General features: G+C 45.5%; 4 protein-coding genes across 5 annotated transcripts; 1 reads left to right on the forward strand and 3 right to left on the reverse strand.

Moving 5' to 3' along the window:
- Positions 1 to 317: 317 nt before the first annotated feature.
- On the reverse strand, positions 318 to 5,110 carry LOC136517331 (serine/threonine-protein kinase STN7, chloroplastic-like). Its single transcript, XM_066510882.1, has 10 exons — positions 4,683 to 5,110; positions 4,510 to 4,599; positions 4,014 to 4,133; positions 3,743 to 3,844; positions 2,926 to 3,094; positions 2,753 to 2,846; positions 2,513 to 2,606; positions 2,359 to 2,415; positions 1,036 to 1,449; positions 318 to 681 (listed from the first exon to the last, which is right to left on the reverse strand). Exons 1-10 carry the CDS (start codon positions 5,067 to 5,069, stop codon positions 523 to 525), a joined length of 1,686 nt encoding a protein of 561 aa, XP_066366979.1. The 5' UTR covers positions 5,070 to 5,110; the 3' UTR covers positions 318 to 522.
- Positions 5,111 to 16,711: 11,601 nt separating this feature from the next.
- Positions 16,712 to 18,742, reverse strand: LOC136516047 (uncharacterized). Its single transcript, XM_066509459.1, has one exon. It carries the CDS (start codon positions 18,740 to 18,742, stop codon positions 16,712 to 16,714), a length of 2,031 nt encoding a protein of 676 aa, XP_066365556.1.
- A 24,503-nt stretch (positions 18,743 to 43,245) lies between these two features.
- On the reverse strand, positions 43,246 to 48,103 carry LOC136517515 (U3 small nucleolar RNA-associated protein 5-like). 2 transcript variants are annotated; one of them, XM_066511098.1, is made up of 7 exons: positions 47,887 to 48,103; positions 47,481 to 47,627; positions 47,006 to 47,238; positions 46,125 to 46,207; positions 45,328 to 45,439; positions 43,761 to 43,835; positions 43,246 to 43,692 (listed from the first exon to the last, which is right to left on the reverse strand). In XM_066511098.1, the coding sequence occupies exons 2-7, from the start codon at positions 47,596 to 47,598 to the stop codon at positions 43,513 to 43,515; spliced, it is 801 nt and encodes a 266-aa protein (XP_066367195.1). In that variant the 5' UTR covers positions 47,599 to 47,627; positions 47,887 to 48,103; the 3' UTR covers positions 43,246 to 43,512. The 2 variants fall into 2 exon arrangements, with proteins under 2 accessions (XP_066367195.1, XP_066367194.1); XM_066511097.1 differs by having other exon boundaries at positions 47,006 to 47,244.
- A 7,709-nt stretch (positions 48,104 to 55,812) lies between these two features.
- LOC136516048 (predicted GPI-anchored protein 58) lies at positions 55,813 to 56,346 on the forward strand. The gene has a single exon (XM_066509460.1). It carries the CDS (start codon positions 55,813 to 55,815, stop codon positions 56,344 to 56,346), a length of 534 nt encoding a protein of 177 aa, XP_066365557.1.
- The last annotated feature ends 15,385 nt before the right edge of the window (positions 56,347 to 71,731 follow it).

Here is a 71,731-nt window from a genome sequence, read left to right on the forward strand (position 1 = left end):
GCTGCAGCGTTTTGCTACAGTTCAAAAGATCGCTGTCCCAACTCCCAGGCCTGTTCACGGGAACTTATCAGCCGGTTTATCAGCTAGAATCTACAGTATTTTTCTCTCACAACGAATCAGCTTCAGCCGACTTTAATACCAGCTGAAGAGGCCCGCCGCGGCACAAATGATGACCTGTCATGGAATCTTGTACACCACATATGACACGAGGGAGGCTCTTCCAGTGCAGAAAGCTTCGGCAACCTCCAATCACAGGATAGGGAGGCCCTTACCACCTACTTTTTGATGAAAGTGCCTACGAACTTAGGACAGCGATCTCAAAAATCATGATGCTTCAATAGCAAAATATTTACAGCTATACATCGTGTTACTCCGATCTTTTCAGACAAATTTTACTCACCAGTCATCATCATGTACTGTACGAAGTAAGTAGGATAGTGTAGTATACCATCACCAGTGCTAATGGGCGACGTTTTATACAGCAGAAGTGGACAATGTACAGGTGCGCCGGCGGCCGGCGGCCTACTCCTCCCTGGGTATCCACCGGCTCCACCAGATGCTTTTGCGCTGGCTGGCGAGCTTGTCCATGCTCTCGTTGATCGTTTTCACGATCTTCTTCTGCAGGCGCAGCACGGAGGCAAGCACGTTCCGCTGGGCGCTGCCTTTCTTTGGTTTTATTTCCTGCACGACACAGAGAAAAAGCACACACACAAGTGGTGAGTCTTCGGTCTTCTCCTGACAGATCATACGTTTATGATTTATCCCAGGTGTCAGAGCATGCAGAAAACGAAACGAAACGCTGTCTGTCTTCTAAGTTCTAACTGCTTCAACAGCTATTGGCATTTCAAATCTTTTGTGTGTTCTATGTAATGTAAGATTAGTGATTTGAAAGGAAAAGCTTCAGCTTGTTTGTCTAAGAACTGCTGGAACAAAGCAATAACTCCAGTACGTATTTTCAAGCCTTTGTGTGTTCTAAACTACTAGTTAGTATGCAATCATATGCCTCAAAAGGATAGGTAAGGCTGCTATACATACCCTAAGCTCTTGAAGCTGTGCTTCTGTAAAGCCTCCCACATCTTCAGTTCCTGACCTTGCCATGAGGCCAATAACCCACCGAGCGGCTTCACTGTAGTCCTTCTGGGTTGCCCGGAACAGTTGCAGTTGAGCGTTTTGCATGACCGAGAGGCCAAGGAGCCCTTCACGGTTAAAGTATGGGTGTGCCAATGCGCCCTCAGCACTGGTCCTTTGCCGTGCTTTGTACCGGACCATTGACGTGAGAAGTTCCCATCCGATACCATTGTCTAGATCCATGATGTCAAAGCCCCTCCGAAGCTCAGCAGTCGCTCGTGGCTCCACCAGATTCCTCCAGGCTTGCAAGTCATAATCGCATCTCTTCAGTTGGCGATTAAATTGTATGAGGCTGCTGTCAGTTCGTAGTGAAGGGAATGCCTACAAAAGAAAACAATGTCCTGTTAATAAAGATATTACAACAACTTAAAGATATACAATGAAATTCCACAGAAAGATGCTGCCACTGTATGTCTGGAATTGGGAAGAGACAAAAAAAAAAAAACAATAAGATCCTCCGAGCAGATTTTACTGCAAATCTGCATCTTACAACACCATGGTAAAAAAAATGGATTGAAATGACAGTGTAAACTGCTCAAGTCTGATTTCACTCCACGGTATATACAGATGATGGTTGCTGAACCAGAGTGTGGAGATGTAGCAAGCTGCAGAGCATACTCCACGTATATTAAGAAGGCGAGGACAAAGTGTAGGTTGCTAGAGCTAGAAAAGGAGGTTGGATGAAGAGAATAAAACACACTTGAAGTATAGCATGGTGTCGCAGCCTTATGTACTGTTGCAACAAAAAATAGTTCTCATTTCAATAAAATATAATGATGATCGCATACGCTAATAAATATGTGTGCTCATAAATCATAATGATCAGATGAGCAAATGCAACCACCTAATACAACAGTGACTGCAAGCACATGCTAGCCAAAAACTGGACAGTGTTTTGAAGAGACGAACAGAGTAGAAGAGCCTATCCAAGCAGCAGTGTAGTGTAGAGGGAAGATCAGCACTATGATGGGATTCGAACCATGAACAAGAAAAATCATTGCAGAATGCGGAGATCAGAAAATACCAGTTTTAGACCTTTTCAGATTTCCTAGTCGTGTGCTCTAAGATATACCAGTGCCGCTGCTGCGCCTAGCATTCAATGTATGCTCATACTGATCTTTGATACATAACTGTGCCTCTACTAATTTTTAATACATAACTGTGCCTCCACATCTGTTTTGCAGATACCTACAAATATATGCTAATATGCTATTCCCTGTGATCACTCACCATCTGTAAGAATATGAGCCCCAAGCTATATATGTCAAATCTATCAGGAAGATTCAGCTGTCAACGAAAAATATCACTGTATAAGCTTAAGAAATTATCCTTATTGGAACAATTATCTCAAAAACATGAAAAGAAAAATCAGTTCGAAGGAAACCTGCCACAGGACTGGAGACAAAGTTGTTGCAACAGGAACAGAAGGAGCAGATGGGGTTTGCGTGCTCATAATATACTGCTCTGGTGCAGCATACCTGCCAGGTAATTTTAGAGCTTCAACAACCTTTTCTAGTGAAACCATTAGCACAAACAGCTTTGCAAGGTAAAATGTTTTCCTAGTGGAGAATTTTCCTTGATGTTGCCATGTTATGCACTTATTGACAATGAAGGTAGCCAGTACCTTGGATCCAAAAGGAACTCTTTAGGAATATAGTTAATTCCTACTCGTAAGTCAGCTGCTGCTCCAAGATCAATAATTTTGAAGATTCTTGATCCTACCAGAGAGAAACATTTGCAAATTAATGCAAAATATTTTATCATGAAATTGCAAACAAACTGAGATCCTTTTATTACCCTCTGAAAATATCACATTTTGAGGTTTTATATCTCTGTGAACAATGCCTGTCGAATGAAGTCCATCAAGAGCAAACAAGAGTTGTCTCATCACCGTTTGAATGATCTTATTCTCTCTCGCTATTCCTTTTGGCAAGTCCTGGACATTGCCAAGAATTTTTGTCTCCACCTAATTGGTGAAAAAAAATCGAGTCACAGCTGTTATTCTGTTAAGTATATAACAGCTACTCCATGCCACTGTAAATTTGTGACTTCTCAGTTGACTCAAAAGTTAGAATGCATCACATGGAAGGTTTAACTTGTCTCTCAGCAATAGATAAGTATGAAAGATTGCAATTTGCCATACAACGACAATGCTAACTTAACAAAAGGAAGACAATAAGACAAGCCTGACTATTCTTAACAAAAAAAGAAAAAGAAAAAAAAAAGAAAGAAAAACATGCCTGACTACTCTCACTGACTGTGGATCACAAACTGAGGCTAATGTCTAATAAGCTAAAGGATCATACTTATCTCGCTAAACAAGCATAGTTCCAAACAAACACAACTGATCACACATAAAGTTCAATGGAACTGATTAATCAACTTTTCCATTCTAGTACAGCTAAGCAAGTCAACACAGTGCAAGGTAGACATAAAGTACACCTGAGAAGATTTCAGCATCAAGGTGGCAATCATCAGTTAAATCAACAGCAGTTCATTCAAACAAGTAACTAACGCAACAAACATGAGAAAAAAAGCTGGTTCAGATGAAGTTTAAGCAACCAGAGTAACTTGACTGACTCAAGACTTTTTCAAGGTGGATGGCAGAACTTACATTGTAAGGGAATTCCTTGCTTTGCATGAGATCATAAAGTGTATCCTCGCCTTCAAAACGCCAAATAATCCAGTATTCTTCAGCTCTGCCCTTTGCTTTGGTCTAAAAGGCAACATGCAATGCCTCAGGAATCAACCAAATTCTAGTAAATATAAATCTAAGACCATTTTGAACTTATTATCCTTTGTTGAGAAAAAGGGACTGGGAGAAAAAGAAGAAGAAGAAAAAACAACAACTCTCCAACACAAACGAACTGTGACTGTGAGTATACCTCGCGAAAGCCATAAAGAAAATCCGCACAACTACTGGCACATGCCCTCCTGACACGTTCATTCATCCAAATCTCCACTGCTCCATACTCTGTTGCCTTCTTCACGACCACATTCCCTTGCTTCAAAGATGAACAAAAGGTTTTAGATATCCATTCATATGACCGTTTGTTCACAAAAATTGCCAGGGTTTTAGAAAACCTGAAGTCTTCAAATCCAACATTGTCAATAAACTATGAAACTGATTACCATATATTAACAACAACCACATAGTGCACAGTTAGCTACTTAGCTCGTGAAGTCACAATATTGAACGTACATCCATCCCCCCCCCCCCCCCCCCCCCCCCCCCCCCCCCCCCCCCCCACCCCCTAATTTCTCTCAGGAGTCAGGACTACCTACTTTGTTGTCTAAGCCAAGCAGTAAGTGTGGAGTAGATTAGCAATCGAACTTCTACAGGATTGAATATTTGCATGCGGATGCAACATTAGCCTTTACCTTCTTAGCCGCTTCGGGGTTTGCCAGTGACGCCTTATACACGACCCCGAATGCGCCCTCCCCAAGCTTCTTCCCGAGCACGAAGTCATCCTGCCCAAGCACCATATCAGCACAAACGGTGGCGATACCGCGATAGAGGACTTATGATTCGGAATTTCAAGCGCGAAACACACCTTGCGGAAGGTAGGGCGGAAGAGGCGCTCGGCGAAGGCGAGGACGAACATGTCGAAGAACCCCGGCGCGACGCCGGGCGTGGCCCAGAGGTAGGACACGGCGGCGAGCGCGAGCGCGACGCCGGGGGCCGTGATGGTGAGCCCGTCGTTCTGGGGGAGCGTGCTGCGGTAGATGACGTCGCCGCACTGCATGACGGTGCAGGGGAGCCCCACGCCCACCGCCTCCACCAGCTGCCGGCCCAGCCCCGTCGCGACGCCGCCGAGCTCCGCCGTCACCAGCCGGAACGACGCGGCGGCGGGGCTCGCCGGCCGCCGGCGCCGGCGCCGGAGGAACGTGTCATGGCCGGGGAGGAACGAGGTGGAGAGGCCGAGGCCACTAGCGGCCATTTCGGATTTTCCCGATCTTTTCCTGGTTGGAAAATGCGGCTCGCGCTATCTATTCCTCCGTGGCCGTGAGTTTGAATTATCGTGCGCGAGATAATTCCATTCAAGCGTGTGGAATGGATGAGTTTGACACGTGGCCTGGGGTCCACATTTCAGTGGATCAAAATGCATGAAGCCCCACATTTGGGCCGAAATGAAATCAAGAGTTTAAATTTTGAATTGCGCCATGACTTTTTGTTTCTGAAATCATACAGTATAGCTAAACTTGCACAAAAAATGAGGAAAAATTATGCAAAAGTGCTTGTATGTTTGACGTGTGAGTTGTAACTTTCACAATGAGTGGAGTACTTCCTAAACAGTGCATGTTGGAACAGATTACGGATATAATACAACAATTACTCCATAAGAATATATTTTCTCTAGGTTTACTTGGTATTATGTGCCAAAAAATACAAAAACGAGGAGGCCATAATTTGTGGCTATGGCGAGATAGACGTGGAGTGGAAGCATCGGATGCTTCCGTGAGCTAGTGGCTAGGATCTGCTCTCAGCCTCACTCAGTTTCAGGCTCCTTAACAAGACATGGTCTACTTCTTCTTCTCCTCCTCCTCCTCCTCCTCCTCCAACTGCAACTCCTCCTTCGAATTAGAAGTATCACAACCCAGAAAACAAAGAGGTTTAAAAAAATTAAGGGTAAAGTGTATTTTCAACCTTCAACTTACACGAGAGTTTGATTTGTAACCCTGAACTATAAAATCGAGTACGGGACACCCTTCAACTGTCGAAACCTGCTAAATTTGGTCCTTTAGCTGATTTCAAAGATGGTTTTCTATTTCCTAAAATAATAAAACCCTATTTTAATCTCTAAAAATACATAACTTATTTATTTTAAATCAAAAAATGTGAAACTAATACCTGTTTCGCCTAAAGGAAACAAACTCCCGACTAGGGAGGCGTCCTAAATGCATGGATGAATAAATAAATGCGCGAGCGTGCCAGTATACACAAGTATACAAAAGTGAACAACAAACATACGAACAAATAGGGAACTCTTCATTATATTAATCCTTTCATGGAATTACAGAGTACAAGTTCCCTTGGGATTTTACATCATATTGCGCCTGATCGATACATCTAACCAAATCAGTGATTGTGTTGTTATTGATTCCCGGGGTCTCGTAAGACAAACCGGTTAATTACATCCATAGATAAACTTCTATGGAAGACCTCCGATTAAGCTACGATGATGGTCGTGCTTCCTGGGTCTTGATTGTTGTAGTCTCCAAGTATACATGAAGAATGACACAATATTAAATGACAATAAATTGCCACATCCTCGTCAGTCTGTGGCGTATGCTATCCGGCCTCATCGGTCACGGACTTTGGAGTAAAGTCTGTAAAAGAAATGCTCGGCCTCGTCGGTCGCGAAGTAAACTGGTAACTCATTTTTCCTAGCCTCGTTGGTCTAGAAATTTAATCATGACTTCACCAGAAACGCCACATGTCTGCCGAGCTTTGATTTGGCCGTGCATAGAGATGGAGACGACGGCAGCTCAGTCACTATGCTATACTTCTTAATCACACTGACAAGTTCAGTCAGGAACCACTAGTATGAATGTGCATAAACACCAATTTGCTGCACCATATTCTGAAAGTTGATCGACTAATTGATTTATATATATATAGGCCACAACAGGGAGCACGTCACAAACACAGCCCATGACGTTTACAAAATTAGTGCATTGTCAGAACTACTCTTAAATCACAGGGCCAAATTCACAACAGGCCGCTAATAATCTGTCATGTCTGAATATAACATGCTGAATTACGCAATATATGCTACCTCTTTCTGTTAAACTCATGATGACTTTACATTTCAAAGCACATGCTAACTACCTCACTACTGCGTATACTACATCTTGCTTGCTTATTACACAGTACGCAAACTTCTGAAATTTGAGGCACACATCTACTGAAAGTCTTCACTGCAGCAGGGCCATCCTTATTCTTCAGAGAATGATCTCTGAATAAACTTCTCGGTTCTACAAATCTTCTACTGCAACATCACTACACTGCTACCGAACAGCTGAAAGCATACTTTGCAATGTTCAGAGCTCTGTTTTTGTTTCTTCAGAGCCGTGCACCAACATGCATCAGATGAACAGCTTGCACTAATTTATGTGCCTTCATTGATCTTGAACTTCTTTATGCGGCACTACTAAACTGAATGTGCAGTGCCTGCAAGCTAATTGCATTAGTCTTATGGAGTCTTCTCATACTTGTCTTGCATCAAAACTTTGCTAATCAACCTTGGCATCTCTTCTGAATCTTATCACTGTAGTACTTTCTAGAGCATAACTCGGGCCCTCTTTACTTCAACAGCACCTCACTTCTTGCCAATACGGTATTACTGATGCTAAAACTAATCTACTGTTGTATTCTATCACATCTCCCGACCTATCACTCCATTGCCTTGCTGTATCTACTGCAGTCTATCACCCCTTCTTTCTAATTGCAGCACAACACCTCTCTCATGAATTTCAGGCTCTGTTTGCTTCTCCCAACACGCAAATTTATCAACAAATCAGACCCATACTACTCCATCACTACCTTGATGGTCTGCTGCATTCTTGAGGCTCTCTCTTATACTAATTTCTATTATTCTTCAGGCTTTCTCCTCTACTGAATCTCTATATCTCTCTTCTTTTTAACTGCAGCACAGCACTCTACTTGCCATCAAAACTCGAACTCCCTTTCTCCTTTACTGAATCTGATTTCACTTACAAATGAAATCTCCACTACTCCTGACACTTCTTTGAGATTGCAACCTCTCCACCCCTCAAGAAATTTCTCTCTAAACTGTGGCAGCAAACTACATCTACTACTCTCTCTGTAACAGGGCTTCTTCAATCAAACCCTCTGAGCATCAACATCACTTGCAATCTATATACTGCCTCGCCTTGATTGGCTACTTCCTAAACTGCTGCTTCTTCCTAATTCAACATGAATCATCAACAGCCACCTCTGAACTCACACTAATACCTCTACAAGATGGTTGATCTCCGGCAAGAACTACGCCATGGCAAGACCTCTAATTGCCTCTGGCCCTCACTCTCTCTGCTCATCTCCACCTCGGATGCCCAACAAACACGCCTAGCAAAAGAAAAGAACCCACAGATGGGAAATCTCACCCTTCGATGCAGACATCATGGTTGATCTCCGGCAGCGCGCGATGTCGACCTACCTCAGTGCGGAGCTGTGTCTGGCGACGGCGGCGGCGTGGTGATGTAGTGAGCACGGTTTGTGAATAGCGATGTAGCGGCGAGATGCGAGTGCGCGTATGTGAGCGGCAGCCTGGCGGCGGCGGTGTTCTGATCGATCCCCCCCTTTCGCTAGGAGAGAACTGCCCTGCTTATATAGACGAGCAGATGGGGGTCTCCTCGGAACGACGATCCGAGGAATCCAAGGCCAGCACCACTGCTCCACCTCAGGTCGTGGGGAGAGCTTCTCGCGTCGTGGCTCCGAAGATTAGGGATGACCGAGCAAGCTGATCCGTTTTCATATCTTCCAGGCTTATCTTCTTGAGATTCTTCTATACGTGCAACGGATCCGAGATGGCATTCACGTATGCTTGTGTACAGTAATGTACGTGCCCATGGAGGCAGCCAAGCCGCTATAGGTGAATATACTTGCCCAACAAATAAACAGAATTATGTTTATACTGCCGCTGGCCGCGTATTCCGTATACATAATAAAGGGCTGAATTGTATATGGGCTGAGTTGTAAATGGGCCATGACCATCTTAGCTCGTATATGTATATTAATCAGCCACGTATAATAATATTATCTTATCTAATTGTATCCGAATATTTGGCCCTTTTTATATGCAAGCCTGCTCAACTAAGGATCAATTTTCCTTTGTTCTCATGTACGTGCTCACAAGCTCGAAATATACATGACATTTATACGGAACCCAATGCTACATTGACATTTGGCTATAATTATCAAAACACTCATATCCTCGTCCCACTTAGCCTAGCTGTGAACATATCAATCACTTAATATGCAAATATATCAGTCAAGGCAAATCTTATAAACGGGCATAAATATTGATGCCACGTAAAATGTTACAAAATCTCGTATTACAAATGCCCCCTCACCAAGTTAAGTGCGCGTGCGGAGCAGTGCGAACTTTGCTTGGTGACTCGTGTATAACAGTGTTGATGTGATAACGTTACTGCTGTTTCTTTAAAAAAAATAAACCGTCAGTTGAATACTTGGATGACCGTGACTTACGTACCCAACTTCAACAGAAAGTCCCGAAAGCTAGCTATGCCAATCTTTTTACCGTTTGTTTCAATCATAGCTGACTCCCTCCTCTCCTTGCTTCAAATATAAAAAGCAATCGGCATCCCGGCTCCTGTTTCATCACTTCGGCCAGGTCGGGGCCTACTGCGAGTTCGTGACGGCGAAGCTGTGCCCACAGGTACGAACCTCTCTTGGTGCTGTGTCTGCTTAGCGCGATCCTTCAAGTAGCGTTTTCAGTGTAGATGTTGTTTCAATCTGGTGCTGTAGATCTAATCTGTTACTACGGTTGAAAATATGAAGTCCACCACTAATCCACTGATTTTAGCCATTGGAGAGGGCTGCCAGAGCATGCCCCGTGCCTGTTTGTGTTACTGCCCATTTGCACAAACAATCTGATGATTTATACTGTTTTTTTTATTCATTACCAATCCAATTGTTCTGCGAATGTGACTGCACTTCCATTCCTTTTCTCTGTTCAGAAGTATGTGGGATGATGAAATTCAATTATTTAGTATATGCATACTTTCGGTATGTATGGCATTGTCTCTGTTGAATCACTATTTTCCTAAAATTTTAGGTAATTGTTCATGGGCCGCTTTAATAGGGATTTCAATCGTAGGCATCCGGCCGCACCTCCACGTCAAAGGGGTTTTCAGTGGGACGAACCCCAAGCCTTGGCGGGACTGGAATGCGCAAGAGCAATACTGGAGGAATTTTCTGCCTAACGGAGAACAACCATACTGGAGAGTACCACCTCTTAGCCAACATTATTTCTCTTTTGAGGCTTCTTTAAAATATTTACTTGGTCATTTCCCTTTATCTGTCACCAAGCATGCGTCTCTTCATATGAGGAAAAATGCTCTCAATACCTTGTGGAGGGGTAGAGAAAAGCAAGCAGATGGAGCTGGATGGCCCCCTGCTGTTCTTATGTATGTTTTCCATCAAATAAATGCACAAAATAGTGACTATTTGTATCAATCCCAGCGAATGTCCATGCCAAGAAAGAAAATATGTTATGTTGTAGCGAATGACCATGCCACAACTCAAAAAACATACTGTAGCGAAAATCCATGCTACTGGGAAAACTATAAGTCACTGTGGCGAACGACCATACCACAATCCTGTAAAATTACATTGTAGCGAAAGTCCGTGCTACAGGAAAGCTACAAATCATTGTGGCGAAAATCTGCGCCACACCTGTCATTACTTTCAACAGCGAGGCGAACAACCATGCCATGAACTATTGCATCACTAGTCTTCATCGCGACCGCCTTGCTAACCGCGGAGCCAGCCAATGAAGTCAATAGCGATCTTCTTTGATTAGCAGCGAATATCCATACCACTCTTCAAAGGAATTTTATCAATTCTATTGCGACCGTATAGCTGCTACGGTGCCAGCCAATAGGATTGAAGGGTTTCACAGATTCGTACGAACCGCACTGGAGTACTTCACTGCTCCCAAAAGGAAGTAACAACACAGAAGCTAGAACAACACTGTGGTGCTATAAAACAAGACATGCAACAAAGTCTGTTTGTGTGTTTTTTTTTAGTGTGGGCTCTTTCTTTGTCACCAAGCTATGAATGACCTCCGGTATAGTTGCAGAGGATCCAACCTTCAGAACTCAATGAATGGCTGTGGTAATTGTATTTGGTTACCTTGTTTTTTTTTGTGCCTGTGTGCAGGAGTCACGTGTCCCCATGAGTGTTGCCAAGACGACGAAACCACCCAAACTATCTTTCTCAGCTAAAGCACACTAGAAACCCCATACTCTTCAAGCGGCAATATTTGAAAGTGAAGTCATAATTCGGATGGGTAATCGGCTACATAAGGTATTGCCTCAAAATTATTATTTTTTTGCGAGGGTGGTGGAAGGTAGTCACTCTCTAATGCGAAGAGCCTTCACCAACTGAGTCATAATTTATTCATAGCCTTTGGGCCTGTAATTGACTTGTCCTTTGCTTGGACACTTTGACTTGGAATTTTGAGGACTTTATTGACTTATCCTTTTATTTTCCTGCACACTTGCCTTGGAATTTTGAGGATACACTGAAAGCCTCTTCTTCAAACCTTCGAGATCCCACCTTCCACACTATGTGAATCTAAACCTCGCGGGCAACATGTTTTTTTTTGAAAGGACCCTTGTTTATACCATGCCGGGATGGCAAGAAGCTTCACACTAAACTGCAACTTGTGTTGAGAAGGTAGCCCTCTCTTGCTCTTTTTCCTATAGTTTTCCCCGGTGGCATGAGGTTTCTGCTTCAAAGAGATATGGGATGTGCAGTGGCTTTTCGCTTCAAATTTAGATTGGGTCAGTTCCACCACTCAGTCACACACGAGTGCCATATGCTCCTGTGCAATGTGTGTATTATTGATTCTCATGTTACATTATGCACAGCCATCCACTTCTTTCTGTTGGCGAATTCCCAGGCCACCATACACTAAGTCATGAGCTAGGTGCAGTGGAGAAAAGCCCCTTTGTTGTTGTTGGGTGGGATAGCACCCTTAAAAATAAAATAACATAAAATAAAATAAAACATTTGAAAAGAGAATAAAGAAAGCAAAGAAGAAAGAAGAAAAAAAAAAATCTCCCCTTTCAAAATTCATCCAAGAAAAACAGGGTTAACAAGACCCTTCACACGAAATATTTCTTTAGGAACCGACCATTGATTGGGGGCATTGGACGAATGCCTTCCTGGTTAATAAGTTGATAGGCGCCACCATCATACACTTGTTCTACTACGTAGGGGCCCTCCCATTTGGGTTCAAACTTTCCTTTGCTTTTACCAGTAAGAATTATAGGACGCCTCAAGGCAAGCACTAGATCGCCCTTTCTAAACACGCGAGGTTTCACAAGTTTATCATAAGCTGTGACCATGTTACGTCTATAGTATTGCAGATTCTGTAGGGCCCCCAGGCGTTCTTCTTCGAGCGCATCTAATTCTTGAAGTCGGAGTCGGACTTGCTCATCTCGTGTGAGCTCTTCATGAACAGCAACTCGAAGCGCAGGAAGCTCTACTTCCAAAGGTAGAACAACTTCGGTGCCAAAGACAAGGGAATAAGGAGTTGATTGTGTTGGTGTGCGTACAGTAACACGATATGCCCATAATGCTTCATAGAGACGGTCATGCCAGTCCCTTTTGTGTTTTGCGACTGTCTTCTTTAGAATATTTGCAAGTGTTTTGTTGAATGCTTCGGCCAAACCATTAGCTTGGGCATAGTATCCTGTTGAATAGTTCCACTGGATCTTATATTTTTTAGCAAACCTGACAATTTTGTGTGATCTAAAAGCAGGTCCATTATCTGAGGTTATGCGATGGGGCACCCCAAAGCGATATATGATATTACGCTCAAGGAAATTAATAACATTTTCAGCCTTGACCTCTCTTAATGGAATAGCTTCAGCCCATCTAGAAAAATAATCTGTGGCTGCCAAGATGAATTTTTGCCCTTTAGAAGAAGGTGGCTCGATGGAGCCAATGACGTCAATGCCCCAAGCATCAAATGGCCATGAAGGTACAGTGGGATGGAGGGGTGCTGGTGGTTGATGTTTGAAATCTCCATGTATTTGACAATCGTAGCATGCTCGTGCTATCTTAATGCAATCAGCCATCATACCTGGCCAATAGGCTCCGGATAGTTTAATGCTATGATACATCCTTGGGCCGCTCTGATGGCCGCCACAAACTCCCGAATGCACTTCCTCTAAAGCCTTATTTGCCTCACTTCTAGATAGACATCGAAGGGGCAGTTCATGTCCATAAGACCGTCGATACAACACACCAGCCTTAAATATGTATGAAGGGAGTCGACGCTGTAACTGACGCCTCTCAACAGAATCATTGGGCAAACTCCCATGCTTAAAATAATCTAAAAATGGTTTACGCCAATCCTCATCACCGGTTTCTGTGCTCAGCACAATATTTACTTCATGACTCTCTGGAATAAGTTCGAGCACTGCAGGTAAGAGCCATCTTTCCTCGACCCTAATCTCTGCCTCTCCATCAGGTAAGGAGAGAGATGAAGCTAATTTTGCAAGCGCATCTGCTGATGCATTCTTGCTTCTGGGTACATGGTTGACTTGTATATGTTCGAATTTCTCCATAAGCTTGTGAGCGGCTTCCCAGTATGCTACCAACTCAGGCTTGCGCACTTCATATATCCTATTGACTTGTCTCACAATGAGCTGAGAGTCACCATAAGCGTGCAGGTGCTGAATATTCATAGAAAGCGCAAGAAGAAGCCCAAAAATTAAGGACTCATATTCAGCCTCATTATTAGAACATTCTTCCTTGAGCAGCAAAAAAGAATGATAGATAGCTTCTCCATGAGGGCTCTTGAATACTATACCTGCACCTGCTCTTCTACGAGGAGCCCCATCAGCATCAAGCTCTGAGCGAGAGGCACCGTCAAAATATAACTCCCATGGGTCCTGTGTATCTACTGCGAATACTTCTTCGTCAGGCAAATCTATAACGAGGGGAGAATCATCGGGTACGGGATGCGCAGCTAGAAAATCAGCTAGCGCCTGTCCTTTAACAGCCTTCTGTGGAACATATGTGATATCATACTCCATCATGAGTAAAGCCCACTTCCCAATCCTGCCTATTAGTGCAGGTTGACTAAGAACATACTTTACTGGGTCAGCTCGAGCAATGAGCTGAACCTCATGTGCCAGCAAGTAGTGTCGAAGCTTCTTAAGTGCAAAAATCAGTGCTAGGCATAATTTTTCGATAGGAGAATAATTGCATTCTGCCCCAACCATAGTTCGACTAAGATAATAGCATGCTACCTCTTTTCCATCATCATTTATCTGGCCTAACATTGCCCCCACAGAGTTGGGTAGGGCTGCTATGTAAAGGATGAGAGGCCGCCCTTTGATAGGGGCCATTAGAACAGGTGGGTGAAGTAAGAACTGTTTGATGCTATCAAAGGCTTTCTGACATTCTTCATCCCATATAAATGGTGCGCCCTTCTTCATTAACCTTGAAAAAGGTTGGATACGGCCAGAGAGGTTGGAAATAAAACGCCTTATGTAAGCTAATTTCCCTTGCAGGGACTTGAGTTCCTTCAAGTCTTCTGGCGGTGGCATCTTAAGGATCGCCGTTATATCCTTAGGTTTGATTTCAATTCCCCGGTGGCGGACTACAAATCCTAAAAACACGCCAGATTGCACAGCAAATGCACATTTTAGGGGATTCATTTTAAGCTGATACTTGCGTAACCTCTTGAACACTACCCGAAGATCTTCCTGATGGTGCCTTCTATCTCGAGACTTAACAACTAAGTCATCGATATAAACCTCTATCGACTGGTGTATGAGGTCTCCAAAAATGAGTGTCATGGCTCGCTGGTATGTAGCACCTGCATTCTTTAAACCAAACGGCATCACAGTATAGTAGAAATTTCCTTTTGGTGTTCGGAAAGCTGTATCAATTGCATCATGTTCATCCATCTTAATTTGGTTATATCCTGAGAACCCATCCATAAAGGAGAGGATCTCATAACCAGTGGTAGCATCAACCACCAACTCTGTATTCGGAATGGGAAAGTCATCTTTGGGGCATGTACGGTTCAAGTCACGAAAATCTACACACACCCGAACTTGCCCGTTCTTCTTCATTACGGGCACAATATTAGCAAGCCATCGAGGATATTGCACCTCTTTTATGAATCCTGACTTGATAAGCTTTTCTACTTCCGCAATGATGTCATCCTGCAGCTCAGGACGAAAACGACGTGGGTGTTGTTTAACTGGACGATATTGTGGGTCTATTCCTAATTTATGTGTAGCTACATTAGGGTCGAGCCCTGGCATTTCTTTGTAAGACCATGCAAAACAATCTTTGTATTCCATTAAAAATTTTCTATAATCTTCACGCTCTTCAAGTGTGAGCGAGGCACTTACAAATGTTGGGCGAGGATCATCCTCGCTCCCTAAATTCATTTCTACAAGCTCGTCAAAGGTTTGCTGCCCACCGTCTTCTAGCTGAGGAGGTGCTGGGGCAGCATTGAGCACTTCACCATGGTGGACCGTCATTGCTTCATGTACTCTAGAGAGAAGATATTGATCATTTCTCAATCCTTCTCGTGCATTAGCAACAGCACGAACTGAGCGGGGCTGGTGAGGGATTTCATAAATACACACCAAGCCTTCTTCATCATCGGACATTAGTTCTTCATCATTTCCGAACCCCCAGCCATCACCTCGGATGAGATTGGTGTCCTTGCTGCACAAAGTGTTCTATCTGGTCCCACCATTCTTCGCATATACTAGGCGGGGCTGGTAGCCGTTGATTTCTTCTTAGCTTTATTCCAGCCTTCTCAAGCAAGGGAACCATGCTTGGTTCAACCTTCAAAGTCGACATGACTTCATCTTCATCTGTTTCTGCATCAGAAAAATTTAACGAGACATCACAAGGGTGAGTACGTGGCACTTTATAAAAAAGGGTCGGGCAATGACATCCCTGCGGATCAGGGATGGCCCAGACTTCTAAAGGCACAGCGACAGAGGTGTAAAGTGACGTGGGTTGGAAGAGAGGAGAAGTTGAGGTCACCTTCTCTATTTCGGCAACCATTTTCTTCACTTTTCCTTCTCCTAGGACTGGTCGCATAGAGTCAGCTTCTTTATTTATGGACTGATCTACTTGCGACGCAGTTGTTATTAGGGGGCCGGGATGGCCCTCATGCATCACTGTGAAGAGTTGATTGGTGTTAGCATCAGCGTTGAAAGGTGATGAATGTGTAACATCTACTATTTTAGTAGGTGGCACCTTTCTCAAAGACTCGATTTCTAACCTTTTGCTAGTCACGGATGGTGTATTAGGCTTGTCATTTGCCGATGTGCTTGGTTTTGTAGGTGCAGGAGGCGTAACGTTCTAGCTCCAAAGTGCTTCACTATAATTCTCTTTTGTCACCCATTGGGGCAATGATGGCTTGGTTTCTGACCTTATACCCATTGTGGATGGCGTATTAGGCTTGTCATTTGCCGATGTGCTTGGTTTTGTAGGTGCAGGAGGCGTAACATTCCAGCTCCAAAGTGCTTCACTATTATTCACTTTCGCCTCCTGTCGGGGCAAGGATGCATATGCCCGCGGCCGTCCCTTGTTTCTACCTCCGCGAAGTCGTGGGAATGATCCTTTCCTTCCAGAATAACTTGAGCATGGTTGAATTAAAAATTCCATCTCATCAGCAGGCGTTGTCAAACTTGGTGTGACCAGCGCGTCCATTGGAGGATTGGAGCGGCCCAATTGACTTTCTTCGCCAGTGCTAGAGAAGAAATACTTGGCATCGGCATGATGTACCTCTTGCATTGTGTATGGCGAGAGATTCCCAATGACTCATTGTTGTTCTCCTTTGCCATCGATGAACTTGAAGCACTGGTGGAGTGTGGAAGGAATCACTTGATACTTGTGGAGCCATGGCCTCCCTAATAATGCTGAATATGACGTGACAAACTCAATCACGAAGAATTTAACTTTGAATATGAAGGTAGACATTTGGAGCTTCAATGTAATCGAGCCCAATGCTTGGCTGCCATTGCTATCATAGCCACATATCACCACATTGGTCGGTTCAAGGTCATCCATTGTATAGCCGGCTCGTGTCAAGCTGCGAATGGGCAGAAGATTCACAGTTGAACCAGGGTCTATTAGGATTCTTCGTAGATGTGCACTTCCAATGTTCCCTTCAATGTAGAGCGGGCGATTATGATTATTTCTCTCCACCATCTTGTCTTCTTCTGAGAACGAGATCTCATTAACTTCGGAAAAACTAGTGAGTAGCCTATGCTTAGCCATTGCTGTTTCATATAGTTGTGGGCTATGCAAAGCTTTAATCAAGGCCTCCCGAAGTTCCAGCATTAACATCAATGCATCATAAACACTGAGTAGTGCAGGAATGCGCTTCAAATGAGCAATGACGTTGTACTCCACTTCTTCGTCCTTAGGCTGTTTATTTGATGATGGTACTTGTTGGAGATCCTGCTTAGGACCTTCAGTTCGTTGAACAGCCTTAGCCTTTTTAGCAGAGGGCAATCGAGGCTTTATTGGTTCGGGCAAGGCTTTTCCCCCTCGTAAATTCATATTAACTTCTTCTATTCCATCTTCCTCACCAATTGATGTTTCTACTTTCAATGCCTCAGCTTCTTCAAGTGAGACTACGACCTCCAATTCAGTGTCCTCCTCCTCTCCTTTCGTGACTATAGCATTGCACGTTGCAACATGTGATGGTGATGCTTCCTTATGCGCTGGTTTCTCATCTTTTTCTTCATATGGCTTTGGCCAAGTCTTAGGAAAAAACTGGCCTAGTGTTGGGCGAATGTGTGCAACTCGGGGAAAAGACTCATCTCCCTCAGACTTTGGAACAAATCGAGGAGGCATCCGTCTCTCACTCAGATTATATCTCTTACTAGTTTGTACCAGAGCTGGTAAGGTATGCAATTTATACTCATGATGACCCTTTGGAGGATGCCTTGGTTGCACATGCCCCCATGCCCCCGGTCTAATATCATGACCTACCAATGTAAGCTGAAGTCTTTCCAACTGTTGTGCCACTTGCAAAAATGGAACCCAACATTCTTCTTCCTCATCTGTATCAATTTGTTGTACAGACACTATGTTCGTGGTGTGATAGTTAGGATTCCTTGCCTCGGGCTTAAGAGCCAATCTCCCTTCATCAACAGCTCTCTGCAACCACTCCTTGAAAGCAATACAATCTTCAATAATATGGCCAACATATCTATGGTATGGGCAGTAGAGCGGATTATCAGTCATTGCAATTTGATCAGGTCTAGTTGGGTTGGGTAAATTCAACAACCCTTGTTCACTCATCTGTTCGAAAAGGCTCCTTATAAGATCTCGTCTAAATACATACTGCTTGTTTAGGAGCTCTTTAAGATTTGGGCGCCTAGCTGGCCTCGAGTGCTCATTCCTAGGTCCCAGAACTGGCACCGTGTTGGTTGTATTTGACTCTGCAGAAGCCTTGGCCTTGCCCCCAATATTATTGCTTGGTTTAGAGGAGGCATTAAATCTCCTTGTATTATCTTGAGAACTAGCATTTTTATACATTTCCATGATGTGTGGTACCTTCTCAAATTCTAGCTTTGTTGCTGCAACAGCATCGCCTAGCGAACTGAATGTTTTGGGATCACGTCTTGACACTCCCACTAGCCAATGTTGTTGCATACCATGAATGCACATTTGTATAGCATCTTCTACATGCATCTCCCTTGCTAGCCGCACATAATTATTTCTGAAACGGACGATGTAATCTTCTATTTTCTCATCACGTTTCTGATGGATTTGTGATAATTCTAGGATTGATATGTCTTTCCTCATCGTGATGAAGTGGGACTTAAAAAGTTCCTTCATGGCCGCCCAACTAGACACTGTCCCGGCCGGTATACGGCTGTACTAATGGAAGGCAGCTCCAGTCAAAGAAGCAGAGAATTGTCGCAGTAGTAAGGACGGGTTGTTTGCTGTGTCGCCACATATGGACTCAAAGTACACAAGGTGTTCTGTGGCATCACCAGTACCATCAAACTGGCGGAACTTTGGTGGGTGCCAACCAGCAGGGAATGGGACCCTATCATGCCGAGCTTCATATGGTTTTTCGAGCTCTCCATCTGGAGCTCCTGATGTCTGCCCAACATTAAGCTGCCTCATCTTCCTGTTAATAAATTCCTCGATATCTTGGTAATCTCTAAATGGTTCAACTCAAGGAGCAGTTGTGGATGATGATGCAGGAGCATTCATGACAGGATGTGGTGCAAAACTCATTACAGGGTTTGGCCCTGTCTTAACTTCAATCAGAGAAGGATTGTGCTGACGTGCTGCTGCTTCGATTTCAGCTATTTGCGGATCAATATTTTGTATCTGGCCAACTGCTCCTCCAGGCACAAAATTCATCATCATGGCAAAAAGTTGATCCATTCTCTCTGATAATTCATTCACTTGCCTAGCAAGCCTAGACTCAGATTCACTCTGACTACTAGACTGCTGAGGAGGCACATGTGTATTGTGGTTACTTGTACCAACTATTTCTGGAATTGACAGGATACTTGGCGCTTGAGGTGGCATGCTTGGAGCTTGAGGTGGCATGCCTAAACTTGTACTTGGTACTGCGCCCCCATGGATCCTTCCATCTTCATTTGCCACATGGACTGGAGCGACATTGTGTCCTGCTATCTCACCTTCATCTCTTGACATGAGAGAATGTGCAAGTGTTTCATACTTAGGGGAACACGAATGAGCCTCCAGGGAATTTGAGGACTCGGAACATGTTGAACAATGCCCATCTTCTGTTAAGTCATCAGCTCCCTCGTGCACTTGTTGGCGAGCACTCACTTTCAAACGAGTATCTGCCCCAGAGCGTGTAGCCATTGTTTGTAATTTGTCTTGATCACTAGGTAGTTGGGATGAAATGCTCCTATAAGTTTCTGGACGATCATATGGTGTGAATCTTGCAGGCCGATTCTTTCCACTCACAGGAAAACAAGGTACAACAATGACCTCACCCTGTTTATTTCCTTCTTGTTGCATAGTTGTCCGCGGGATAAAGCACGCCTTAGGATTTGGCACAATTTCATCTTCTGAGAAATAAGTTAATTCTTGGGTAACTAAAGGTGGTTCCCAATCGGAGTCTGACTCCCCATCCCCAAACATTTCTGTAGTTCCACACATTACGACATCTTTACTTGATGAGTTCATTTTTGCCTCTTCAGATGTGGTCTCACAATTTATTGATGAGCTCACATTTTGCTCTACTTGCACATTGGGGAGATCTGAAGCTGATGACGGACCAGCTGGTTTAGAGGCTGAACCCTTTTCCTCTGTTGTTGCAGCATTCTCTTTCCCTTCTGTTTGTTCAATGATAGCAGGAGATGCTTGTGGTACTCTTTGTCCATCAACAAACCCATTTGGTAGTGGGCTGGGGTTAGTAGGTTCTACTTGGCGCGGTCTTGGGGCCAAGCGTTCGACTAAGAAGTTGTATCTTGCATTTCGCTCAAGCGCAGGTGCCACACGAACTGTCACCCTCTCATTATCTGCGTAAATTCTACCATCTGCTCGGACACGTACCTGTACATATCTAAGCACGATGTCCTGCAACTCTTGGTACATCGCCTGATGGCTTCTCCTTCTCCGTTCACGCCTTCTTTGATTCTCATTGAATATATATGGGACCCTTGGCCTCATAATTGGGTTTGACAAGGGTGGCTGAGTTGGGTGTTGCAATAGTGGTGCCAGGGCCGGACGATGTTGCATCGGCGGCACTTGAGTTCGGTTCTGTGGTGCAGCTGATGGTGCACTATGGTTGAGTGGCACTACTTCGCGCGGAGGTTCTCGAACACGCCATTGGGGTGTCATTGGTTGTCTTCGTGGGTGTGGAAATTCCTGACGACGAGGCCAATGATTCCAACGAGCTGCAGGTGGTGGCACTAGTCTCGGCCTATATGAAGGCACAAAGGGCCTTTGTTGCTGAGGGGCCCAAGTTCGGCGGTCTTGCTGAGGACGATGACCTACCAGATGTGGCCTGAATCTTCCTTCAGAATATGAACTCCCGGTAGTGTTACGGCCTTGAAGTTGTCTCTCAAGGCCGCTCATCTGAGCTTGAAGCCTTTGCAATTGTTGTTGTAGTTCATCTGGACAAGGTGCTGGTACTTCATTTGGAAGAACAGCAAACTGATTCCTTGTATTGGTAGGACCAGTATTGGCACCAATGTGTAGACACGGTGCACGACGGTTCTCAGATAGAGCATTCAAGTTGGAGAAACAAGGCCTCTTCCCCAAACGATGACTCAGGAATTCTTGGACAATAGCATCCCGCACTTGGAGCTGATTTACAGCCAGATGATGAATCCACCTACTAGGTAGAACCTCACGAGTTTCCCTCTCTGGATTGTGCAGTACATTAACCATCTTGGCTTCCTCTGTAGCCATATGGGAAGCAATTCGAGAAGCAACTTGCTGCTGTAGCTTCTTTGCTTGTGCGTACTTCCTGCGACTGTTACGATGCGCGTGGCGGCTGCCCACCCGACGGGCGAGAACTACACTTTGGCGCATGTTTTCACAAGATGCCCTCAAAGCTGCCAGCAACTTCGGTCCAGTTATCTTGATGTGTGTATCAGGCTTCTCTAAAAGAGTAGTAGCGTCGACCAATAGATCACGACGTTCGCTATTAGCTTCAGCAAATGACCTTTTCTGGGTTTTCTTGGACTCATTAGCCTGAGCTAGCTCTTGTTTAGTCTGACGCACATAAACTTTGTCCTCATGTTTGCAAACAGCTATAGGTGCTTGTGTTCCAAATTGGAACACCCAGGTTGCAGCAGCGCTAGTGACGACGTTCTCACCTACAAAGAGGGACGCCTTTTATCAGTCACTTGTCAAATAAATTTCTTCAACATTGCATAGTATACTTGGAGAACTCAAAGACCACTGTGATGACCATCGGAGCGCAGCGAAGATGGGAGGAGAACCAAGTCCCACCGGGCGTGCCAATTTGTTTCGCCTAAAGGAAACAAACTCCCAACTAGGGAGGCGTCCTAAATGCATGGATGAATAAATAAATGCGCGGGCGTGCCAGTATACACAAGTATACAAAAGTGAACAACAAACATACGAACAAATAGGGAACTCTTCATTATATTAATCCTTTCATGGAATTACAGAGTACAAGTTCCCTTGGGATTTTACATCATATTGCGCCTGATCGATACATCTAACCAAATCAGTGATTGTGTTGTTATTGATTCCCGGGGTCTCGTAAGACAAACCGGTTAATTACATCCATAGATAAACTTCTATGGAAGACCTCCGATTAAGCTGCGATGATGGTCGTGCTTCCTGGGTCTTGATTGTTGTAGTCTCCAAGTATACATGAAGAATGACACAATATTAAATGACAATAAATTGCCACATCCTCGTCGGTCTGTGGCGTATGCTATCCGGCCTCATCGGTCACGGACTTTGGAGTAAAGTTTGTAAAAGAAATGCTCGGCCTCGTCGGTCGCGAAGTAAACTGGTAACTCATTTTTCCTAGCCTCGTTGGTCTAGAAATTTAATCATGACTTCACCAGAAACGCCACATGTCTGCCGAGCTTTGATTTGGCCGTGCATAGAGATGGAGACGACGGCAGCTCAGTCACTATGCTATACTTCTTAATCACACTGACAAGTTCAGTCAGGAACCACTAGTATGAATGTGCATAAACACCAATTTGCTACACCATATTCTGAAAGCTGATCGACTAATTGATTTATATATATATAGGCCACAACAGGGAGCACGTCACAAACACAGCCCATGACGTTTACAAAATTAGTGCATTGTCAGAACTACTCTTAAATCACAGGGCCAAATTCACAACAGGCCGCTAATAATCTGTCATGTCTGAATATAACATGCTGAATTACGCAATATATGCTACCTCTTTCTGTTAAACTCATGATGACTTTACATTTCAAAGCACATGCTAACTACCTCACTACTGCGTATACTACATCTTGCTTGCTTATTACACAGTACGCAAACTTCTGAAATTTGAGGCACACATCTACTGAAAGTCTTCACTGCAGCAGGGCCATCCTTATTCTTCAGAGAATGATCTCTGAATAAACTTCTCGGTTCTACAAATCTTCTACTGCAACATCACTACACTGCTACCGAACAGCTGAAAGCATACTTTGCAATGTTCAGAGCTCTGTTTTTGTTTCTTCAGAGCCGTGCACCAACATGCATCAGATGAACAGCTTGCACTAATTTATGTGCCTTCATTGATCTTGAACTTCTTTATGCGGCACTACTAAACTGAATGTGCAGTGCCTGCAAGCTAATTGCATTAGTCTTATGGAGTCTTCTCATACTTATCTTGCATCAAAACTTTGCTAATCAACCTTGGCATCTCTTCTGAATCTTATCACTGTAGTACTTTCTAGAGCATAACTCGGGCCCTCTTTACTTCAACAGCACCTCACTTCTTGCCAATACGGTATTACTGATGCTAAAACTAATCTACTGTTGTATTCTATCACATCTCCCGACCTATCACTCCATTGCCTTGCTGTATCTACTGCAGTCTATCACCCCTTCTTTCTAATTGCAGCACAACACCTCTCTCATGAATTTCAGGCTCTGTTTGCTTCTCCCAACATGCAAATTTATCAACAAATCAGACCCATACTACTCCATCACTACCTTGATGGTCTGCTGCATTCTTGAGGCTCTCTCTTATACTAATTTCTATTATTCTTCAGGCTTTCTCCTCTACTGAATCTCTATATCTCTCTTCTTTTTAACTGCAGCACAGCACTCTACTTGCCATCAAAACTCGAACTCCCTTTCTCCTTTACTGAATCTAATTTCACTTACAAATGAAATCTCCACTACTCCTGACACTTCTTTGAGATTGCAACCTCTCCACCCCTCAAGAAATTTCTCTCTAAACTGTGGCAGCAAACTACATCTACTACTCTCTCTGTAACAGGGCTTCTTCAATCAAACCCTCTGAGCATCAACATCACTTGCAATCTATATACTGCCTCGCCTTGATTGGCTACTTCCTAAACTGCTGCTTCTTCCTAATTCAACATGAATCATCAACAGCCACCTCTGAACTCACACTAATACCTCTACAAGATGGTTGATCTCCGGCAAGAACTACGCCATGGCAAGACCTCTAATTGCCTCTGACCCTCACTCTCTCTGCTCATCTCCACCTCGGATGCCCAACAAACACGCCTAGCAAAAGAAAAGAACCCACAGATGGGAAATCTCACCCTTCGATGCAGACATCATGGTTGATCTCCGGCAGTGTGCGACGTCGACCTACCTCAGTGCGGAGCTGTGTCTGGCGACGGCGGCGGCGTGGTGATGTAGTGAGCACGGTTTGTGAATAGCGATGTAGCGGCGAGATGCGAGTGCACGTATGTGAGCGGCAGCCTGGCGGCGGCGGTGTTCTGATCGATCCCCCCCTTTCGCTAGGAGAGAACTGCCCTGCTTATATAGACGAGCAGATGGGGGTCTCCTCGGAACGACGATCCGAGGAATCCAAGGCCAGCACCACTGCTCCACCTCAGGTCGTGGGGAGAGCTTCTCGCGTCGTGGCTCCGAAGATTAGGGATGACCGAGCAAGCTGATCCGTTTTCATATCTTCTAGGCTTATCTTCTTGAGATTCTTCTATACGTGCAACGGATCCGAGATGGCATTCACGTATGCTTGTGTACAGTAATGTACGTGCCCATGGAGGCAGCCAAGCCGCTATAGGTGAATATACTTGCCCAACAAATAAACAGAATTATGTTTATACTGCCGCCGGTCGCGTATTCCGTATACATAATAAAGGGCTGAATTGTATATGGGCTGAGTTGTAAATGGGCCATGACCATCTTAGCTCGTATATGTATATTAATCAGCCACGTATAATAATATTATCTTATCTAATTGTATCCGAATATTTAACCCTTTTTATATGCAAGCCTGCTCAACCAAGGATCAATTTTCCTTTGTTCTCATGTACGTGCTCACAAGCTCGAAATATACATGACATTTATACGGAACCCAATGCTACATTGACATTTGGCTATAATTATCAAAACACTCATATCCTCGTCCCACTTAGCCTAGCTGTGAACATATCAATCACTTAATATGCAAATATATCAGTCAAGGCAAATCTTATAAACGGGCATAAATATTGATGCCACGTAAAATGTTACAAAATCTCGTATTACAATACCATTTTTTACTAAAAAATATTTATTCATTGGTGCTCTATTTAGATTATTTCAATCTTATTTGTTCATGACTCTAATTAACCAGGCCATGCGCAATAAACAATAAGACCGGGTATAAATAAGTTCCAAATGACCGTAAATAGATAACCAAAAGTTAGATAGCAATTTTCAAAAAAATTGGAATTAGTTCCATATTTTTCTTATTTAAAATAGATTAGTCATGAATCTTTAGAGGTTAAATTAGATTTTTATTATTTTATAAAATAAAATTTTCACCTTTGAAACCAGCTGAAAGACTAAATTTGTCTAGTTTCGACAGTTACCCATTTACGTAGTTTAGGGTTGAAAATCTCACTCTCATGCAAGTTGAAGGTTGAAAATTGCAATTTACCATAAATCAATCCTGGGCATGACCGCTGTTGTTACTTCATGATTGCAAATCAGGTAGTTGCCTAGCATGATCATAAATAACAATTTGCTTGATATTGATACATCGGCACATCCGCTAATAAGCTGAAGTACCTCTAAAAGCTAAAATCCCTTTTTTTTGCGTAATACAAGGGGTTGTCCTCACTAAAGATAACAAAAAGGGTGACAAGGGAGTAAGAAATGTTGTTTTTACAACAACTAGTAAATATACCCGTGAATTGTAACATGACACAATTTGTTTTACAGTGATCGTATGCCAACGGTAATGTGCAAGCTATTTATTTAATTGGACTTGGCCCAACTTTAGATCAAATAATGATTCTTTTAGGAAGAACAGATGAAGAAATTGGGGAGGTAACACGAATGGGTAATCATGGTTCAGACGTCCAGTTACTGGCAGCTAGCCCAACAACTGAAGTACCCAATGGGCTGTCCAGCTCGGCCTCTCGTGACTTGGGTTTTCATCATGGGCCTTACAAGCTGGTGAGCCCATCGACAATGCCCAAATTCCCTTCCTCTCTCTGCGCGCACTGTTCGTTGTTTTCTTATAACCGGTCTGCTCGATCTCACCTGTTCGTAGCTGCAGGTCGGTGGAATAAAATCTCGCTGATCGTGAAGCGACTCGCATAATATGGGCAGGGCGTCGACGGAGCCGTTGTTTATCGTGGTCAAATGTAACTAAGATGTCCTTTGCAAAGAATCAAATCCAAAGAAAACCCTATTTTAACAGCCATGCACACCGTGCATGGGTGTGTGGTCTGTTCATGCGGTTCATGCCTGCTCTGCTTCAAATGATTTAATCTCCAGAGAGTCAAAGGAGAATAAAATAGCCTTTGTTTAGAGGTTTCATGATTGTATGTAGATAAGTTCTTCATCAGCCAGATAGACAGCAGCAATTAAGATCACCTAACTGTGCATAAAGAACTGCACAGTAGCGCCTAGTAGATAGATTCGTTGTTTGTTTCTGTCGTTTGCTAATTTGTTTGATGATTGTTAATATTGAAGGGGAGAAATAGTTTTGGTCATGTTGTTCAAGAAATGGCTCATCCTGATTTCAATTCCTCGGAATAATATAAATCAAAGCCATGCCATGACAGCATGGTTTCAGGTATCCATGGAATGATTTCTTGTCCCTAGGATGACTAGGATCCTTCTATACACATATCCTGTTTGTATGTAGCCTCTCTAATAATATATTATATGCTTTTTTTCGATTACGCAAAAGATTTGCGCGTCTTTGTATTAAGGTAGAGAAAAAATTTAATACAACACGTCTTAGCGACGCCCTAGGGGTCAGAAGAATTGTACATGGACGCTCAGACCCATCTATTATACTGAAATCTATGAAATCTATGGTGTTACATTGAGAATGGATCAACCCGAAAAGAGATGCCAGATAGGACACCTATGCCTGCGCAGCCGAGCGGCGGCGGCGTCGCTTGCGCGCGCACCCACGTCGCCGTCCGGCGGGAACAACTCACGAAGTGCCTCCATGTGACTGGGATCAGGGTCACCTCCGTAGATTTCTTCGTACGCCTTCATGGCCGACGTGGACGGAGTCGACATCCCGCTGGTTAATCCCAGGCGCTTCAAGACAAGGTGCTCGCCTCGCTTGGCCACCGAGATGTGGGACAAGCTCTACGCCGCTATCCGCCTGCTCCTCTTGGGGGGCGCGGGCGGTGGACGTCTGTCAAGGGTCGAATCATCTCCGGGCAGCTCCAGGGGCGGCGGCTGCCTCGCTGTCGTGACTTGGTTGATGAAGCTCTTGAGGCAACGGTCGGCGTAGTCCGTCTGAGGGGATGGAGCGCTGTTGACGACGTCTGTGGCAGCCACGACCAACGATGGGTAAAGGCACGTCATGGGATCCACGACGCCGGGTTGCTCCCCCCGACGACAGCGTGACCTGCGGTGGCCCCTGCACATGCGACGACGGAGGCGAGTCTGTCATCCCCTGTGCAGTCTTCACTGGAGAGCGGGTGTCCACCAGTGATGTGTCCGCTTCCTGAGAGGCGCCCTCCGGAGCAGACGAGGACGCTTCTGTTGGGGGGGGGGGGGGGTGCACGTGCGAGACGGCGAACTCCTCCAGCATTGGGTCGATCCACGCGGGAGGCCCCAAGCACGCCCGCAGCACCAACGCCAGCGAATCTCGCTCGGAAGTGGTGAAGCAGTGTGCAGCAGCGGCGTTGCCGTCGCAGTTGGCCGGCGCGCCCAAGGTGACGTCCCTGGAATTATTCAAAGATATCATACAGTTTGGTAGGGCACTCACATTAGACAAAAATATACTCCCTGATCATATTTGGCTTCTCTCCAGACTTGAGGAGTCTGGTGCTGGCCCATGCCAAAATCATGCATGTCTCGGTTACCAATTACCACCGAGCAAAGGTTCTGAAAACACAGCTTTCTCAGTTATCATGGCTAATCCAGTAACCCTTCTCTGAAGCAAACATGCATGACAGCATCCATGCATACGAACGGATCGGGCCTGATCTATTACTCTCTCTGAAACAACCACGTTCCTGCCTGCTCGCATCCCATGTGTCACTCCGAGCAGCAGCATCCAGGCCACTCCGAGCAGCGAGCAGGAGCCTGACTGTGACTGTGAGGTGGCGAAGGCTGGCCGTGCTCTGTTCAGACGCGGCTCCCCATCCCATGTGTCAGCTGTGGTTTTCGAAGATGGCCGTACGGCGACCCGCAAAAGAAATGGCAATAATACGCTTGCCTTGCTTGCTACAGTAGTGCCTAGTGGCCTTTCCATAGCCCGAAAACGCAGCTAGCTGAAGCATGGAATCCGCGCACGTGATGGCCACATGCCCCGATCGAGCAGACGGACTTGACTCGGTTGCGTCAGCATGCATTCGGGAATGCGTGCAGTCCCACTCCCAAGTCCCAAGGGCTCGTTCGTTCAGCTCCGGCCATGACCTGGCCGGGCTGGGCACCACTTAAACAAATTCCATGTTTCCAACAGGCCCCGTTTAGATGCGGAAATTTTTGGCTTTTGGCTACTGTAGCACTTTCGTTTGTATTTGGTAAAAATTATCCAATTATGGACTATTTAGGCTTAAAAGATTCGTCTCGTCAATTACAGGTAAACTGTGCAATTAGTTATTCTTTTTACCTACATTTAATGCTCCATGCATTTGCCGCAAGATTTGATGTGACGGGAAATCTTGAAAAATTTTAGATTTTGGCTTGCATCTAAACGGGGCCTTACAGTGGAAACCGTGAGTCATGAGAGAGAGAGAGAGAGAGAGAGAGAGAGAGAAGGAAATTAAGCTGTTCTAATGCAACGACTTGAAGTTTAATTTGGTCTGCACCAGATGTTCTGCATATACTTTTTACTCCGAAAGAACCAGTATGGAGGTTTTCCTATGGACCTGTCTTTTGTTTTGTCAGCGCACTCCACAGTCCACACTTCATTTGCACACAGGCATCAGAGAGCAAAGGTGGTCAGCACGGGAGAGTTCAGGCTATAACAAATCTTCCCTTCAGATGCATGCCTGTACGGTTCCATACCTCTGATAGCTCAGCCAGATCATCACTTCATCAACACCTTTCTTTAATTAATAATACAAAGATACGCGAACCCTTTGCGCGTTCTCAGAAAAAATAAAAGAAACAAAATGTTCAATGAAATAGAAAATTTCTCATTCTAATTTCTGATGGAATAATTGTTACTAATGTGAGTATGTGACATTACATTACATGCCACTATATCTCCCTTTAGAATAGCATATATATCGTCTTGTCCAAGTTGAGGCCGAGTGCACCATGTGCAGCCGACCAAGACAGTTCTGCAGACCAAGGCAGGCACCTACCTGCTAGGCATAGCCTACTGATGATCCTGCTGCCATCTTCCTAGAATCAAATTCTATTTCATGTCGAAATGGCCACTAGCATACATTATCTGTCGGTTAGGAATATCTAGCACTAGCAGGACATGAATCCGAGAGAGGAGCTACTAGCTACTAACTACTACTAAGCATCTGCAAATCCAAATTCCTAATTGCGGCATCGATTCGGTGTCAAGAGGAGGCACTGTCCCCTGGAGCGTCATCAGAGTTCGCGCCACTTGACGGGGCGGGATGCCGCATGTGCTGGTGGAGTGGCAGCGGCAGCGGCAGCCTCCCGCTTCCAAGAAGGGGTATATGCCCCTTCCAAGGTGACGTTATGATATGCACAAGTAGGCACCACGCCGGCGCTACTTGCAAGACGTGAGCCTTCGTCGCCCGTGGCCTCCTATATAACCCTACGGGATGCTCTCACTTGGCCACACGCCATTGCAGAAGCAGATCCAGCAGTAGTGGTGCTGCAGAGCCTTCACAGCTCCCACCTCCCAGTCCCAGCCTCGGCTCGTTCGGGCAGGATGAAGCCATGGAGCAGCCAGGGAAAGCGCAGGGGAGGAGGGCTCAGCAGGGTGCTGAGGGAGCAGAAGGCTAGGCTCTACATCATCCGGCGATGTGTCGTCATGCTCCTCTGCTACCATGATTGATCTCCTGCTGCTCTGCTCCTCTTCTTGGCCATTGACTCAGTCTAGGTGCTCCTGCTGCTTCCGATCTTCGGTTTCTAGCTTGTAGGGTTGACAATTCTTTCATGTACATAGGCTAGTTCTCAGGTAGCTACTAACATCTGAGTGTTGTGCTGTGTTGCTGGTTTTTTTCTCCTAAGTCCTATAATGGCAAGGATGTATGTACTGTGCTAGTTGTTGTCTTGTGTGTTTGCTAGCTCTCTATAAGAATTGGAAGATCAGGAAAAAAAGACTTGTCTTTTGGTATCTTACCTTTTGTCTTACATTCAGATTCACTTTAGTACAGCTGTTTGACCAATCTTGTACAAAAGGTCTTCAAATCGAGTATAAATCTGAAGAGGAATCGTTCTGCGCTTAACACTTTATGCGCGTAACCAGAAAGTGAAAATATATGCTATTAATTCGAAGATATAATACCCAATGCAAGTTTCTGCTCTTTGCAAGGATGACATTATGCAGTATCGATTGGCGTTGGCACCAAGGAATGAGGATCAGCAATCACACCAGTAGAGTAGTTTTCCTCGGTGTCCTTTCACAGTGGCATGCGTGGACAGGTCCACGACCTCCACAGTGGGGGTGTTTAGAGTTTGTGTTTTTTCTTCAGGTTTCAGTAGCTCTCTCTTTATTTTTCAGTAGTCAATCGTTAGTTTCAGTTGTCAGTTGTGCGGTGTTAGGGAGGGAGGCTCACCGGTGTCTGAGCTTCTGCTGCCCTGTTTTGTAAATTTTGTACAACTCTTTTTTCTTTTCCTATGGTATAATAAAACTTGGGGCAAAGCTTTTGCCGTCCTTTTCAAAAAAAAAAAGCCCCCAAAGATATAATCGAACAGAACCAATGAGGCATTGTTCGTTTGTTCTCAAAATCAAATGGATTGAAGAGGATTGGAGGAGGTTGAGGAGGATTTTGACCTGTAGGGGATTTAATCCCCCTCAATCCCCTTGTTTTGGGATCAAACGAACAGATCTGAAGGGGAGGGGAATATGCACTACTAACTGAAGAAAAATATAATCGGAATTATGGCTGCAATGCTGCACACTATCATCTGAAAAAAAACACATCGTTACAGTTTGCAAAGTTTTTTTTTTCGTTCATTTGAATACTGTTTGGAAATGGCATGCCATACTTCACAGTTTTCAGGTGTGTTCTCTATCTTTCAACTAGCAAACCTCTTTTATTGAAAGAATAGGTTCCTTACAAATTGGTAAATAAACCACCAAGTTGACAACTTGCCCGTGGTACTTTTAGTTTTCCAGCAGCAATAAAAAAACTTTAGTCCAAAAAATATACATAGTTTCAGACTTAAAACTGCCAAAAGATGATCATGAAAATATGTGCAACGATTAAGTAATGGCCTAATAGTACTACTGCGTACAGTGAGCAGCAAGCACTGGACCACAAAAATGAGAAGCTTCAAGGCACTTGCATATATGTCCTGTTCGGTTGGCTAGAAAAACGGCTGATGCTAATTTATTATGAGAGAAAAATACTATTATTTTTCTGGAACGGTACGGCTAATAAGTTCGGGCCTTAGAATGACCTGTCTCGTTCTTGAACTCTGAATTTTGAGCCGCACAGCTCATTGTGAGCAGAAGCCTGGCAGATCTCGTCAGGTAAAAATGAACTGTACTACATCCTTATTTTGAATAATGACAACTCACTGGTTGAATTGAAAGTCTTTCTAACATGAATGACCAGGCACTGATTATATATGTAAAAAAAGGCAAATTTTGCTGGAGGCCCTAACATACTGTGTTTATTATTTTATTTATTTCTCAGGTTTTAATAGAGAGAATGTGCAGGAAATAACTCCTTTGCCCTCGTCTTCAACTTTTCGTAACACACTGCCATCTTCGCAAGCTCCTGTGGCGAGCACCCCCTCCTCCGGCGAGCTCCTCTGGCGAGCTCCCCTGGCCAGCGTGGCTAGGGGCACGGCCTCCCTGGGCGCCACCTAGGCCGGCGCGGCTGGGGGCGTCGCAGCCACCCACGCCGCGGGACGCCAGCAGCCGCTGCCGCGCGCGCTTCAGGGCCGGTCGTAGTAGGCGTTGAAGTTGCCGAGGCCGACCACACTGTCGCCGCGCGCGCCCACAAAAATGACCCACCTGCCTCTCGTTCTTGAATTCTGAATTTTGAGAGGCACAGCTCATTGTGAACACAAGCCTGGCAGATCTCATTAGGTGCAAATGTATGTCCTTGTTTTCTATAATGACAACTGACTAGATGCTTGAATTGAAAGTGTTCTCTAACATGAATTTACTAGGCACAAATTATTTAGATAACAAAAAAATCTATCAACTGAACATGCTGGTTTTGGTTTGTGCATGGCGACTAAGGGCGTTCAGGTGTCTCAGCAAATATCTTTGCGACAACTTTTGGTTAAAATACTGTTCTCTCCATTTGCAGCCAAGAGAACGTTATAGCCAAGAGAAAAAGAAAATCTTGTTGCATTCAGACTTCAGGTAAGCATTTCTGCATTTGCAGCCACATTTGTATACCCTAATCCTGGCTCTGACGAAGTGGGCAGCAGCGTAGTCCAATCTCCAATATAATGCTGCTGTTGTGCTGTTGCATTGGATCGCTTAAACAATTCAACGTGAAGCCAGCGTGCAGGACGCTTTGCACAGAGATCAACTTAGGTTAGTGCCAATTGGGTTGGTTCCAATTCCAAACCGCTGCTCCTTTTACATAGGGTCGGCGAAACCAGCGGTTTAGCTGCCATGGGATGGGAGCTCGCGACAGACGCTCGTATCCTACGACCACTTGAATCAGAAACCATGTCCAAGTTCAGGCCACTGCTGTAAACAAGAGTTTGTAGCTAACAGCTCGCTTACTTGCTCTCCAGTGAAGCCGGACCACAGGCCATTACTTGTAGGCTTGTAGCACTAGTTGCTGTACTTGATCAGGAGCTCGCTCTGAAGTTTTGGCCGCTTCTGCCTGCAAATCAAAGACCAGAATTCAGAAAGGGAGAAAAGCACCACTCACCAGCGTTAGATTCTCCCACAATTCGCTTGCCTAATGCAATAGTTCAACACAGGGGAGCCAATAATTGATACCCGTGAGCCATAAGCCACTGTTTCCTACAATGAACTACATGCTCATCTGCATTCAGGTGTTCCTAACCTTTTTCTGTTTGCATTTGCATGAAAACTCACTGACGATCTAGTGTGTTAGTCTTCAAACCGTAGCAACTAGCATAGCATGATGAATTGATGATTTAGCTGATGAGGCTCAGACTTCATGGGTGCTGTTGAAATGTGATGCGATGTGGCATATATAACGTCATGTGCGATGTTATGATATGCACAAGTAGGCGCTGGGAAGACGTGAGCCTTCATTCGTCGTCTCTCCTATATAACCCCTACGGGATGCTGTCACTTGGCCACACGCCATTGCAGAAGCAGATCCAGAAGCAGCGGTGTGGTGCTGCAGAGCCAGCCGGCTTCTTTACAGCTCACACCCGCCTCTGTTTGTTCGTTCGGGCAGGATGAATAAGCCATGGAGCAGTAGCCAGGGGAAGCGCAGGGGAGGAGGGCTCAGCAGGGTGCTGAGGGAGCAGAAGGCCAGGCTCTACATCATCCGGCGATGCGTCGTCATGCTTCTCTGCTACCATGACTGATCTCATCTCACCTGCTGCTGCTCTGCTCTGCTCCTCTTCTTGGCCATTGACTCAGTCTAGGTGCTCTTCCTGCTGCTTTTGATCTTCAGTTTCTAGGTTGTAGCCTTGTAGGGTTGACGATTCTTTCATGTACATAGGCTAGTTCTCAGGTAGCTGCTAACATCTGAGTGTTGTGTTGCTGGTTTCTTCTCCTAAGTCCTACAATGGCAAGGATGTATGTGCTGCAAGTTGTTGTCTTGTGCATTTGCTCTCTATAAGAATTAGAAGATCACACACAAAAAAAAAGTGTCTTTTGGTATCTACCTTTTGTCTCACATTAAGATTCACTTTAATACAGCTGTTGGACCAATCTTGTACGAAAGGTCTTCGAATTTAATTCATGCTAAAATCAAGATAAATTTGAAGAGGAATCCTTCTGTGCTTAACATTTTAGAGCCTATTTGGAACACAAAAAGAATTATGTTCCTGCATTTTCCTACGAACTGATTCCGTATTCCAAACGGGCCCTTATGCATGTACCAAAAAATGCAAATATATGCCCGTAATCTGAAGATATAATCAAACATAACCAGTGTGTGTTTGGGGTGTTGGGTGGGGGGAGGGGGGGGGGGGGGGGGGGGGTTGAGGGAGGGCGCAAATATACGCTACTACTATCTCCAACAACCCATTTGATGTTTGGTTAGCGCTACAAATATTTGGGTCTAATACAAAAAATACGAGGCAAAGGGTTCAATACTCATTTTTGGTCTTCTCCAACAACAGGACCCAAAAGAGAACCCTTTCTGCAAAATGGGTTTCTAGAAGAGAGGAGGCTCATATTTGGGTCGTGTCTTTCTTGCCACCTAAAATAGATCTCTCGTATAGGTACTCTGTTGGAGATAGTTTGAAGATATAATGCCAATCATGGACTGCAATGCCACACGGTATCGTCTGAAAAAACACAGCATTACAATTTGCAAATTTTCCCCGTCATTTGAATAACTTTTTTTGAAAGGATGGCAAAAACGTCTATGTAATTTTTATTAGAAATAGAAAATAAAACAAAGTGTTGGTCCAGTTTTTGAGTGAAAACCAATAAAAAAAGGGTTAAGTCAAATTTACACCCTCCAACTTGCAGCAAAGTTCGGATTTCAACCTCGAACTTCAAAACCGGACAACTTTGGCCCTCCAACTCTCGAAAAAGTTCAACTTTCAACCTCCTGGGCGGTTTTGCGGGTGAACAGTAACTTTTGATATTTTCGAGAGCACCGAAATTTTATATTATTTTTTCGAGCATCTTCACGTCCTCAAATGAAAAAACTCAAAACTACAAAGTTGTAGATCTCATCGAGGTCTACAATTTACATATAAAAATTATCTTCATCCGACATCGTATTGAAGGGTTTTCTATTTTTTGAAATTTAAGTCTCATCACGCGATAAAATATAGTGCTGAAATTTTATATTATTTTTTCGAGCATCTTACTGTCCTCAAATGAAAAAAACTCAAAACCACAAAGTTGTAGATCTCATCGAGGTCTACAATTTATATATAAAAATTATCTTCATCCGACATCATATCGAAGGGTTTTCTATTTTTTTGAAATTTGAGTCTCATCACGCGACAAAATTGTTTCACGCGTGATGAGACTTAAATTTCAAAAAATAGAAAACCCTTCAATACGATGTCGGATGAAGACAATTTTTATATATAAATTGTATACCTCGATGAGATCTACAACTTTGTAGTTTTGAGTTTTTTCATTTGAGGACAGTAAGATGCTCGAAAAAATAATATAAAATTTCAGCACCATATTTTATCGCGTGATGAGACTCAAATTTCAAAAAATAGAAAACCCTTCAATACGATGTCGGATGAAGATAATTTTTATATGTAAATTGTATACCTCGATGAGATCTACAACTTTGTAGTTTTGAGTTTTTTCATTTGAGGACGTTAAGATGCTCGAAAAAATAATATAAAATTTCGGCGCTCCCGAAAATATCAAAAGTTACTGTTCACCCACAAAACCGCCCAGAAGGTTGAAAGTTGAACTTTTTCGAGAGTTGGAGGGCCAAAGTTGTCCGGTTTTGAAGTTCGAGGTTGAAATCCGAACTTTGCTGCAAGTTGGAGGGTGTAAATTGGACTTAACCCATAAAAAAAACCACACAAATTCCCCATACAAACTCAACACAAAGACCAACCGAACCCTAAGCCAACTCAAACGAAGCCTCAACTAAAACTAACAACTCACAGGTCATTTGAATAATACTGTTTGGCCTGAATGGCACCACTGGTACAGCATACCTTACTTCCCAGTTTTCAGGTCCACTCTCTCTCTTTCAACTAGCAAGGATCATCCAGTTTTTCTCAACAACCTCTTTATTGAAAGAATAGGTTCCTAACAAATTGGTAAATAAACCACCAAGATGACATCTTGTCCGTGGTGCTTTTAGTTTTCCAGCAGCAATCGAAAACTTTAGTCCAAAAAATATACATAGTTTCAGACTTAAACCGCCAAAAGATGAGCCATGAAAATCTGTGCAGCAATTAAGTAATAGCTTAATAGTACTACTACAGTGAGGAGCAAGAAGCTTCAAGGTACTTGCATATACATGCAGCGTTGAGTTGAAAATGACCCACCTGCCTCTCGTTCTTGAATTCTGAATTTTGAGAGGCACAGCTCATTGTGAACACAAGCCTGGCAGATCTCATTAGGTGCAAATGTATGTCCTTGTTTTCTATAATGACAACTGACTAGATGCTTGAATTGAAAGTGTTCTCTAACATGAATTTACTAGGCACAAATTATTTAGATAACAAAAAAATCTATCAACTGAACATGCTGGTTTTGGTTTGTGCATGGCGACTAAGGGCGTTCAGGTGTCTCAGCAAATATCTTAGCGACAACTTTTGGTTAAAATACTGTTCTCTCCATTTGCAGCCAAGAGAACGTTATAGCCAAGAGAAAAAGAAAATCTTGTTGCATTCAGACTTCAGGTAAGCATTTCTGCATTTGCAGCCACATTTGTATACCCTAATCCTGGCTCTGACGAAGTGGGCAGCAGCGTAGTCCAATCTCCAATATAATGCTGCTGTAGTGCTGTTGCATTGGATCGCTTAAACACTTCAACGTGAAGCCAGCGTGCAGGACGCTTTGCACAGAGATCAACTTAGGTTAGTGCAAATTGGGTTGGTTCCAATTCCAAACCGCTGCTCCTTTTACACAGGGTTGGCAAAACCAGCGGTTTAGCTGCCATGGGATGGGAGCTCGCGACAGACGCTCGTATCCTACAACCACTTGCTTCAGGAACCATGTCCAAGTTCAGGCCACTGCTGTAAACAAGAGCTTGTAACTAACAGCTCGCTTACTTGCTCTCCACAGGCCATTACTTGTAGCACTAGTTGCTGTACTTGATCAGGAGCTCTCAAGTTTGTTTTGGCCGCTTCTGCAGTTCTGCCTGCAAATCAAAGATCAGAATTCAGAAAAGGGAGAAAGTCACCACGCGTTAGATTCTCCCACAATTCGCTTGCCTAATGCAAAAGTTCAACAGTCAATGATTGGTACCCGTGACGTGAGCCATAAGCCATTGTTGCCTGCAATGAACTGTATTCTCATCTGTATTCAGGTTTTTCCTAACCCTTTTCTGTTTGCATTTGCACGAAAAGTTGAAAACTCACTGATCTAGCGCTTTAGTCTTCAAATCGGCAAATGTGATGCGATTAGCATAACATGATGATTTAGCTGATGAGGTTCAGAGGTTCTGTTGAAATGTGATGCGATGTGACTCATTTTTGAGATATCGTGAGGATTGGAAATAAGCAGAAAGATGAAGCATCGATGGTCTGCATTGTTCACGTTTCACAGTATAAAAAATGGTTGGCACCGCTGAGAATGTACGCCAGTGGTTTAGTGTATCTGTGTATGCGACGGATTCAAGTTAGTCAAATAGTTAACAAATGCCATCGCCATCACACAACTGAAGAAATTGAAAAGGAAAACACAGTAAGATCAGCGTCGGCCAGCCGGCAGCCATACCTGGGCATCGGGCCGGCCCGGCCCGGCACGGCACGGTCACGGGCCGGCACGGCACGATGGCTATCGGGCCAAGGAGGCACGCCGTGCCCTGCGGGCCGTGCCTCATCGGCCTACAGGCCTGGCCTTCGGCCCAGGCACGGGCCTGTGGGCCATCTTTCGTGTCGTGCTGGCCCGTGAGGCACGGCAAAAATAACAGGCCGTGCCAGCCCACAGCCCGTTAAATCTAAAACACCTCCAAATAAACATCTCAATCCATTTAAATATCAAAAAGAGTTGTTTTGTGCAATGCTGCCTCATTAAAAATCTACCTAGGTAAAACTCACCCTTGTGAGAAACCCTAGGCAGGAAAAAAGAGTGCAGCCAGCTCCAAATGTCTTAATCTTACATAGTTATTACAGACCATTGTTCAAATGTTCAAATGAAAACTAAGCAAGTGAGTCAGGGACACATCCACTCTCAACTCACACAAAAGTACTCCAACACTCCCAGCCAACCAATGCCACTGTCAGCCACCAGATGCATCATCTTCACCTTCTGGTTCATCCAGGAACAGATTCTCGAATGCATCTTCAATTTCCTTGGTATCAGCAGCTTCATGTTGTTCCCTCTTCTCTCCTAGCTCCCAGTCCCTGTCCCCGTTGCCCCTGCATCGACGGCATCGACGTCGATCGCCGGCTGTGTCCCGCGGGTGGCGTCATCAAACACCGCAAAGGGGTCACGACCGTCGTCGTCGTGCTCCGGGGACAGCCAGCCGCGACCAAGTCATCGTCGCCAGTCACAGGGAACATGGCACCGTTGCCCTGCGGGTCACACGCCATGGGGCCCTCGGCCGCGGACAGCTGAACTCCAGCACCGTTCCTCAACGGTGCGCGGCTACGGCTTGGCCGCGGTGCCATTGCCCGTCGTCCGTCTACGCCAAGGCTAGTTGACGACGAGGCATCGGCAGCAGACCTGCAAAGAAAAAGAACACGAAAAGAAGAAAATGATGAGGAAATGATCCCAAAAACAGAATCAAAACACTGAGAAACGTATAGATCTAGGGACTAGGGTTAGGTAAGGCTGGATAACGAGCTGACTCGGCTCATTACGGCTCGGCTCGTTACGGCTCGTTAAGATAACGAGCTAGCTCGGCTCGGCTCGTTATCCTAACGATCCAGAAAGCTAGCTCGGCTCGGCTCGTTAAAAGCTCGAGCTGGCTCGTTAAGCTCGCGAGTCAGGTATAAAAAATACACAAAATATAATATTTGCATTTATCTAAAGTTTGAGAATAATAATAATATAAAAGAAATACATCTAGACTAGTTACCAATCAATTTATAGGGTCTAGACCAGTTATTAGTCAATTGTAAAGTGCAAGATATGAAGTAATACAAAAACTAATATAAGTTTTGATACTTTTTTCCTGGAAGCTTAGCTCGTTTAGCTCGCGAGCGGCTCGCGAGCTGGCTCGAGTTGGCTCGTTATAGCTAACGAGCTAAAATCTTGGCTCGGCTCGGCTCGTTATGATAACAAGCCGAGCCGAGTCGAGTCGAGCCAGCCACGAGCCGAGCGAGCTAACAAGCTTCGAGTTTTTCGTCCAGTCTTAGGGTTAGGGTTACGAATGGGGATGGGCTTGCCTGCGCAACCGGAGCCGGATGAGAAAATGATCCCAAAAACAGAATCAAAACACTGAGAAACGTATAGATCTAGGGGCTAGGGTTAGGGTTACGAATGGGGATGGACTTGCCTGCGCAACCGGAGCCCGGCACCGGAGAAGACGAGGGCCACACAAGGGCAAGACGGGATTAAGAAGGATGGCGAGCGACGGTGGAAGAGAGACGGGGAGGCGGACTCACATGTTCATCGACACACAGAGGAGAAGGAGTAAAAAGGAAGACGGAGAGGGACTGAGGGAGCAGGGAACTCAGGGAGAGGTGATGGAGCGACGGCGATATCACCGGATCCAAGGACGACGGTCGCACCGGCGGCGAAGATGGATCGACGAGAGGAGGTGAAGATGGACCGAGCGGGTGTCGAGTGCGGCTGCGGTTGGGAGGCGAATGGGGTTAGGGTTAGGGTGTCGAGTGCGGCTGCGGGCTGCGGTTGGGAGGCGAATGGGGTTAGGGTTAGGGTGGGGGTGGGGGTGGGGGCCGGCCGGGGGGGGGTCACGGTTATATGGGGAGCCGGGGAGGAGCCGAGGAGGCCAGGAGGGGAGGGGGCCGTTCTTGGGCCACCGGCCTGCTTGCCTGCTTGCGGGCCGTGCCGTGCCGGCCTGTGGGCCTAGGGTTCAGCCCAAGCACGGCCTGCGCCCCGTGCCGTGCCAGCCCGGGCCCATTGACCTTCGGGCCAGGCTGGGCTCGGGCCGGGCCTAAATAGCGGGCTCCGTGCCGGGCTCACGGGCTCGGGCTTTGTGCCCAGATATACCGGCAGCCTAGTCCAATGCCAAAGAGCTGGACAGGTTTGTTTAGGTTTGCAAGTCAGAAGCTGTTGTTCGCACGAAGGGATATATATCATATCAAAGTGTTTGGTCGGTCGGAGCAGTGTAAACTAAGGGCAGTCCCAACCCTCAATATAGGATGGTTTCCCAACATCTCAAGCCTGTGAATATTTGTTACCTACATATCAACTTTATCTAACACAATGATCTTTGGTGTGTTTCCTCAAAAAAAAAAGATCTTTGGGAATGTTGTAGCTAAGAGAAAAGGAGAATTTTGTTGCATTCAGACTTCAGTTAAGCTTTTCCTTTTGCAGCCACAATCTGTAGCCTACCTCAAACCAGTGACTTCAATAGGGAGCGAAGTCCAGTGCTCCTGTTGCATTGGATCCCTTTCAACACTTCAACCTGAAAACCAGCGTGTACGACGCTCTGTCCAGTGCAGAGATCAGCTTAGATTAGTGCAAATTGGGTCGATTCCAAACCGCTGTTCCTTTCACCCAGCGTCAGCAAAACCCGCGGTTTAGCCGCCATGGGGTATTGGGGGAGCTCGCGACAGACAGTCGTATTCTACAGCCACTTGATGTACTTGCTTCAGAAACCATGTCCAAGTTCAGGCCATTGTTGTAAACAAGAATTTGTAACAGCTCGCTTAATCACTTGCTCTCCAGTGAAGCCGGGCCAGTGGCCATCACGTGTAGCACTAGCTAGTGTCGGCTAGTCGGCCGCTTCTGCCTGGAAATCTAATATCAGAATTCAGAAAGGGAGAAAGTCACGAGCACGCGTTAGATTTTTCCACAATTCTCTTACCTCTAACGCAAGAATTTCTAATACAAAGTGTGCCAGCTATTGATACCCGTGTGGCGTGTGCTATAAGCCACTCTTAACTGTTTCCTCTAATGAACTATTATATTCTAATCTGAATTTACGTTTTCCCTAACCTTTTTTACCTGCATCTGTATGAAAACTAGCTGATCTAGTGTGTTAGTCTTCAAACCGTAACCATTAGAAGAAAACGAACCTGATGGTTTAACTGACGAGGTTCAGAAGCGATAGCTGTAGAAATGTGATGCGATGGCATGTAAGAATCGATGTGACTCCTTTTGAGATGTCGTGACGCGTTGATTGGAATCAGCAGAAAGATGAAGCATCGATGATCTGCACTGTTCACGTTTCACGGCATAAAAATTGTTGACACTGCTGAGAACGCACGTCAATGGTTCAGTGTATGTTCAAGTTAAGTCAAATACTTTTTAGAAAAGACACAGTAAGATGGACGTTGCCCAGCCTACTACTTCAAAGACGAAAGGGCCGATAGGTTTATTTAGGTTTGCAAGTCAGAAGCTGTTGTTGGCACAAAGGGATATATATCATTTCAAAGTGTTTGGTCGATCGGAGCTGTGGTGCTATGCTAAACGGGGGCTCGGATGGGATATGACCGATCTATAGTTTTTGAGATAAGGTCATCCATGTTAGTGGCCTGTTCGTTTCGCTGATAAGCTATGACTGAAAGTACCGTTGGCTGATTTGTTGTGAGAGAAAAATATTGTTCGTTGGCTGAAAAAGTACGGCTTATAAGCCAAGCGAACAGAGCGTAGGTGTTTAGTTTTGTGGATGGGACGTAAATAGTTAACTCATGGTGCTTCTTAACTTGGGAACATTTAATGATATATTAATCAATGACAAATATTGGCATGATATTTTTTATTAATAATAAGATACGTTAATTATCATTAATCTCATTCTATTTAACACAAATTAACAACAAAATTGACTAGAACTGCTTCTAATCAATAATGATATTAACATAGTTATTAAATAACAACAGGATGATTAATTGGTTACTAAAGGTAAGGTTAGCAAAGGTGGATGGCTTCATCCGACCAATTTTCATTGGACAGGCTCTTTTAGTATCTAGCAGAATATTCCCTTGATATTATAAACAGCTTTATCCACTTTGCTCCAAATTAAACACCATCAAAACTTGGACCGTCATCTCCCATCCATTCTCATCTTAGAAACCAAACATACCCTAAAGGCATCGTTTTGGCTGGTTATACTCTCCAAACGGTACAAGAGAGCTACCGGGTGGAATAGATGGTGTTTGTAGACTTGTAGTTGCACAGATTCAAACTCCAGTCTCAGCGCTGCATTCAGATGTGGCTGCCATGTCTGGGGGTCACACCCACACCTGAACTTGGAACATACACATTCACTGATCACTGTATTAGCTCTTGACATTGTTGTGCCCTAAGGTCCCTCTTCTCCACAAAGCCTACCGTCACCGTATTTACAGAGGTCAGCTTAGATTAGTCCAAATTGGGTCGGCTCGAAACCGCTGTTCCTTTCACCTAGGGTCAGCAAAACCAGTGGTTTTGCCGCCATTGGAGGTCGCGACAGACAGTCGTATCCTACAGCCACTTGATGTACTTGCTTCAGAAACCATGTCCAAGTTCAGGCCTTTGTTGTAAACAAGAGCTTGTAACAGCTCGTTTACTTACTACTACTAGTATTTATTCTCAAGTGAAGCCGGGCCACTGGCCATTACTTGTAGCACTAGCTGCTGTACTTGATCAGGAGCTCTGAAGTTTGTTTTGGCCGCTTCTGCCTGCAAATCAAAGAACAGAATTCAGAAAGGGAGAAAGTCATCAGCACGCGTCAGATTCTCCCACAATTCTATTAGTACCTCTAATCTGAATTTATGTTTTCCCCAACCCTTTTGATCTGCGTCTGTATGAAAACTAGCTGATCTCGTTTCTCGTGCGTGTGTCAGCAGAAAGATGAAGCGTCGATGATCTGCACTATTCATGTTTCACGGTATAAAAATGGTCGACGCTGCTGAGAACACACGCCAGTGGTTCAGTGTATGCGGCTGTTCAAGTTAAGTCAAATACTTAACAAATGCCATCGGCAAGACATTAAAAATGAAAAACACAGTAAGATGGGCGTTGGCCAGCCGACTTTCAAAGTCAAAGAGCCGGATAGGTTTGTTTAAGTTTGCAAGTCAGCGGCTGTCGTTCGCACGAAGGGAGATATATCATTTCAAAAGGGTTTGGTCGGTCGGAGCCAACGCACGACCATCGACCCAACGGTTCAATACTCCCGAAATTAGCCTCTGAGTAATAATTGTGACCTCAAGCACCATATACATAGACAATTACCCTTCATAGGAGCACAAATTATAAGAGGGGGAATGGTTACTTTGCTCAATCAAATGTCAATATATCATCCAAAAACTTGTTGAAAACATTCACTTAGGTGGGTAAAATCTACTGAGATAATATGACGCATGGAATAGATGCGGTTAAGCTCGACAAAGTACAAGAACAACCATCTCCGGCAGTCATCGTGAAATCCATCTTATGGGGATAATCGATATTCCAACGCTCAGTGCTTGGGAGAGTAAAAGTCAATCAGTCGCTCATGATCTCACTTCCATCTGAATTTTCAGAGGCATCAGTAACATCACCTAGCTCTTCAGTCTCTTCTCTGTCGGTTTCCATAGCATCAACTTCAGACTCTTCATCATCAGTGTCCTTGTCTTCATAAATTATCGGTGGTGGCACCTCCTCATCAGCTTCATCATCAGCAATCTGGATCATAATAGTAGGATTAATTGTAATTTCGAAAATGGTCACCCGTTGCTGGGAAGGAAACTTACCTCGCTGAAAAGGTAATCTAGAGTGGTGGAGAGTTGCAATGCCGATTTGAATGTTGACGTTCTTGCATCTATAAGCTGGAAAAAATGTAGCCAGTAAAATCTGTGTCCAATAGTAAACATGACTTAAATTGCTATCATGCTATATGAACTGTACAAGAACCCAAAAACTGGTAGGATAGACTTTTTGAGGCTACATTGTCTTGTTGCAGACCAAACTCAGCATGTCCAGGGAGGAGTGATGAGTAGAATATCCTTAACAGCCCGTTTGGATGTTGGTATTCAGGCCCAGAATTTGGAATTGGCATTGGCACCCCCTAATTCTATTGTTTGGATGGTCTTGGTATTGGCCTTTGGAAATGGGCTCCAATACCATGCGGCATTCAGTCTACCTGCGCAACATATGAAGAAAATATCTACATGAAGAAGACTACGTCTAGCTATACAAATTAGGATCACACCAGCAAACATCATAGTACCACATGCTGGAGCATCACACCAACATATATACATCCAAGTACCACCAGACTAGTACCATCAATCACATCATAGTACCACATGTTGGAAAGGATGTGATTGATGGTACTAGTCTGGTGGTACTTTGATGTATATATGTTGGTGTGATGCTCCAGCATGTGGTAGTATGATGTGTGCTGGTGTGATCCTAATTTACATAGCTAGACGTAATGTTCTTCACGTAGATATTTTCTTCATATGTTGTAGATATTTTCTTCATCTGAATCGGCCGCTCCCCTTTCTTCCCCACGCGACATTCGTCTAGACTCGTGCCATGGCAGCCTCGCTCCCTCTCGCTCTTGCTCTCTCCCCCATGGCGACCCTTCCCTATCGCTCTCGCTCTCTCCCCCATTGCGACCCCTCCCTCTCGCTCGCTCCCCCATGTCGACCCCTCCCTCTCGCTCGCTCCCCCATGGCGACCCCTCCCTTTCGCTCGCCATGCCCGGGATCGAGCTTCCCCATGGCGGCCTCGCTCGCTCCCCCCTGCTGTTGGTGAGCCGCCGGGGTGGAGCGCCCCCCATGGCTGTGGCTGCCGAGGTTCACTTGCCATGCCCGGGGTCGAGCTCCCCTTGCCGTTGAGATTGCCCCTGCTTTCCATGGACGCCGCCGTCGAGCTCCCCCGCGATTGAGCTCTGCACGCCATGGATGCCGCTGTTGAGAGTTTCAATTCTATGGTTTTGCATCCAAACAGGTATTGGATTTAAGCTACTTGCTAGGATTCCAAAAAACAATTCGATGGTCGTCTGAACAATAATATTCAAATTGTGGCCATTTCAATACTATGGCTGCTTTGGTATTGAACCCAATTCAATTCCAACCCCCTCAATATCTACCATCCAAACGGACCCTAATACAGTGCAATTTCACTTTTAAATCAGGCAGTAAGATTACAAGCATGAATCATCAATAAATGATCACCAGGATGAGTGTTCCTTTCAAGCATAATTTAATGTTGGCACGCAGGGTTCTATTAGAGTTTTTTCATATAACTTCTTAGAGACAGATATTGCATTGAACATTCTTCACAGCAACGGGGTTACTTCGGTTTACTAACCTGGTAGAGCGAGTTGAGCAATGACAGAGAAAACTCCTGAGACACTATGCTGCTCATGTGTCGATTTAGTAAAGTTTGCAGCCATGGGAGTAAACAAACCAACACTGCGCCCCTGAGGAGGTAAAGGTCTAGAAATTAGTCAGTTGTACCAAATTGTGATAACCAATTAAAGAGTAACACTGAAACTTAGAAATGTACAGCGTTAGCATCCTTCGAAGTAGCCAGGATCCTCGATCCCAAAAGGTAAACAAATCATGATAATATACAAATCCGCACTATGTTTAAACATATCATGACAATATACACATCATTACAGCAGAATAAGGAACTCAACAAGCAGAAAAAGTCACTGGGATCAGGATGTCAACACTATGCTTATAAATTACAATGAACATACATATACAAATAAGATCTGGATACACACCATCTTACATGCTTATGCATTCCAATGGACACAAATATATGAATCAGATCAGATATGCATAAACATCATGTTGTCTCTCAGCAGCCATTCATGTGTAATTATATAACTAGTTTCCAAACCACAGTCCCCAACAGCAAGGCAAGGAGTGGAGAAAGCCACAAAAACCATGACAATAATAATAAATGATTAGGAAAGAATAACAAGAGACTAATTACTGTAAGAATTGGAAGGCCCTGGTTCAAGCATGAATACATAGTTGATGGCGCGCAAGCCCCACATGGGCCATCTCATACTCAATGAATTATCTCCAGTTACATGCACCACATAACCTTTATGTATTAAATCGACACAAAACACCTCCACAGAATATTACCTAGATTGTATTTGCAACACAAAGAACTTGAGAAGCTTCACAACATCTGCCGGTGTTAGGAGTGATATAGACTTTGTGATAACCTGTGTAACCCAGCAGTAAATTATGAGACATAGTGAACTCTCTGCAATTCGTCAAGAACAATCTGAATGTTACTGAACTTTAGTAAATATACGGATTACCAAATTTTGACTACGGTTTTCATACAACCTATTCTGTTTATTTCCAATTTTCTCAAGAAATAAAATCATTAACATGGGAGTAGCAAGAGAAAAGACGACTATATATGATCAACCTAAGACTAGAACACATTCAGTTAAACCATCCAATTCACCATTCAGCCAAGTACAATTGATCAAGAGCAGTTCTGTAGTTTTCCTTTTCTAGTTATGATATAATTCTATTGACCTGAAGAAAGGAAAACATGTGAGACTAGCATCACCTAAACTTGCATATGCCAAACAGAGTGTGCAGGCCTACTTACAGACACAAACATATGCTGCTTTGGACATCAACATTGTCTCCCAAAGAAAACTTTTGAGTGCTGAGTATGTTTTATTGAGACAAATGCATATATGGTTTTTTACTTGTCTAGTCTAAGAACTTTGAACGATATTGATAGTCCAGCTTCATAAGCTTGATAGCATGTAATGTCAAATCAACAAAGATTTTTTACTAGAGGCAGCAAAACTTTCATCAGTGATAACAGGGATGAAGTTGATTTCAGATTAGATGGGCAGTACAACCAACAAATGATATTTATCTTCTTAATGCAATGATGCGCAGCTCTCCTGCATCTTTGAGAAAAAAAAAAAAACTAACAAAGGATAAGAGCCAGAAGGAGAAGATGCTTTCACCAAACTTAGTACAGAAAACAATACCTTCTCATCTCTATTATACAAGCAAGTTAACAATGCTACGTTATCATCAGCACGAAGAGCTTGCTTCAGCAAGATATGGACTGAATCTGCACTTGGTGGTGCCATAGAGAGCGATTGCTTTTCACTATCACTCATTCCATTCTCTCTATTGATCAGATTCAGGGTTGCTAGTTTTTCCTCCATAGTAGGTTCATCAAGATTATACTCTGACATTTCCTCACTGATGACTGTGCCTGAAACTTCCCAAAGAAAAAAAAAATGCAAAAGCCAGTTAAGTAAAAAGAGCAAGAAAATAAAGGGTGCCCTTAACTCTGTTCATCCATAGTTAAATAGTTAGTGCACGAGATAATCAACTTTTCAACTCCAGCAGTGTTATATATTGAAAAAAGAACTGTGCCATTTGTATAGGAGATGTAAACGAAAGTCAGAATTTCAATTTTAAAGAGGTGCTAAACTTATCTAGGACATGTCTCACCATTAGTAGAATCCAAAACAGATGATGTTCTCTTCTTTCCTCTTTCTTTTTTCTTTGCACTTCCTTTTTTCTTTTCTTTTCCTTGATGAGTGGGGGTTGTCTTCTCTTGCAAATCCATAACTCCAAATTACTAGTTATTCACGGTTGCTGCAAAAGAATAGCAGCTTAGATCAATGACACACATCTAAACAGGGTTCCAAAAAAGCAACACTAAGAGCGCGCTGAAGCGCTAAGCGGACGGGTAACGCTTCGCTTTGGGGCATAAGCGTTCCCAAAGCGGCGCGACAGCCTTGGTGGAGCAGTGGCTGCTGGCTCCCGCCGCCCGCGTGCGGCTAGTAGCGCAGCCGCCGGGGGCGGGCGCCGTCGACGGTCCAGCGGAGGCGGGAGGGGAGAGGGAGGTGCGCACGCAGGGTCGCCGGCCGGTGTGCAGAGGACCGGAGGCGAGGGCGCGAGGCGACTGGCTAGAGGCGGGAGGGGGAGCCGCTGACACCGCCGCCGAGCCTGTGACTGCCCCGCCGTCACTGAGAGCCCGAGCCTGAGCGCCAACGCCGTCGCCTGCGTGCCGAGCGCGAGTGGGGGAGGGAGCAGAAGATGGAGCGCCGGAGCAAACCAAGCTGGGCTAGGGTTATCCTATTGGGCCATTACATCGTTTTGGGCTATGAATGCGAAGTAGAAATAAGTTCTGGGCCAAATTTCAGGGTAACCTCGACTATCCTTTGAGCCCGCCTACTAACCATCACACTCACAGACTCACAGTCATTAGTTTGCTAGGCGATTCTTAAAAATAATTACTAACCATCACACTCACAGACTCACAGTCATCAGTTTGCTAGGCGTTTCTTAAAAATAAAAACAGTTTGCTATGCGCAAAATCTGCTTATTTCAATAATACTAGTATAATGCTCGTGCTAACGCTACGGTAAAACACAAAACAAAATTCATTAAGATTCACATCTTATATATTGACCAAATATTTTTGTCATAGTAAAATATATGAGTCTACAATTATACCGTAATAGCAAATCATTGAGCGAAAGATAATTTTATCTCTAATTTGAAGAATAAATATTGTTCTTTCAACCAAACCATCCAAAATACATCACCCGAAAATGAGTTATTTGGATTCCTGCCATTATAATTTTTAAAGTTTGAACATACGCCGTCACAATTTACATATTTGGAAAACTACCATTACAATTCTATCTCTAGTCTATCCATGCCATTTTCTATGTTCCCCACGTACATGGGCCCACTTACAAGCACGTATGCCTACCAGAACGTGTATAGACGTTAAGTCCCTTACTCCTCCGTTAGAACGAGTCCGCCCACGGCAGAGGAGCGCTCGCCGCGGCGGCCGACGCGAGAGGCGGAGCGGGAGTGCTCGCCCGCAGTGGCCTGCGTGCTCGCGAAGCAGGCGGCGCTCGCCCGCGGCGACCTGCCGCGCCAGAGGTCATCGCTGAGCTCGGACACGGGAGGCCCAAGGCCACGCACACATTCGGGACACGCGCGAGCGAGATGAACATGCTGCAAGAGTCGCACGTGTTCGGGACACAAGCAACATTCGCTGGCATCTCAACAATCTGTAATTTGCATGATGCAGCACTACTCTATAACAATTCGTCGTCATCTCATCAGTACTGCATTCACTGAACATCTGAACGAGCACTCTGCACCAGAGGAAGAAGGGACGAGGACGAACGAGAACAGGGGCATGCATGGACCTTGATGAAGACGACGCCGGAGCCCATCAACCTAACCCCGATCTCGGTGTTCGCGTGCGGCCCCTGCCCCCGGGACGTCCGCGTCCGCCCCTTCGTCCCCTGTCTATGTCGCCCTGCCCCGGATCCGCGCCTGCGTGTCAGCAAATGGAGGAAGAAAAGAGGAATCGGAGCAAGGGCGAGGCAAGAGGAATCGGAGCAAGGGCGAGGCAGCAGAGCAGGAGGAACTGGAGCAGACGAAGCTTTAGTTGCAGTTTAGAATATTTGGTTTACAATGTTCATGCCTTTCTCTGTGGCCTAAGCCTTCTCATATACGCAACAGACTCACGCACGCATACATACCAGGCTCACTCATTCTCCCACTGAGGCCCAAACACCCGAACGTTCTTCTTCTTGGGCCGAGCAGGCCTTCCTCCTACCGAGCCCGGCACCGCAGCCTCCACTTGCTCATTCGGCACAGAGTGGATGCCATCAGTCCTGACATCCCCTCTCCCTTGCACGCCTGGATGTCCCCAAACAGCAGCGCGCGAAAACTGTTGACGAAGGTACTCTAGATCCTCCCATGTTGATAGAGATGAAGGCAACTGAGACCATTTGATGAACCCTTGACGCACAGGAACGGTACCTTTGAAGATGGAGCAACGTTGAAGAATCTTCTCAGGAATACTCCAACGAACGGAAGAAGGAGGCAGAGTCTTCTCCACAACATGATGACCGCCCACGGCTTTCTTAAGATGAGACACATGAAAAACAGGGTGAATAGAAGATGAAACAGGAAGCTCCAACCGGTAGGCGCCGGACCCAATACGCTCCAAGATCCGAAAGGGCCCGAAAAACTTGAATGCTAGCTTCTGGTTGGCGCGGTCGGCCAATGACGATTGCACATAGGGTTGTAGCTTAAGGAAAACCCACTCATCAACTTGAAACTCGTGCTCGGAACGGCGTTCATCCGCCTGCTTCTTCATGCGCTGCTTAGCTCGATGAAGATGTTGTTTGATCAACTGAGTCATCAGATCACGGTCCTGCAACCACTCAGACAGATCAGCGATAGGGTGATCATCAGCAGCCGGTAGCCCAAACTGGAGAGGAGCAAACCCATACAGCACCTCGAATGGAGAACGGCCGAGAGCCGAATGAAGCAAAGTATTATACCAGAATTCTGGCACATCCTACCAGGAACTCCAACGGCGTGGACAAGCATGAACATAACATCTGAGAAAAGCCTCCAAGCACTGATTGACCCTCTCTGTTTGGCCATCCGATTGCGGGTGATATGCCAAACTCATACACAGATCGACCCCAGCCAATTTGAACAGCTCATGCCATAAATGACTGGTAAAGATACGATCCCGATCGGAGACAATAGTGTTGGGCAACCCATGCAACTTGTAGACTTGGGACAAAAATAGCTTAGCTACCCCAGCAGCAGTGAAATGATGCTTAAGGCCCAGGAAATGTGCATACTTGGAAAAGGTGTCCACAACAACCAAAATACAGTCAAAGCCGCCAGATAAAGGAAGACCCTCAATAAAATCCATAGAGATTACCCACCAAGCATGATCCGGAACCGACAAAGGTTGCAGGAGGCCAGGTAACCGTGAACGGTCCGGCTTGGCTTGCTGACAAGTGAGACAGGAACGGACAAAGACTTGGACTGCTGCTTTCAACCCTATCCAGGCAAACAACTGCTTGATACGGCGGTAAGTGACTGGAATCCCGGAGTGACCTCCCACAGGGCTGGTGTGGAGAGCAGCAATGATACGAGTCTGGAGCTCCTCATTATGACCGATCCAGACATGCTGATTATAGCGTAGTAATTCATCCCGAAAAGTGAAACAGGGAACAGTCGCAGGATCAAGGATCAGTTTAGCAATCAGCTGCTGTGCATGGGCATCGGATTCATAAGAAGCAGCCACCTCTTGCAACCATTGTGGTTGAACTACAGAGACCGCAGAACATTACCGTGCTGGTACGCGAGACAAAGCATCAGCAGTGTGATTATCCACGCCTTTACGATACACAATCTGGTACTGCAATCCAAGGAGCTTGGTAAAAACTTTTTGCTGCTAAGGCGTATGCAGTCGCTGCTCTGACAGTTGCACCAAACTCTTCTGATCAGTCATAATGCGGAACTCAGCATACTGTAAATAGCTACGCCAATGATCCAGTGCCAAAAGGATGGCTAGGTATTCCTTCTCATATGTAGACAGACCTTGAGATCGGGGACATAGGGATTTGCTGAGGAAAGCTAGAGGATGACCATCTTGTGTAAGCACTGCACCAATGCCCGTCCCACTGGCATCTGTCTCCACAGAAAATGGTTTGGAAAAATCCGGTAAAGCCAACACTGGAGCAGATGTCAGGGCCTACTTCAGAGCATGAAAAGCAGCTTCATGGACTGTCGACCATAAGAACAAAGCTCCTTTCTTCAACAAGTCTGTTAGAGGCCAGGAAATTACCCCAAAATGCTTCACAAAATGCCTGTAGTAGCCCGCTAACCCTAAGAAACTGTGAAGCTCCTTAGCCGAAGATGGCACTGGCCAATTCAACACTGCCTGAACCTTGTCTGGGTGAGTCGCCACTCCCTGCTCCGAGATAACATGCCCCCAAATATTTCAACTGGCGTTGGGCGAAGACACATTTGGAGCGTTTAACTTGCCACTGATCACGGCGTAAGAGATCCAACACCTGCCGAAGGTGGACCAAATGTTCTTCAAGCGATTGGCTGTAAATAAGGATATCATCAAAGAAAACCAACACTCCCTTACGAAGCAACGATGCCAGGGTAGTATTCATTGCCTTCTGGAATGTGGCCGGGGCCCCCGTGAGTCCAAATGCCATAACCTGGAACTCGTACTGACCTGAATGAGTTTGAAAAGCTGTTTTGGGTTCTTCACCCGGCTGGAGGCGAATTTGATGATAGCCGGCTGTGAGATCCAAACAAGTAAACCACAAAGCATGAGTCAGCTCATCCAACAACTCCTCGATCACCGGTACCGGGTATTTGGCCTTAACAGTCACTGCATTCAAGTGCCAAAAATCCACACAGAATCTGAATGACCCATCCTTCTTCTTGACCAGCAATACCGGAGACAAAAATGGACTGTTACTAGGTTGAATGATGCCTGCCCTGAGCATATCGGTTACTTGCCTCTCAATTTCATCCTTGACAGCAGGCGGGTAGCGATAAGGACGCACTTGCACGGGCGGCGCTCCCGGAATCAGAGGTATAGCATGATCCAAAGGTCGTGCAGGAGGATAACCAGTGGGAGGAGCAAAAACTGAATCAAACTCTTGCAATAGTTCAGATACTGCTGGATGAACCAGGGTGTGTTGAGAAGTGTCCTCAGCTGACAAAGCCGTCACTTGAATAACTAAACCCTCTAGTAATGCCATCAACTTGCCTTGCAAGCGAACCATAGTCTGGCCATGAGGAATCAAGAGCCACTTGTGCTACCAATCAATCTGCATCGGGCTATGACGTGCCAACCAGTCCATGCCAAGAATCATATCATATGACGGCATAGGCAAAGCCAAGAAATCTGAACTAAACTGACACTGTTGCACTTCCCATGAGAGCTCACTGAACAACTATGGGCACTCGATGATGTTACCATTAGCAATGCGAACTCGAGGTGGAACTACCAGAGATTGGCCACCAGTCAGCTTACTAGCTAGATCAGTACTGACAAAAGAACAAGTACTGCCAGAATCCACCAAAATCTGAACTGGAATGCCTTGGACTAAACCCTCGAGATGAATGGATCGAACTGGAGAAGAAGCAGCCACTGACGCTAGCACCTAGGCAACAAAAACTTGTGCTGAAGTCTCCTCATCAGTGACTTGATCAACACCATCAGGTTCATTCGAATTACACATGTTCCAGAACTCCTGGAGAGCGTGCAACTGAAGGGCTTCAGGACATTTGTGGTCGCGAGACCATTTCTCTCCACGTCGAACACACAAGTCGCGGGCACGCCTGTAAGACCGCAGCGTGTTTAATTTGTCCTCCATGCCCTGGGGTCGACGGTCATTTGTCAGAGCCCCACCCGCAGCTGCCCAACCGCCACGATCAGGAGCGGTGGCCGTCGGTAGCATAGGCAAAGACTTGGACGCCGATCTCCTTCGCCCAGGATCCACCAGCTCTTCCTGCAACAAGGCGAGAACGCATGCAGCATCCACAGAAGATGGGAGTTGCATATGCACAGCAGAACGAATGTCATCCCTTAACCCATCCACAAAACGCATAGCATAGAACAGGGGATCAGTAGTTTTGCCATAAGCTATGAGTTGATCAACTAACCCAGTAAACCTATCAGCATACTCCTGAACATTTCCAGTTTGACGTATGTGAAACAACTGACGGATCAACAACTCATACCGATCTCGACCAAAATGATCTAGGACCAACTGACAAAACTCTTCCTAGCTAACCTTCTTCACCTTTGGGTCCAAAGATTGCAACCAGCGAGATGCAGCGCCTGTCATCCGCATCGTGGCTACACAAATCCATTGACTGGGCTCAACAAAATACATGTCAAAATAGTCATCACAACGACTGAGCCACAACTTTGGATCCTCTCCATCAAAAACTAGAAAATCCATCTTCGGTAACTTGCTACTAGAATACTGAGGTCCCCAATGCGCGCGATACTCGTGTGGCGCACCCTCAACACTAGAAAACTCCCGATCCCCCATGTCCAAAGCAGAACTAGAAAGAGACCGATGCAGGACAAACTGATGGGCGGGCTGGGGAAGGGGATGGATGGTTGGCTTACCCTTGACCGAGGGCTGAGCCATGGACTTGAACCCCCGGTGATGATGTGCAACGTCGTGCCCAACAGACAGGCTGATGGCCGGGTGCCCGGCAGATGATGTCGCCGCGGCCACCATGGGATGGGACTTCAGGACACCAGCGGAAGTCGCCAGCTCCAAGTCGATCACCACATGACTCACAGATTTGCGAAGGGCAGTCATCTCCTCGCGCAACTGCTCCACCACCGCATCGGACTTGCGGACTGCCCCCAACTCCGAGCGCAGCTCTACCACCGAAGCATCCACCTTGGGCTTCCATTCATCGAACACCTTAGAGGCATCCTCCAACCGGTTGAATCGATCCACGATGGAATACTCCACTGCCCCGATCCGCTTGCCCAGCGACACCTCCACCTCCCTGATACGTTCCCCGAGGGACGATTCGAGGTGGGTCTTCACGGACTTGAGCTCATCCATCAGGAGCTTGGTGTTGGAATCCATGGCACCGAAATGCTTATGGAATCTGGTAAAATGGTAGTGGATAATTTCGTGGGGTTCTAGGATGTGGATATGATAGATCGGCCAAGGAACGATAGGCTCTAGATACCAATTTGTCAGCAAATGGAGGAAGAAAAGAGGAATCGGAGCAAGGGCGAGGCAGCAGATGTAACACCTCGGTTTTACGATCCTTTTAGCGCCGCGATTTAGGCCTCAGTAAAGTTTTCGAAACGAGTTTCTCGGACTTTTGATTTAAAACGTATTCGACGCGATACGCGAATCCAGTGTGACTTAGTTCGCGGACTCAAGTAAACGCTCAAGTTGAATCACGCCGGGCGTAGAAATAATTAGGAATGTCGAACGACAATTCGAGCCAATTGATAGCAAACGGTTCGTTCTATTAAATTAAGCATGAAAAGCAATGTTTATAAATAAAATAAAACCCATTCATAAATAGAACAATATATATATAGCTTTTGAATAGAAATTTAAATTCGAGCTTGCAGAAATTTTCTGGTGCCTAGACGTTGCAAATTAACTAAAGTAGTGAACCGTTATATATATATACACACACACACACATATATATATATATATATATATATATATATATATATATATATATATATATATATATATATATATATACATGTTACGGCAGTAACATTAAATCAAAGTACGTGCATGCATGCTGTCGATTATCTCATTCAATTGTTTGTTCGTACACATGCACACACACACATATATATATATATATATATATATATATATATGAGGGGGGAATGGACTTACCGTGTGCTGCGCTGTGGGTTGCTTGCATGTCCGTTTCTGCGTCCTCTGAATCTGCTGCTGCCTCTGCCTGTTTGGTCCTTGTCTGTCTCCGATTGTTTTTCCACGCCGTGCCACGGAGGTGCCTGTACGTGCACATTGGTCTTTGTCGTTCAGTCACTACGCGTCAGGTCTGGCCGGGTCACCTCCATGTCGGCAGCAATGCTTCTCTCTTCCTTTCTTTTTAGCTGCCGAGCGCTCAACTTGTTCATAGAGAAGTAATTAACTATCCAGCACAAGGATACAAGCTACTCGCTTTGTCATTTTGCCATACCCCTGATGGCGTGATCCATCTTGTTTTGTTCGTTTCCCCTGATCGACAACGCGTCCATGTCAGGAAGGTCGCACACGCTACTGCCTCCTACCCTCTGCTCTTTCCACTTCTTAAGGACGCCAGGCCGCTGCTCGACGAGCCCACCCCACTCTCCACTACCAGTTCGCAGAAGCAGTCTCTCCTCTGCTCCCACTCCTTCTCTCGGTCGGGTCCGGCACACCACTCCTCTCGCTGCTGCTGCCTCGCGCGAGCACCCTGCCATGGCCGCGACCCGCACGCCACCACCGGGCGCGTCACGCCCGCCCGCCGTGCTACCCACTGCTCCATGCGCCGAACCACAGCAGCCGCGCTGCCCTTTCACGCCGGCCGTACCGCACCAGCCAAGCCCCCCGGAGCTCCTCGGCCGTAGCCATCCGCGCGCGCGGGTTTCGGTGTCCGTGTTCGCCGTTGCCACCCTCCCGTGCGCCATGCCGCTGGTGTCCCATGCCGTCCCAGAGCCAACCGCGGCTCCTCCGTGCCCGCGCGCTCGAGCCGTCGCGGCCACGCCACCGCCCCGGAGTCCGTGCTGCACCACCGCGGCGCCGCCCTCCTCTGCTTGCCTCACGCAGCTCTGCCTGCCAGGCCACCGTGCCGTGCTTCGCCGTGGTCCGTGCCGTGGTCAGGCCGCGCACGGTCGTGTCCGCGTGCCTCTTCCATGCCCGCGCGCCGGTGCTCTTGCTACTGCTCCGTGCCTCTCAACCGCAGCAGCGCCGCCGCTCGGTTCCTCTGTGCCGAGGCTCTGCTCTGGAGATTGAAGGAGGGTATGAATCCAAGCCGAATTTTTGTACAGGGTTCTTATCGCAAAATACGTGACACGAGTAAATAGTGCTTGTGTCCTGCGGGTTAGTTTCGAGAAAACGCAGGGACATTTTTGCGAAAGTCGCCTGACTGGTTTGGGGCAGGCCACGCTTGGGCCGGTCTGTTGGGCCGCGCGCGCCTTGCTGGGCCGGCTTGCCGGCGACCGCTGCTGGGCCACGCGCCGTTACCGCGCGTCTCACTGTGGCTGGACCGCTGCCCATGGCCTGCTCGCTGCCTCGCCCGGGCCGCTGGCCATGCGCCGCGCCTGGGCCGTCCACTGGTCAGATGCCTGCCTGGGCCTCGTGGTCGCCCGCGTGGGCCGCGCTGGCCGTGGTTGGCCCAGGTGTCTGTCTTTTTGTAGTTTTTGTTTAAAATGGCTGAAACTTGCAAGATCAATATAAAATTGTGTAGTTGTCCAAAAATGATGAAACCAATTGTGTTAAGTTTCTAAAATCATGATCTACTTGCTAGTATAATTTGTTCACATAGTTGGATAATAATCTTAGGAGCTATATAATTAATTTGGGATACTTAATAATGTAAAAAGACAACTTGTAGGAATTGTTCTGATAAATTGGCTATTAGTATTGAATATGAAATTGTATAGTAGGCTCCCAGCAATATTAGTACCCACCGTAAATTTTGTAGCTCCAGAATAACTAGTTGCTAATTAGCTAATGATGGCTTATTGCGAAAAAGGATTTAATCGATAGAATGAAATAAAAGAAACAACTTGGGTTTATATAACTAAGAATTGTTGAGAAATAATGCCTTGTTCGACAACACGGATATGTAGCCTAAGTATGGTCGTCGTTAGATCTGGCTTGTTAACGTGAGCGGCGTAAAGCGTATCTATACGAGTCACGATTGCAGTCAATTAATTATATCTTTGCATGGCATTACATTGCATATCATAATAGGGACATCGCTGGATCACGGAGTCATCGGGAGTTGCTGGAGAAATGGTGCTTTTGGAGATCATGTCACCATGATGAAAAGCTAACTTCTGATTATATTTTACCCAGGCAAGCCCCGGTGCATAACCCCTACCTTTCTGCAGCTTAAATTATATTTGTGCATTAAGTTTCAAGGAGTTGAATGAAACCCACTTGTATATATATCTTTATTCCTATGAGTCTTACTAGTATGACAGGATCGTGTAGAATGCTATGCTACAGGACTTCGGTAGAAGTCGAGTGATTGCCTGTCATTCGCGAAATATAGGAGATATGTTACTATATGATTATCACTTGGAATATATAAATGGTGGAAATGAAAATGGTGACCGGACAGGTAATGGTTTGGGTATTGGTGAGTGTAAGAAGTTGTGTCACCGCGGAGGCAGGTCATAGCTTGGTTACACCGTTTCTCCCTGTCTGGTCGATTAAGGACTGATCGTTGCATATGACTCTAGGCAGGTCACAGACTTATTATCCCGAGCACATACTTGTGTATGGACGCTTAGAAGACTTGTTGCTCTCTTGTCGCGGATCCGGTTCTTTCCGGACCGACTGTTAGGGTTTTATTTTGGTGGAGGAGGTCCTTGCGCCGCACTGAGTCCAGGACTCAGGGGCGGGGGCTTGGAGTCCCAGTTTGGACGGGGACCTGGACACCCGGGACATGAGAGTGATGGGTTGGTCCTACTTGTGCCTGGGGTACAAGCGGGGCGTGTGTTTTTAGGGGTACCCAGCTGGGGGCATTAATTCACAAATCGCCGGGCTATCCGGTACGGCTTGTCTACGGTTTAGCATCGTAGTAAGAACTAAAAGATGGAAGGTGGACAAAGGAAATCTGATTGCTTACCACCTGCTTGAAAGTAGCACAGGTGCTTACATAGAATGGTTAGCTAATGAACCAATGCGGCTTTTAATAAAAATCGAATATAAGGACGCACGTTTAGTAATGCTTCCTACAAATGCAATGAACCCACAAGCCAAATAGCTTTGCATATCCTTGGAGTCTTTTCTTTTCTCCTATCGGGTAAGTCTTGCTGAGTACAATTGAGTACTTAGGGTTGTATTCCCCCTGTTGTAGGTAACTAGTGGAGGCTTGAGCTGACCTTTGTGTGTGGATTCCTCCTGGTGGGCTCAGCGAGGATTTCCTTTACACTGCGATCATAGTTGTTATTTATAACTCTCGCCAAATGCTTTTATAAATGGAAGTTTAATAATCTGTTGTTGTAGTTTATATGTCGATACTTCATCATGTCATTAATAGAGGTTTATTTCCGCTGTAACTCTGTTCACATGTTTCTATTCCGCTGTTCAATTAAATTGTTTATAACTCTGATAATATGATTTCATTCCGCTGTTATATTAATAAATATTATACTCTGCTGTTGTGTTAAAAGTGATGTAAGAAATGGTTACGAATGATGTAAGCTTTATTCTCTCATTTGTGATCCTAATGGCAAAAATGTGGATTTTCGGGTTCTCCCCTGGGGTGTGTCCGACGGAACCGAGTAATCTAGTGTTCTCCCTCGAGTGCTTAGTGTCTAATGGAAGATGAGCACTCCTGTGAGGCATCACATTAGGCGGTTCTGCCACAAGTGGTATCAGAGCATAAATGAGGAAATAAAGCTTCGAAAACCTTTTCTAAACTAAAATTTGACAACCCATTTTTGCAAAAAGTTAGGCGTTTGTATGCGAAGTTATATAAGTAGCCCTATTACTATGGTTATGTATCCAGGATAGATGGCACTCTGCTGACTTAGATAGGCTTGATCAAGTTTCCTGCAGGTACACTGACTCGAGCATAGTTCGATAGTATCGACTAGTTACAGGGAGGAGAACGATGTGTCAAAATTCTGAGAACGATTGCCCTATATGTGGCAATAGTGAAAGGACGTATAGGACATGCATTCATGCATATCATGCCTATGCATTGTAGTACTCATATTACTTGCAGATACGCCACCCATAGGTGTCACGCGTGTCGTATTGTGCACGACTGACTCGTCCTGTTCTAGAGTTAGGTCTGAACGGTGGCTTCGTGTTTCGCGTTCGCCCGTGGTTCACACCGGTCGTGACCCACGTCTTCCCATACCTCTTTCTGCGCTCTTGTTGGACCCTTGCCCTGCAGTCATACTAGTCAGTAATGGCATCGCACGTCGCTCGCCTCGAACGTGCGGAATTTGGTCGATTCATCGTAGTGATCTCGTGCGGGAACCCTGGTGAACCGCGCTAGGACCACTGAGCGCTCCGCCTTTATAAATAGAGCCTGGCTTAGCCATTGGTACCACCACTCGTCGCACTTTAGCTCGCTTAGCTTTTCCTTTGAGCCAGCTTTTCGCTCAGCCTTCCTTGCAACCACTGCCAAAGATGGCAGGAGCCTGGGTTAGTACCTATTGCATGAACGTTGAGGGTTTTCCCAGAATCCTACATGCCACCTTGCAAAAGCTCAGAGTCAATGATTGCCCCGAGTATGAGGGACGTGAGTATGAGGAGCATGGCACCGAGCGGTGTGAGGTTACCGTCTACATCGGAAAGAGTGAGGAGTTCCCCGACCTCATGGAAGCCTGGAGTGTGACCGCAACCGGGTTTTGCTTCGTCGACACCTACCAGGTTGTGGCCCGCAAAGCCTTGCGGTACCTCTACCAGATCTATGAGGAGCCCATTGCCCGTACCCCCATGCGGTTCTTTCCTCCTTTGGACAAGAATCGGCGGGCATGGAGGGCTCGCATGGAGGCTTTGCAAGGACGAGATGTGCAAGAGGACAGTCCCACCGTGGTGTACTTGACCACGTACCTGCTCGCTCTGGATGAGCAGTACGACCGTCAAGCCTTGGTGCTGAGGGCGTGCCTTCGGCGCGCCAAGGAAGTCGAGATCTTCAACCGGATGCTCCAGGTGCAGCTCGCCGACGCGCATGCCAGCGCTGCAGCTGCTGAGAGCCGAGAGGCTACCATGGAGGAAGCTCTAAAGGGAGCCGAAGATCGGCATGTTCATCAGCTGCGGGTGGCCTATCTTGTCACCAGGGCCGAGCGGAGGACACTGGCTGCTGAAAGGCAGGATGCCCTGATCTTGGAAGGGATCCCTATCCACCTGCCCGAAAGAAGAAGAACAAGTGTTGCAGCACCGCCCGCACCTCCCCCCTCAGAAGTGTCCGAAGAAGAACCCTTGATTCCTCTCGCTCAGCCGTTGCCACGAGAGGATGTAGATTAGTTGCCTTGGGATGATGTACCCGTGTAGGACCATTGGAACCTGCCTTTTATCTAGTCAATGTGTTTATTGCGTTCATCTACCTTAAAGTTTCGTTAGATGTGCTTAAAGTTTTCAAGGGCGATATTGAGCGGGTTGCAAGAAAAGTTGCCATTCAGACGCCAGCAGATCAGTCGTGATTGGATGTTATTGGACACTGTATCGACTAATTATGGATGTCCCAGCAGAACACTTGAATCTTTTTAAAACAAATCCGTCGTTGGATTTGAATTCCTTGTCCCTTATTGTGGAGGGAAACCTTTGTTGTTTGAATTTTCCCTTGCGATACCCCTTACTCTATGGTCTATGACCCCACTACCTTCATGGCGTGTAAGTTGGTGATAGTTGCCTGGTTAAAAGCTTATGGTGCCACGACGAAACCGAGGGCTCCGTGTGGAACAGCTGCCACATGTGACGCTGCTCGGCATGCGCTGGTATCGAGGTTGTTAACCAAGTACCTTTACCAAGTTACACCACCGTACCGTTTTGTTTTAAAGTTTTCTCCTTGAAAATGTTCGGGTGTTCAAACGGGAAATCCATAATGGGGATGCAAAAGTGTCTTTCAAGGTAAAAAGGAGATGGTTTGGAGAAAGGAAGTATGACATGATCTGGGTTTACAGAAAAGACGAATGTGGTCAAGGAAGGTTAGCAGTGGATAGTCGGGAGTAGTTGCAAAAGTCAGAGTGGACGTCTTGTCCCAAGCCCTGTGCTTAGTCGACTGTGCTACGCATGCCGGGTTATTTCCCTGCGTGCCCTGCGAACACCGTCTATGTCGAGATCGGTAGCATCCCATTTTCACGTGGCTGCGGCATCATGCAGTGCTCGCCATCTTTGTGCACTATGCACTTCACCTTTCCCAGCATCCGGTCGGCTCTCTACCCTCCGCGCCGTTGTTCCTCGTACCGGACCCCCCCATTTCCCTCTCTTTTCCTTCTTCTTTTGGTGACACGACCGCCCGCACTGCCTGCCTCGTCGAGTGGACCTCCTCTCTTCTCCTTTATTTCCCCCTCCGTCGCTCACGCAGGGAGCGCAACATGTCCAATCTTATCTCCACTCCGGTGTGTTGCTCCCCACCTCCGCTCTCCACTATAAGTAACCCTTGGTCCTTGCTTTTCTCCTTCATCCCCATTTCCCCCCTCCTTTGGAGCAGAACTACGAAATCCAGTCGATGTTGTGAAGCTAGGTTCGTCTGTCTGAGGTGATGGTGTGATCGAAGAAGAAGAAAGGATCCGGTTCGTCGAAGAAGTTCAAGTTACCTTGGGTAGTTGGCTGTAGGATTCACGATGTTTTACTTCTCAGTCGACTGTTTCTGGATTTGTTGGTGCTACGCCATGTTTTGGATAATCATTATCTTGTTGTTTCTCCATTGTCCTCGTCTATCTCGACTTTGGGAGTAGGTCTTGGGTGTATCAAGTTGCTCTTAACCAGGTATCCCTAGCTCCCCGTGTGGTTTAGTATTCGAAGTCGTGTAATCTTTCGTGTAGTCCCTGATCTACGGAATGCAATCGCGTTTCCCCTTTTCTGCTTCTAGTTTCGAATCTCGGGACAAGATTCTTTTTATGGGGGGTTGGTTGTAACACCTCGGTTTTACGATCCTTTTAGCGCCGCGATTTAGGCCTCAGTAAAGTTTTCGAAACGAGTTTCTCGGACTTTTGATTTAAAACGTATTCGACGCGATACGCGAATCCAGTGTGACTTAGTTCGCGGACTCAAGTAAACGCTCAAGTTGAATCACGCCGGGCGTAGAAATAATTAGGAATGTCGAACGACAATTCGAACCAATCGATAGCAAACGGTTCGTTCTATTAAATTAAGCATGAAAAGCAACGTTTATAAATAAAATAAAACCCATTCATAAATAGAACAATATATATATATATATAGCTTTTGAATAGAAATTTAAATTCGAGCTTGCTGAAATTTTCTGGTGCCTAGACATTGCAAATTAACTAAAGTAGTGAACCGTTATATATATATATATATATATATATATATATATATATATATATATATATATATATATATATATATATATGTGCATGTGTACGAACAAACAATTGAATGAGATAATCGACAGCATGCATGCACGTACTTTGATTTAATGTTACTGCCGTAACATGTATAATATATATATATATATATATATATATATATATATATATATATATATATATATATATGAGGGGGGAATGGACTTACCGTGTGCTGCGCTGTGGGTTGCCTGCATGTCCGTTTCTGTATATGAGGGGGGAATGGACTTACCGTGTGCTGCGCTGTGGGTTGCCTGCATGTCCGTTTCTGCGTCCTCTGAATCTGCTGCTGCCTCTGCCTGTTTGGTCCTTGTCTGTCTCCGATTGTTTTTCCACGCCGTGCCACGGAGGTGCCTGTGCGTGCACATTGGTCTTTGTCGTTCAGTCACTACGCGTCAGGTCTGGTCGGGTCACCTCCGTGTCGGCAGCAATGCTTCTCTCTTCCTTTCTTTTTAGCTGCCGAGCGCTCAACTTGTTCATAGAGAAGTAATTAACTATCCAGCACAAGGATACAAGCTACTCGCTTTGTCATTTTGCCATACCCCTGATGGCGTGATCCATCTTGTTTTGTTCGTTTCCCCTGATCGACAACGCGTCCATGTCAGGAAGGTCGCACACGCTACTGCCTCCTACCCTCTGTTCTTTCCACTTCTTGAGGACGCCTAGGCCGCTGCTCGACTAGCCCACCCCACTCTCCACTACCAGTTCGCAGAAGCAGTCTCTCCTCTGCTCCCACTCCTTCTCTCGGCCGGGTCTGGCACACCACTCCTCTCGCTGCTGCTGCCTCGCGCGAGCGCCCTGCCATGGCCGCGACCCGCACACCTCCACCGGGCGCGTCACGCCCGCCCGCCGTGCTACCCACTGCTCCATGCGCCGAACCACAGCAGCCGCGCTGCCCTTTCGCGCCGGCCGTACCGCACCAGCCAAGCCCCCTGGAGCTCCTCGGCCGCTGCCGTCCGCGCGCGCGGGTTTCGGTGTCCGTGTTCGCCGTTGCCGCCCTCCCGTGCGCCATGCCGCCGGTGTCCCACGCCGTCCCAGAGCCAACCGCGGCTCCTCCGTGCCCGCGCGCCCGAGCCGTCGCAGCCACGCCACCGCCCCGGAGTCCATGCTGCACCACCGCGGCGCCGCCCTCCTCTGCTTGCCTCGCGCAGCTCTGCCTACCAGGCCACCGTGCCGTGCTTCGCCGTGGTCCGTGCCGCGGTCAGGCCGCGCACGGTCGTGTTCGCGCGCCGGTGCTCTTGCTGCTGCTCCGCGCCTCTCAACCGCAGCAGCGCCGCCGCTCGGTTCCTCTGTGCCGAGGCTCTACTCTGGAGATTGAAGGAGGGTATGAATCCAAGCCGAATTTTTATACAGGGTTCTTATCGCAAAATACGTGACACGAGTAAATAGTGCTTGTGTCCTGCGGGTTAGTTTCAAGAAAACGCAGGGACATTTTTGCGAAAGTCGCCTGACTGGTTTGGGGCAGGCCGCGCTTGGGCCGGTCTGTTGGGCCGCACGTGCCTCGCTGGGCCGGCTTGCTGGCGACCGCTGCTGGGCCGCGCGCCGTTACTGCGCGTCTCACTGTGGCTGGACCGCTGCCCATGGCCTGCTCGCTGCCCCGCCCGGGCTGCTGGTCATGCGCCGCGCCTGGGCCGTCCGCTGGTCAGATGCCTACCTGGGCCTCGTGGTCGCTCGCATGGGCCGCGCTGGCCGTGGTTGGCCCAGGTGTCTGTCTTTTTGTAGTTTTTGTTTAAAATGGCTGAAACTTGCAAGATCAATATAAAATTGTGTAGTTGTCCAAAAATGATGAAACCAATTGTGTTAAGTTTCTAAAATCATGATCTACTTGCTAGTATAATTTGTTCACATAGTTGGATAATAATCTTAGGAGCTATATAATTAATTTGGGATACTTAATAATGTAAAAAGACAACTTGTAGGAATTGTTCTGATAAATTGGCTATAGTATTGAATATGAAATTTGTATAGTAGGCTCCCAGCAATATTAGTACCCACCGTAAATTTTGTAGCTCCAGAATAACTAGTTGCTAATTAGCTAATGATGGCTTATTGCGAAAAAGGATTAAATCGATAGAATGAAATAAAGAAACAACTTGGGTTTATATAACTAAGAATTGTTGAGAAATAATGCCTTGTTCGACAACACGGATATGTAGCCTAAGTACGGTCGTCGTTAGATCTGGCTTGTTAACGTGAGCGGCGTAAAGCGTATTTATACGAGTCATGATTGCAGTCAATTAATTATATCTTTGCATGGCATTACATTGCATATCATAATAGGGACATCGCTGGATCACGGAGTTATCGGGAGTTGCTGGAGAAATGGTGCTTTTGGAGATCATGTCGCCATGATGAAAAGCTAACTTCTGATTATATTTTACCCAGGCAAGCCCCGGTGCATAACCCCTACCTTTCTGCAGCTTAAATTATATTTGTGCATTAAGTTTCAAGGAGTTGAATGAAACCCACTTGCATATATATCTTTATTCCTATGAGTCTTACTAGTATGACAGGATCGTGTAGAATGCTATGCTACAGGACTCCGGTAGAAGTCTAGTGATTGCCTGTCATTCGCGAGATATAGGGGATATGTTACTATATGATTATCACTTGGAATATATAAAATGGTGGAAAGGAAAATGGTGACCGGACAGGTACATGGTTTGGGTATTGGTGGGTGTAAGAAGTTGTGTCGCCGCGGAGGCGGGTCATAGCTTGGTTACACCGTTTCTCCCTGTCTGGTCGATTAAGGACTGATCGTTGCATATGACTCTAGGCAGGTCATAGACTTATTATCCCGAGCACATACTTGTGTATGGGCGCTTGGAAGACTTGTTGCTCTCTTGTCGCGGATCCGGCTCTTTCTGGACCGACTATTAGGGTTTTATTTTGGTGGAGGAGGTCCTTGCGCTGCACTGAGTCCGGGACTCAGGGGCGGGGGCTTGGAGTCCCAGTTTGGACGGGGACCTGGACACCCAGGAAAGGAGAGTGATGGGTTGGTCCTGCTTGTGCCCGGGGTACAAGCAGGGCGTGTGTTTTCGGGGTACCCAGCTGGGGACATTGATTCGTGAATCGCCGGGCTATCCGGTACGGCTTGTCTACGGTTTAGCATCGTAGTAAGAACTGAAAGATGGAAGGTGGACAAAGAAAATCTGATTGCTTACCACCTGCTTGAAAGTAGCACAGGTGCTTACATAGAATGGTTAGCTAATGAACCAATGTGGCTTTTAATAAAAATCGAATATAAGGACGCACGTTTAGTAATGCTTCCTGCAAATGCAATGAACCCACAAGCCAAATAGCTTTGCATATCCTTAGAGTCTTTTCTTTTCTCCTATCGGGTAAGTCTTGCTGAGTACAATTGAGTACTCAGGGTTGTATTCCCCCTGTTGTAGGTAACTGGTGGAGGCTTGAGCTGACCTTTGTGTGTGGATTCCTTCTGGTGGGCTCAGCGAGGATTTCCTTTACGCTGCGATCGTAGTTGTTATTTATAACTCTCGCCAAATGCTTTTATAAATGGAAGTTTAATAATCTGTTATCGTAGTTTATATGTCGATACTTCATCATGTCATTAATAGAGGTTTATTTCCGCTGTAACTCTGTTCACATGTTTCTATTCCGCTGTTCAATTAAATTGTTTATAACTCTGATAATATGATTTCATTCCGCTGTTATATTAATAAATATTATACTCTGCTGTTGTGTTAAAAGTGATGTAAGAAATGGTTACGAATGATGTAAGCTTTATTCTCTCATTTGTGATCCTGATGGCAAAAATGTGGATTTTCGGGTTCTCCCCTGGGGTGTGTCCGACGGAACCGAGTAATCTAGTGTTCTCCCTCGAGTGCTTAGTGTCTAATGAAAGACGAGCACTCCTGTGAGGCATCACATTAGGCGGTTCTGCCACAGCAGAGCAGGAGGAACCGGAGCAGACGAAGCTTTAGTTGCAGTTTAGAATATTTGGTTTACAATGTTCATGCCTTTCTCTGTGGCCTAAGCCTTCTCATATATGCAACAGACTCACGCACGCATACATACCGGGCTCACTCATTCTCCCACTAAGGCCCAAACACCCGAACGTTCTTCTTCTTGGGCCGAGCAGGTCTTCCTCCTGCCGAGCCCGGCACCGCAGCCTCCACTTGTTCATTTGGCACAGAGTGGATGCCATCGGTCCTGACACTGCACAGCCCGCCTGCGCTCCAATAGACCCGCCACATAGCCGGCGCAGGGGAAGCCGGTTGGGGACATCGGACGGACGCCAGGATGCTCCAGCGTGGCGCTAGCCAGGAGCCCGTCGGTCGCGGGTGTGCCGCTGTTGATGGAGAGGACACACACCTCTCCCATGGGGGCCGAAGGTGGAGCGGCGGCGCGCAGCCTGCGCGCGACCACGGCGAGGCGAGCGTCCACGGGCGGGCTTGGTCTAACGGAGGAGTCGCAGACTTGACGTCCGTAGGCGTTGTTGTACGCATACGGCCCTGACAGTGGACCTTTATGTGTGGTAGGCGTAGAAATGGTATGAATGGGGGAGAGATAAAATTATAATGGCAGATCTCCGAATAGGTGAATTGTAATGGCGTTTCTCCAAACTCGGAGAATTGTAATGGCTTGAATAAAAAAAACAAAGAAAATTGATCATCCTGTAAATTTTGTAAGCATCAATCAGTGACCGATACAAAAGGATCATGTCTAACATTGATGAATATTAGAATAAATTTACATACCACTACTTTGTAAATAAAATAGTTCTGATTGCCTCCACTGTCGGCATGTGCTAAAATCACCCGGCATGTGTTTACATGATCAACAAAGCAGTAAAGCACCTTAAGCCTTATCCTGGAGGCTTTCATATGCAATTTTGACAGCATCCAGCTTTGCCTGTTGAAAAGGAATCGGTTTTAGGCTGCAGTAGATGAACAAAAAGGAAATTTACCAGAATTTTGACAATGGTCAGACTAATGATGACAAGGAGCTGGACCAAAAACCAACATCACGTCGAGGATGAAAAAGTATTGTATTATCTCAAGATATAATTCCAGATTGGTAGTAAATCATTTCATATTTGGTCTATTATCAGATTCAAGCAGATAAAAAGTAACACCACAATTAAAAATACGGAGTATGCAGAACATACATTGACTATGTTCCAAGTATACTGCCTGTGCTAACGCTACGGTAACATTTAATAGTGCAAATCAAACAACCAAAAGACGACATATACAGTCCCAAAGAAGTAGATTTTAAGCCAACGTGTCACAACATGTATTAGTAATAAAGCATAGATGAAATATATTTAAAATTCACATAAAAACGAACAACTGAAAGAGTAAAACAGGTAGGTATCTTATTTCTAAGGTTGAATAAAAAAGTTTTCATCGAACTTGATTCTGTAATTGCTTATTAATTCAGTTGGACTTTGGATCAAACCTATCCTGCTGGAGATCAATCTTGATGTACCTAGGTGTCCTATGATTTTTTAACAGGAAGATTTGTTTCATTTGTTACATTGATCACCATAATGCACGATGAGGTACAGAGGTCAGAAACATACCATTTTAGCCCCGTTCGCTGGTCTGAAATTTGGCTGAAACTGGCTAAAAAACACTGTTCCGGCTGAATTGTTGTGAGAGAAAAACACTGTTCCGACAGAAAAAAGAAGCTGAACAAGCCGAATATGGGGTAAGCCGAACAGGGCCTTGTGCTTCCAGATAATTATCAGGGAGTGTCTTTCTTCAAGATTATTTTACCCATGAGGATTATTGAACAATAGGACAAAAAATAAATCTCTTCTCAAAAAATCATGAGCCAAAGTGAACACTCAGTATCAAACACCTTGTATCTCAGTAGGAGAGGATCCTTCTGCACTTAGCATGTACTGGAAATCAATACTGGGTTTCAATGCCCGTGCTAACGCTATGGTAAAAAACAAAACAAGATAAAATTTGTACAAACTACCGTCAGTCTCTCTCACTTACGAGCGGTCCCAGCAAAGAAGCGAGTCTATAGAGGTGGCGTCCGGGGACAAGGACCTACAATCGCTGCTCTAGAACTAGTGGTGCAATATTAACACCAATGCTTGCATGAGAAGGACCCGTGTGGTTTTAAAAATATTGAGAACATATTCTAGTAAATGAATCATCCAAAAACAGGGTCATTGAGCACCAAAATAAAAAGAGTTAATAGGTCCATCCATGTTCTAAAGGAGTATCTGAAAAGTTTATTTAAACAATATATCATGTAGGCAAAGGTAAAATAGCTAGCAACCTACAACAGATCATGTGCATAAATGCGCAAAAAAAACATATCATGTGCATATATGCAGAGAGCAAGCCATTTAATCAATTTTCAGTCTGTAAAAATTTTCAATCTCCTATAGGCCAAATTGAGAACAAATTCTTTTGTTGCATATATAAAAATCTAAACTTGCCAGCAATTGTAAGCTGCATAGTAAAATTTCTGAAAAAAAACAGTGTGAAAAAGAAGCTAGAGGTACCTGCAGATAGCCCTGGACCTCATCTACACCTTTGTTGCCACCATTTATTCAATTTTCAATCTGTACAATTTTTTATTCGCTTATAGCCCGATCTGTGGAAACTGAAAGGGGAGACGTCAGAGGTATTTAGGGAAATGGTTATCAAAGAGGGCTCTTGGAAGGAAGAAGACGACATAAACAATATGTGGGACAAGATGGCAACCAACATTCGAAAGGTAGCCTCAGAGGTGTGTGGAGTAACCAAAGGAAGGGGACGCGAGGCTAAAGATACTTGGTGGTGGAACGAGGAAATCCAAAGGGCTATTAAGGAGAAGAAAGAATGCTATAGATGCTTGTACCATGACAGGAGTGTGGACAACATAGAGAAGTATAAGGTGGCAAAGAAGACTGCAAAGCGAGCAGTAAGTGTGGCAAAGGGTAGAGCGTACGAGGATCTTTACCAACATTTGAGTACGAAGGAAGGAGAGAAGAACATTTATAGGATGGCTAGGGTTCGTGAGAGAAAGACACGGGACTTCAACCAAGTTAAGTGCATTAAGGATGAAAGGGAGCATCTCTTGGTAAAGGAGGATGAGATCCGACATCGATGGCAAGAGTATTTTGACAAATTGTTCAATGGTGAGAATATGGACACAACCTTTTCAGTTGGATGACTCTTTTGATGACACCAATAGGCACTTTGTGCGGAGAATCCAAGAATATGAGGTCAGAGAGGCGTTGAAAAGGATGAAAGGAGGTAAGGCGATGGGACCGGATGATATCCCAATCGAGGTGTGGAAATGCCTCGGGGACATAGCTGTAGTATGGTTAACCAAGCTGTTCAACCATATTTTTCGATCGAACAAGATGCCTGATCAGTAGAGGAGAAGTATATTGGTACCGATCTACAAGAATAAAGGGGATATTCAAAGTTGTACAAATTACCGGGGAATTAAGTTGATGAGCCATACTATGAAGCTATGGGAGAGAGTTATCGAGCATCGCTTGAGAGCAATAACGCGGGTCTCTATGAACCAATTTGGTTTCATGCCCGGAAGGTCAACCATGGAAGCCATTTTCTTAATAAGACAAGTTATGGAGCGGTATAGGGAGAAGAAGAAGGACCTACATATGGTTTTTATTGACTTGGAGAAGGCTTATGATAAAATACCAAGGAATGTTATGTGGTGGGCTTTGGACAAACATAAAGTCCCAATGAAGTACGTCGGGCTCATTAAGGACATGTACAGCAATGTTGTGACTAGAGTTCGAACAAGTGATGGAGACACGGATGACTTCCCGATTAGGATAGGACTACATCAAGGGTCAGCTTTGAGCCCTTATTTGTTTGCTTTAGTGATGGATGAGGTCACAAGGGACATACAAGGGGACATCCCTTGGTGTATGCTTTTCGCGGACGATGTAGTGCTAGTTGATGAAAGCCGGACAGGAGTGAATCAGAAACTGGAGTTATGGCGGGAGACTTTGGAGTCCAAAGGTTTTAGACTTAGTAGAACTAAAACTGAGTATATGAGATGTGACTTCGGCACTACTACTCGGGAGGAGGAAGATTTTAGTTTGGAAGGTCAAGTAGTGCCTAGGAAGGATACCTTTCGATATTTAGGATCAATGCTACAAAGGGACGGGGATATTGATGAAGATGTTAGCCATAGAATCAAAGCAGGGTGGATGAAGTGGCGGCAAGCGTCTGGTGTCCTATGTGACAAAAGGGTACCACAGAAGCTAAAAGGCAAGTTTTATAGGACGGCGATTAGACCTGCTATGTTGTATGGTGCAGAATGTTGGCCTACGAAAAGACGACATATTCAACAGCTAAGTGTCGCGGAAATGCGTATGTTGCGTTGGATTTGCGGTCATACAAGAAGGGATCGAGTTCGGAATGATGATATACGTGAGAGATTAGGGGTAGCGCCAATTGAAGAAAAGCTTGTCCAACACCGGTTGAGATGGTTTGGACATGTGCAACGGAGACCTCCAGATACACCGGTGCGTAGTGGAATCCTAAGTCAGGATAGTAACGTGAAGAGAGGCAGAGGAAGACCGAAGTTGACTTGGGTAGAGGCAATAAAAGGAGACTTGAAAGGATGGAATATACCCAAAGACTTAGCCTTAGATAGGAGTGCTTGGAAGACAGCTATTCACGTGCCTGAACCTTAATTGCTTCTGTTGGGTTTCAACTCTAGCCTACCCCAACTTGTTTAGGACTTAAAGGCTTTGTTGTTGTTGTTATTGTTGTTGTTGTTATAGCCCGATCTGAGAACAAAGTATTTTGTTGCAGAAATAAATCTGAACTTAAGAACAAATGTAGGCTGCATATAAAAATTTTGGAATAAAACAGAGTGAGTGAAAAGGAAGCTAGAGAATGAAGCATGTACGTTGTAGACTAAATCGTGAACACCTGGTGTGCTTGTAAAACACTGCGGTTTTAAAATCTTAGTGCCATTCATAAATAGATTTTTGAAGTCACAGCTCTATTGCTGGTTTAGCAACATCTCCATTCTATTTCAATTTCATAGATGAAAAAATGGTCATGGGAGTGATATACAAGTTAAACAGACTTTCGAATTCAATTGTTTTTCATGGTGTGGTACAAATCTCCATAGACAACAACTCGAAATGAAATTTC

Source organism: Miscanthus floridulus, chromosome 17 (genome assembly GCF_019320115.1).
Source record: "Miscanthus floridulus cultivar M001 chromosome 17, ASM1932011v1, whole genome shotgun sequence".
Taxonomy (NCBI): Eukaryota; Viridiplantae; Streptophyta; class Magnoliopsida; order Poales; family Poaceae; genus Miscanthus; species Miscanthus floridulus.

Excerpts from the sequence above, each read along its gene's own strand:
- LOC136517331 (XM_066510882.1), bottom strand. The coding sequence starts at position 5,069 with ATGGCCGCTAGTGGCCTCGGCCTCTCCACCTCGTTCCTCCCCGGCCAT. Across the intron at positions 2,416-2,512 it reads TGTCTCCAGTCCTGTGGCAG|CTGAATCTTCCTGATAGATT; the intron begins GTTTCCTTCGAA and ends TTTCGTTGACAG. Across the intron at positions 682-1,035 it reads CACAGCTTCAAGAGCTTAGG|GAAATAAAACCAAAGAAAGG; the intron begins GTATGTATAGCA and ends TGTGTCGTGCAG.
- LOC136516047 (XM_066509459.1), bottom strand. The coding sequence starts at position 18,742 with ATGAAGGAACTTTTTAAGTCCCACTTCATCACGATGAGGAAAGACATA.
- LOC136517515 (XM_066511097.1), bottom strand. The coding sequence starts at position 47,598 with ATGGATTTGCAAGAGAAGACAACCCCCACTCATCAAGGAAAAGAAAAG. Across the intron at positions 47,245-47,480 it reads TGTTTTGGATTCTACTAATG|TTTCAGGCACAGTCATCAGT; the intron begins GTGAGACATGTC and ends TTCTTTGGGAAG. Across the intron at positions 45,440-46,124 it reads GTGTTGCAAATACAATCTAG|GGGCGCAGTGTTGGTTTGTT; the intron begins GTAATATTCTGT and ends TTACCTCCTCAG.
- LOC136516048 (XM_066509460.1), top strand. The coding sequence starts at position 55,813 with ATGGCCGCGACCCGCACGCCACCACCGGGCGCGTCACGCCCGCCCGCC.